We start from the raw sequence: 72,089 nt of genomic DNA, 5'->3' as shown, positions 1-72,089 counted from the left end.
GCTGGCATCACTCATTAATTCAGCAGTAGCTGGTTGACTTCTGTTCCCATTAGCTCACACTCCTCATCTGTTGTCTGAGTTTTAATGTGGTGCACAGCAAGCATGAAAAATGGGAGCCACTGTGGTACAGCCCCTCAACAAAATGGCCCAAGTCGGTGGATGTGGAGATTTTTTAAATGTCTTTTGAGAGCTGTGGGATCGAGATTAGGGTGAAGGATGGGAAATAGTTCTAAAAAAATCAAACCCCAAACCAAAACCCACTTTCCACCAAAACACTTTGCATGATTGTAAGGGAAGTAGCAGAGGATGTATTTGACATTCAGAAAACAGGCTTTTAGGTGGGAAGAAACAGAGCTGGGATGATTGTATGGCTGAGCCAAAAAGCTGAACTGTATTCTACCCTTAACCTGAGGGGTGCTGTTAGACTGGCCTGCTTGTGTCCTGTGCCTCAGTTACTGTGTATTTGCTGACACTGGGAATAATGTCACTTACACATCTTTGTAAAGGGTTTTCTCTTGTAGTGGTGGAAGACAAAAATAAGCATATCACAGTACTACTGCTTCAGAAACGGACTAGTGTAGAGGAAATGTGCCCTTGGTCTAGGCAAAAGATTGATAATTAGTCTGATTTTAGTTTGCAGATGCTATTGTGTTGACTCAGGACCAGCACTGCAAAATACGGATGTAAAGTGTAGTTTCCATTGGAAAAGTGTAAATATGTCCTAGAGACACAGTACACTGTATATAAATATCCCATGTATGAGAAATGCTGTATTGATTTTTGTTTATTTATGCGTGGAGCTGATCCAGCTAGTATGGGAAAATGTACTTCATCACTATGGGCATTAAGAGCTAGAAGTGAACATCTGCCAAAGATGATCTAGAATTTTTTTTTATTGTTGTTTGTGACTTTGTGAGTATGAAGGCTAAAACTCGTGTTTTGTTTGTTTAGGGTTTTTTTTCCGTCCTTCTTGCAAAATTAAAAAGTTTTTTCATGCCCCTCCCTTACGTAACACACTGTCACACAGGATTTCAGGACTAGTCATCTTTCTCTTTTTACTTTGCAGTCCCTCCCTTTTTCCCTCTCTCTTCTCCCAATATGTCCTTTTCAAATCTTGGAGCTGAGAAAGCAGCAGGCTTAGTCACTCCTTGTGTAGGAAACTCCTGTTGAGAAGCTGCCCGTTTTCTTGGTGTGCACCCTATTGTCAAAGCTAAACAAAGTACGTGAAACTTTGGCTGGGAGCAGAACTCTCTACTTGATGCTGTGCCCATCAGCACCACACTGTGGTGGTAAATTCTCACAAGGTGGGGGTACCCATATCCTGAATATTTTACAGTGTAGCCCTCCCAGTTAAAGGTTCAGTTTGAGCAGGGTCAACTTGACATATTGGCAATATGATTTGTGTAAGTGATACCTTATAACTGTGGGAGAGCTTGAACCATCACTGAGTTTTGCAAGGCACAGATTATTAAGGAAGGAGAAATTAATTTTTTTAGTGGCACTAAGAGAGCTTCATGTGGAAAGTTGACAACTGCAGCCAAACCAAGGTGTTCCTAACGCAAACTTCTCTTACCAAAGAGCAATTCGATGGCTCTGCTTAAAAATGAGGGAAAAACGGCCCAGTTGTCATCAAACTGCCCACATGGTGGCACACTTATTCCATGGACAAAAAGCATAGTAAAAACCCACCTGCCCTCCCAACCCCTTCAATCTAATGGCTACAATCTTTAATGCTTGTCATAAAAAACCAGAGCTGCCAGTCTTTTAAGGGCTGACCTCCTCGTGTGTAAGTGCACCTCTGCAGTGTTCTCCACTTTGAGGATTGGCAGCTTTTTAAATAAGAGGTTTATTTCCTTTTCTTCTGTGTGACCTTGATTAAGCAAAGTGGTTTTATATTTGTGTATCAACTTTAACGTTTTTGTAATTGCTGTGTGTGGGGTTTTTTTCTTCTCTGTGCCAGAAACGCCGTGGTGCTCCCCCATTAAAGTGAAACATGGTTATGCAAACTGCAGGACACCTCAAGGGGAATATTACAAGAATGTATTGGGCACAAGATGTGATATTCGCTGTCAAAAAGGCTACGAACTGCATGGCCCTCACCAGCTAATTTGTCAGTCAAGCAAACGCTGGTCTGGGAAGGTGCTCTGCAAACGTAAGTGGCTACAGAATCTCTGTGTGTGTGACTTGTGCTCCAGGTTCAGCAGACAGTAAATTCTTGTTTGCCTTTGAAACTGATCTTTGGATTGTTATTGTTGTTTTAAAGGTTGGCAGTATGCTTGGATATGTAGATTAGTTTGTTGAGGATCTCACAGGGGTGCATGTCATGATATGCTTCTGAGTGGTACAAACACTCTTGGCAGAGAGGGAATATTCTGTGAATGTAGGATTTTGATTTGTGGGAATAGTTTAATGACAGAGCCATAAAGCTGTTTTAAAATATCTCCCATCTTAGACTTTCTAAGTTGACACAATTTGTATCAGGTGTCTAAATGGGCTCTTGGAGTAAAACATTTTCTGAGAAGAGAGGAATAGCTACTTGTCATCCCTTTTCTCATATAAATATTGTATCAGGCCACTAATGCTTATGTAGAGTTAAATTTGAAATGCAGCTAATAAGAACAGTGTGGAAAAACCTCACGTGGAACAAGACTTCCTCCCACTTGTTTGCCAGCTGTGTCTTTATTTCTGTGTAATACCCCACATATACATTACTTTAAAGGGAGGTTAACAGGTTTCCAGAAGTCTGTCTTTGCTTTTCCAGAAAAGCGTTGCCCTACCCTGTCCATGCCGACCAATGGGGGCTTCAAGTGTTTGGATGGTGCCTACTTTGGCTCGAGGTGTGAGTACTACTGCTCCCCAGGCTACCAGCTGAAGGGGGACCGCATCGTCACCTGCATGGACAACAAAGTCTGGAGTGGCCGGCCAGCGGCCTGCGTTGGTAAGTGGGGTGCTGGGTCTGCATCCCAGGAGGTCTACATCCAGAGGTACCTGCCAGTGCCCAAGTTCTGCATGGATAAATTCCAAAGGCCTTTTTAATCCAGTTTATAAGGTGAAAAAGCAACTGTCCCTCTTAAGGAAGCAGAGAACAGTTTTCCAAGGGTGCAATGTTCTGTCACTCGGTACTTTCAGTCCAAAGTGAGTATCTTTCTTACACAGGAGCTCCAAGCATTATCACTTAATTAAAGATGAGTCTGGTGTAAATGGCCAGCACTTTACAAAGCTTGTAACAGCCTTTGCTGACTCCTGAGTAACTCCTTGGTAGTCTGTGCTGCTCTTCCAGCATGTTCTGTGTGCTGGAGTCTGTCACACTCTCTTCTGCTTAGTGATTAAAAACAGGTTTAAAAGTAAACCTGTTGTCTGAACTGTTTTTCTTCCTTGGGATTGTGGTCTTCAAATATATGCAGAGAATGCAAATGGATTGTAGTTACCAGTATGGTTGCAGTGAGCTAATTTAAATTTCATCCTAGTTCGCTCTAGTTATGCCAGCAATTTTCATTACATAGTCAGTGGTCTCCTGGGAACCTCACTGGAAGAAGTGTTTCTATATACATAAAACCAAAAGAGAGATAAACAAATACTGACATTTAACTTTTGTGACTACTAATGAAATTTCAGCACATAGTGAAGTCTCAGCCTGCTGCCCTTGATTCTGGGAAGCCTCCGATAAAAGCTTCAGCAGCCACCCACAAAGGAAAGTATTTTTTGGCCATCTGAAATGGCTACCAGTAATTTAAAGCATGTGGGTGGTAGAATGTTTGTGCTTAGTGTTTTGTGTGTATGATAACTTGGTTTTCCTCAGAATGCCTGTGGCTCAGTCTAGGTTGGCAAGTGGCTTTGGAGTCTCTCCACAGTGGCCTGATGTTCATAAAATGTTTTTCAGGTTTCCTGTTATTTGGTGTTGTACAAATGTAGACATGAGCTGCTTAGGTCTAGACTGTTCGTGGTGTCGCTCGTTTTTATATGCAAAAACAAGCTTTACTCTTCTCAGTGGTGTGAGCAGAGGAAGAAAAACAAACCTTTTAAGTTTGGAAATGATAAAATACTGTCCTCTGTATTTCCTGACACTTTCAGCAGCTCGTCTGTTTGCAGAGATGGTGTGCTTATTACAGAGGATGCTGTCTTGCGGAGTAAAGTAAGCAAGTACCTTAAGCTGCAAAGAAAAGAGGCCAAGTTAGCACTAACACTTCTTTTTATTCCAAAAATGCAGAGTAATTGTTGCATAGGGTATCAAGTCCCAATTGTTGCCTAGGATTACAAGTCCTAAGTAACCCAGTAAAAGTAATACTAAGATTTAAGTTATGGTAATACCACATAGTTCAGAGAAGGCTCCTTCAAACCTTGTGTGCACATAGTTCCTATATGCACATAGTGAGATCTGCTGTTAGCAGACTGTTCAATAAGGTATATGTATTTTGACATCTTGATAGGTAGGATAGAGAGTTTTTTGTGACCAGATATCACAGACGTAATTATGACCAGACATAATTCTAACAGTATAATGAAGTTTGCAATTGAACACTTGTTAGTGTAATTCAGAAGTTGCAGAACTGCAGCCTACACAGTGGCCAGGAGAGGACTAGCTGAACAGCTCACTTTCAGCTGAGGAGTGAAATTAAGGTGAAGGCAGCAATGAAATACAAAGGCAAAAAGGCTGTCTAATTTCTTCCTTTGATATGCAAACAATTAGTTGCACTGTGCACAGTAGGGATGTTACTTGTGATCAGGGCATGGGCTGGTAAACTTCATGTCATGGAAGTGGCCTGGGTATTCCACAGCTTTGGGCATTGAGTATGGCTAAAATTACTTCAGACCTGAACTTAAAGTGCTCTTAAAAACAAGGGGCTTTCCTCTACCCCTTTACACTGCAGTTGCACTGCTTAGCATTTTTGGACTAAATTATGTGGGCTTCGCAGTGCAGCAGTGAAGATCCATTTAGGAAAGGCAAAAGGCCTTTCAGTAGTGAAGCAGGTATGCATTAAAAGGGGTAAAAAAGACACATTTTTAAAATTAGGTATATTCTAGCAGTCACTTATAGAAGTCCTTATAGTTAGTGAGTATTCTGTCCTAACAAAGCAGACTGTCTCCTGTCCCCACCCTATAAGAGGAAGGATATCCCTCATGTCCTGAAATAGTTTTGATGGAAAGAAAAATCAATGTACAGCTGGTTTTGGTTATCAGTTAGCTAAAAATGCCAATACTCACTTGAATAATATTTCTATTATATCTGTAATGCACTGTGACATATATTAAAATAGATACTTTCCTGTAGAAGATTGAAAAATGTCACTGTTTTCTTCTGGAAAGATTGCCTTTTCCTGCTGGTTGTGTAACAGAGGTTATGGTAAATGGCTGTCACCAAGCTAAGTCATCCTTTTGTCACATCTTGAGGCTGTATTGATAGGATGCTTGTCCTAGTAGTGCTGACTACTGAGGTAAGATGTTATTATAAGAGTTACTAGGAAAAAATCAAATGCAGCATTGATTCTCCACAAAATGGTAATTGTGCCAGTCTTCTGTTGTTTCTCATTTTGCCATTATTGCAGGAAAAATAACCAGCATATTAAGAGTAACGTGCAAAGTTACCATGCAGAGAGAGATTGATTTTCAGTGTGCTTTAAAAATGCTCTTAATCACATTATCTACTGTACAGATGGACAAAGGAAAGAATGCAGAGAAACAGAACATCCTTGGGTAGGATCTTGGACATCCCTCCTTGGAGTTCAAAGCCATCCATTTGTCGACATTACTTTTTAGCTGAACTGTGTAAAGAAATTTACAGTAACTACTTTTAGTTGGGTTTTTTGCATTGTAAAGGGCTGATCATTGTCAGCTCATGTGCCTTCACTGGGATGAATCCAGTGCCAAGGAGGCCAGCTGGAGGTGGTCCTGGGTTACCCTGACAGCAGGCAAGGAGCTGTGAAGAAAATGCACAGCTCTAGCAGATGCTCCAGTGCCCTTTTCTGTGACATTTATTTCAACAGATACTGAACCTCCAAGGATCCAGTGCCCGAGTGTGAAGGAGAAAACCGCAGAGCCCAACAAGTTGACAGCCAGAGTGTTCTGGGACACCCCGGAGGGACGGGACACTGCAGATGGGATTCTGACAGAGTAGGTGAACATCTCTGCATGTTTGCATTTTCTCCTTCTTACTGTTTTGTTAGCAATTTGGCAGGCCAGGTACCTTTTTCCCTTAATTCATCCAAGATGCTTTCTTATAGCTGTCACATGTCGCTGACCTGTAAAGAATTGCATGTTTAACTGGAAAAGCTGGCAGTTTGGAGGTGAATCGTTCAGAAACTTGTTAGCCACTTGTGGTTATTTAGAGCTGGTAGAATAAACAACAGCACTTTGACTGCATTTTCCAGAGCTTCTTTATGGTCTCATAGTCAACAAGTTTTCTTACAGCAAGTTACCTTTTGTACATAACAATGAAAACAGAGTAGTGCATTGGAGGTGACAGAAGAGGTAAGTCTGACTGTCTTAAAAAAACCAAGGTGTGTCACAAAATCATCTGCTGTCATCTTTAGGCTTCTTGCTGAAGTAGTGCTGGCTACTGATGTCCCCAGATTCGGCAGTTACCTTTGAAGTAACATTTCTTGTTTGTAGCCTTGATGGATTTAAACATTGGATTTAGACATTACACTTCAAAATTTCCTTGCCAGTTTGTGTCGTTTCACAGACACGTTTTCCAGAAGAACAAGGTGTACTTGTGTACTGTCACTGATTTTCCCATTTTTATCACGCAGGACTTAGGTCAATCTGTCTGGGTTATTATAATGATAGGAGTTTAGAAAATCTGCTTTTTCGGTAAGTAGGTTACATCATTACATTAGTGGACAGGTTAAGCTTAAAAGCTTAAGCTTCAAGCTCAAAGTTGAGCTTGAAGATGTGTACAATTTCATGTGAATACCAAAAAAAAAACCTGTTGAAAGACACAATGATATTGCCCTTTTATTGCTATAATTTAATAATTTCATAAAGAAGAATTCATTGCATAATTAAAAATTTAATTGCCATTAAGGTCTGATGTAACAATTTGGTGACAATTATCAACATTAAAAGTTACACCTGGTAAAGTAAAAACTTGGAAAATGTCAGAATAAAGAAATTCCTAAGTCTTTTTGACAAAGGGATGTCTGATAGGCAAAAAAAATGGGGAATATCCCTTGTAGACTTTGTCATATGAATAACTGTTGTCAGCTCAAAAGAGCCAAGCTCTCAATTCAGTGAAAGCTTTTCCAGAAACCACATCTCTATTTTTATAAAATGTTGCTAAACTGTGCTGTTTTATGGACTATGCAGTGCTTTTCTTAAATGCACAGAGTCCTTCAGTTTCAGGAGTACAAAAGCTTTTCCATTACATGGAATGCTCTTTGGTTACCCTCTGCTTCAGTACTGAGGATATGTTTGACATGTCTAAATTCTCCCACCTTGTTTGCTGGACAGGGGCAAATTCCAGGTGAAAATGCTGCTGTGGATCACCACACCCTTCTGCTGTGACACTGGATCTCCCTTTCTGTTCCATTTCTGTACATATTAACAGTCACAAATGACAATCACAGGAGCAGTTCAGAACAGCCAGATGGGAGTACATGCCCATTGTGAGAGGCTGGAAGTTTTCTTTCTTAATGTTGGCTTTTTCTTATGAAAGGAAAAGGAAGCTTGAGTTCCTCTGGGCATGATGGGCTTGGCTACACTATGGATTGTTTTATAGGAAGGGAGCAGACCTTGCCCACTCTCACCTCCTTGTCTCAGCAGGGTGGGCTATGTAGCTAATTTAAATACTCTGGTTGCTACTTCCTAACTTCTTCCTTTGCTTACTTTCAAGTCTTCAGTCCTGCAGTGCAGCCTAGCATACCACAAACATCCCTCTTCAGGCTTTCACAGCATTGTCAGTAAATAAATATGGGTGAATTTCTGAACATCTGTCCTGTTTTATTTCCTGTTTTAGTGTTATTTTGAAAGGCCTGCCACCAGGGTCACATTTTCCAGAAGGAGACCACAAAATCCAATATACTGTGTATGACAGAGCTGAAAACAAAGGCACTTGCAAATTTCTTGTTAAAGTCAGAGGTAAGAATGGTGCTTTACCCTGTAAATACAGACACTGATTTGCATCTGGCTTGGTAGGCAATTTGAAAATGTCCTCATTTCTGTGTTTATCTGCATATTTCTGTGTATATAAACTCCTGTGATGATGCTGAAAGGGAGAACAGTCTTGCTGAAGACCCTGGGGCCAGGTCTGCAGCATTCCTGCATGTCCAGGAAGAGCTTCTTTGATCAGCCCTGCCTCCAGCTCCACGCCCCTTCCCTTCTGCCATCTCCTCCCTGATACTTAAGGCTTGTGAGCTGCTGAAACAAGGAGGTGAAGACATTTTTTCAGCTGAGGCTCAGGTCTGTCAAGCAGGGCTGCCCTTTCACAAGTCCAGATCTTAACATCTGGAGTTGAATATACAGAGATGATACCTGTAGGTTTTGGCTTCAGCTCTTGTGCTCCATTACCTTTTGTCACATGCATACACCTACACACCTTTTCATTTTACGTGAGAGTGAGGGGTGGGGGAGTTCAAGCTGGTTGGTTGGTGTTTTTAAGTGCATGACTAATGCTACAGAAAGCAAACAGAAAAATGTCTTTGGTACTGGTAGTCCCCTGACCCATGCTACCTTAATAACAAATGGTGATTCATGTTGTGTCTTATTTTGTTGGGGTTTTTTTCTCTTGCTCAAAGTCAGGCGCTGTGTGAAGTTAAATGCCCCAGATAATGGCTACATCAAGTGCTCAGGTGATGGAAATAACTATGGTGCTACCTGTGAGTTCTCCTGCATTGGTGGCTATGAGCTGCAAGGAAGCCCAGCTCGAGTCTGCCAGTACAATTTGGGGTGGTCAGGAGTGGAGCCAACCTGTGCACGTAAGTGAGTATTTCACTACCTTACCAGGAGGAATCCGGTGCAGTGGTTCTTAGGGCAGTGAGAGTTTGGGAAGGGGGTGGGGGGTGGAATACAGCTGCAGTGTACCAGAGGTAAGAAACTTACCATCTTTGTCTCCCCTGCCAGTTTGCACTTACAGTTGAAGCCTTTGCCACCTCTGACTTCTCTTTCCTCAAGTTTGTCTTAGCTCAAAACTTTCTACAAAATATGATGTTCTGGAGTCAATCCAGTGTGCAAGCTAGAGCAGTCTGCAGTAAAATTGTTGGCTTCTATGAGGCCAGCATTTCACCCATGTCTTCTTTATTATTGTTTCTTGTTCTTGTGTTTCTGCTGTCTAACTCTGCCTCTAGAAATAGATCTGTTTTCAGTATGCTCCATAACTTTTGTTTTAATTTTAATTTAGCTATGAATATTAATGTGAATGTGAGGACTGCAGCTGCACTTCTGGATCAATTTTATGAGAAGCGGAGACTGCTAATTATTTCAACTCCTACTGCAGCCAACTTCTTCTACAGGATGCAGCTGGGAATGCTGCAGGTAAAACACATTTAAGGGGGATGTGCAGCTATTTTTTTTCTTTAAAGAAAGACACAAGAGGACAAGCTCCACTGTTTGATAAAAATACACAAATTTCAGCGGTTATATTGTAGCCACTGAAAGATCTGGCTGAAACAGTCATGGTTCTGGATTGATCCTTTCACAGGGGTTTGAGTTGAAATATCTCCCCAGTCTCTAATTCGGCTCCATTCTGGATTGTGCTGCCTCTGACTGACCAGTCACTGAATCCCAGGCTGTTCTGGCCCTTCCATCCTCCCCAAATTAATTATAATAATTTGTGTTCAGTAATAATTCCCTATCTCAGCTGCTAAAGAAGTTGAAAAAAAACCCAAACCTAACCTCCAACACTTAAGCAGCTCATGCAGACCAGGCTTAACAGAATTTGCAACTACAATGCAAGGAAGTATGAACAGCTTCAGAAATACAAAGTGCAAACAAAGGACCAGAGACACAGGAGAGAAATCATCCAGAGTGCTGGAGATAACACTGTGGGGTGTTTTGTTCCAAAAAACCCAAAACTTCTGGTAATTTTCCTTCTTGTGTGTTGTAAATGTGATGCCCTTGTTGGCTTCTTGCTAGACTTAGGGATGTATCTCCAAAATGTATCTGTGTCCTCAGGGAAAGGAAGGAAAGGAACCTGTGTTCTTTCACAGCTACAAGTGCTTTTATCTTGATTTTTTCTTCTCACAACTTGTAACAAAATGGAGTATAAATAATCATTGAGATATAAATGTGATGATGCTTTTAACTGCTGGCTTAAATTACAGTTGTATTTAAGAAAAAAAAAACAAAGCAGGGCTTTTTCCCTATTAGATAAACTTGGCAAGAAAATTCAATATATTGATCAATCTGAATTTAATGGCTATAGTACATTTTCCACTTCTTGACAGTGGGCAGATGAGTTGGCATGGAAGATAACTTCCTGCAGTCAACTTCTGTTTCACATAATTTGCTTTGATTGCCAGATTAGATTACTAGTACAATGCTTAATATCCTGGCACCTTTTCATATGACTACAGAGACAAGTTGATATTTCTCCTAGGTGATCCCTGTGTGTTGGTTTTCTTAGAGTAGCTGAGAATCTGTTACTTAACCTCCCCTGGAGTCATGAAGCTCCAGTTCTTTGCTGTGAGAATTTGAGTGTTTGCAAAATGTGCTCTCAATTCAGTTTAAAACATTGAACTAACTTAAGGAGAGGGGACTCTATGAACACTTGCTGCATATTCAAAACACTCCCCTGTTCTCTCAGGGATGACTAATACCCCTCTTTCTCCTTTTAACCCTCGCAGCCGGCACAGTGTGGGTTAGACCTCCGACATGTCACCGTGGTGGAGTTGGTTGGTGTCTTCCCAGCACAGATAGGAAGAATAGGAGTGAAGCTGCTGCCCCCATCACTTGCCCTGCAGCTCAGGTAAAGGAAGCTCTCACTGCTGTTGTGTTTGCACCTTATCCTACAAGTTGCATTGCTTTTGATTCCCTGCATCCTACTCTCCAAATACATGTATTCTACTCTAATGTACATAGCTAGACACTGGAAAGTAGATATTGATGAGCACACTTTAGTGTTAATTTGCTCTCTGTGTAATAGCTACAGCAAATCTAAAAATAACAAAAATTTATTTAATTTATTACATATTTAATATGCCTATGATCATAGGGATGTGAGTTTGTATTTTTGGGTGCTGCCACTGAAAACACTTCAGAATCTGTCTGTATTTGTGTTGGAGTTGCTCCTTTGCAAGGACAGCCCTGGAGCAGCTGCCAGGGCAGCCCCAAATGGCGGCGACAGCTCATCCTCTGCACCAGGGCTGGTGGTGGTTGTGGCCAGGCCCAAAGGGGAGGAGGCAGTGAAAGGGGAAACTCTTTGAAGTCCCACATGTAGGAATGAGATGGGCAGTATTTCAAAGAGGAAATTATCTCAGCCTCCCCACCCTCACTGCAGCATCAGCAGTTTTACTGAGGTGCCTAAACTGTTTTGACTTGGGTTTAGACTGGCAGAGGATTTGTTTTCACTTGAAAGGGCACCAGCATTCAAGTGTCAGCATTTCCTAGGGACAGGAAAACAACAAAAGCCAAAAGTGAAAGCCTCATTGGCAGGAAGAGTTGTTTAGAAAAAAGTCAAGGAGCATTTTAGGCAACATATTCTATGATAGGCCTGAGGAAAGGGAGTAAGTTTTAATTGAAGACAATGAAAATTGCTGGCACAGCAGAGAGGGGATTTTTTTCAAATTATTAAAAAAATTTGTTCTCAATAAAAGAAAAAGGAGAGCACAACACTCTCTTTTTCTTTTTTGAATAAAGATACTTCTACTAAAGTTGAAATTATTTTCTTGTGGCTCTGGAGAAAATAATAAGCTCTCTTAACACCTCATTGCCTGCTCCCATGCAACCTTTAATGAAGCTACATTTCAGAAACTGGTATGGTATGACCTGCCCTTCACTCAGTGAAAGTTAGTTTTCCATTGATTTTTTCCTTTGTTGTTGCTTAGTGTGTGAATTACAGCTTTTCAGTTCTGCAAAGTGCTCAAATCAATATGAAATGCACTCTTAAACATCTTGAATAAATATGTCATCCAGAATTGGCATTTCAGTAAGCTGATGAGCACAGGTACCCCATTTAAAACTTTGGAAAGCACAGAAGTTTAGCATTTGGATTTTTAGAAGAATTTTTTCCTAGGTGACGTAAGGCACAAGATGAATGTAGTTTTCTATCCCTGTTGCTTAGCTTTAATCTTTATTTTAGTTTGAATTTAATGGCCAAGCTCCCTAATGGCAACAAGACTATGCCAAGAGCACTCAGACTTGGTAGGAGGCTGTGGAAGGCCAATTTTGGTGCTTCACACCTTTCCAACATCCTTCCAGACTCTTCTTCGTGGCATTCTTCTTTCACCATTCTCTCAGGGCTGCCTGAATTTATTTACCCCACACTAATGATGTTGACTGACTGGGTATCTAAGGATCTTCTAGTACATTAGTCCTTCATGCAAAAGATGAAAAGAGCACCAGAGATAAACTTTTCTTATTTTTGTACCTTCAGAGGAGTTTAAATGACCAGTTCTACCACTTCGGAAGAAAAGGACTCCTCCATGATTAGCGCTGGCTTTTGTTCCTCTAAAATTAGAGTCACACATGATTGTTATTATTAGGTAGCACTGAAAGCAGACTCCAAAAATTTTTGTCCTGCTTTTCTTTCTGTGAGCTTTTATACCAAGGAAAGCCAAGAAATGGAAGCCAGGAAAGGGAATAGTCTTATTTATAACTCGAGCTTCATCACAAGGGTTTTCTTTAGGTACTGTTCATACTACCTTTTTTGTCTGACCTTTTTTCATTCTTGTGACAGCAGTGGGTAATGGCAGAGAACAGAGCTAGGTGCAGTTACCTTGACACATGCAGCACATGCAGGCACCTGCTCTTTATCTGGCTCCTTGTTAATGCTGAAACCAAGTGGACTCTGTGTAGCCCCTGTGACCATCCTCACCTTCCTCTGCTCAGGCTCAAGAGGCTGGTGCTGCCCTTTAACAAAACCAGTTCCTTGCTTTGCAGGCTGCTGCTGAGGATCCCCCATTACAATTTCAACATCGTGGTGATGGACAAGCACGGCATGGACAAGGAACGCTACCCTTTCCCAGCAACACCAGCTGAGCTCTTTGCCCTTATTGACAAATTTCCCTTGAGAAAAGATGAGATGAAACTGCAAGCAGAAATTGGTCAGTCATGTCCCTAATTCAGCATTTCAGGGCCTACAGTTGTCAGTGAATTGTTTTTAATCCTCATAATTCTCCCCTTGGTGCTACACAAAGCATGGCTTTTTTAATCACTCATGTGATTTTTTGTGTATTGGTAAATGTGTCCAGCCATGTAGCTGCTCTGCATAGAAGTGTGCACAATGCTCTTTTGTACTTTCAGTCATCTTTAGATCACAGAATGGCTTGGGTTGGAAGTGACCTCAAAGATCATCTAGTTCAAACCTTGCTGCCATGGACGGGGACATCTTGCACTAGACCAGGTTGCTCAGAGCCCCATCCAGCCTGGCCTTGAGCACTGCCAGGGATGGGGCATCCACAACTTCTCTGGGCAACCTGTGCCAGTGTCTCACCACCCTCCCAGTGAAGAATTTTTCCCTAACATCTAATCTGAACCTGTTCTCTTACAAGTTGAAGCCATTCCCCCTTGTCTGTCACTCCAGGCTCTTATAAAAAAATCCCTCTCCATCTTTCCCGTAGACTCTGTTCAGGAACTGGAATGGCCACAATTAGGTCACCCCTAAGCCTTCTCTTTTCCAGGCTGAACAACCCCCATTCTCTCAGCCTTTCCTCACAGGAGAGGTGCTCCATCCCTATGATCACCTTGGTGGCCTTCTCTGGACTTGCTCTGACAGGTTGTTGTCCTTCCTCCTGCTGGGGACCCCACAGCTGGATGAATGTGGATGTAGGATTTACTACCTAACGGAATTTCTTGTACAGAGAGTGAAGAACTGAGGCACGTTTCTGGGAGTTTATTATGGATTTTTCATTCAGTGTAAAGTTGGGGGTTCTTTCTTACTGTTTATAATTCTTTTTATTAATAAAATATTGTTTTGCAAACAGAGAGTTGTCTGAAATTCCTCTTGGGGTTTAAAGTTGGTCGATTTATACAAAAGTTAGTTCAGAATATCTTTCTGCAAACCATTATAATGGGCGTTAGCCTCACATTGAAAGTGTACAAGCAACCCATTGGTACCTTTTAGTTCCACTAAAAATATGGTCAATCACAGACAAAAAGAATAATCCAAAGGCAATGCAAGCATCGATTTTCAGCAGCAGCAAGGAGAAAATTGGTGATAGCAGGAGCATGGAAGTCATTGCCACAGGGAATATGATGAAGGAACAGTGATCAGTGTAGAGGATGGGCAGTAATTACTAAAGCCCTTGTACTGCAGTGCTTAATAGACACAGATTCTGCTTCTGGCTTTTAATGCCCAACAGTCTTGGAGTAGCAGATTTTTTTTCCCCTCTTCATCTTGGAGACAGACCAGGCTCTTGCTTCAATGGCAGGGAAACATTACTCCAGGGAAACTTCATCAAGGATATGTCACTTCCAGAGCTGTGAAAATACTTGTTTCCAAGTCATCACTTTCAAATTAACAAAAAAAGTTCCCTGTTTAATAAAAAATACTAGGAGGCAGTCAAAACAGGAAAAAAATTTCATTTGTTTTATTATAGCCCACAATCTCGACAATCCACTGCAAAGAATGTCATGCAAGAAGAATACAAGTATCAGAGGAGTGAAAACTGAGAGTTACAGCTTTGGATGCCTGTTCACAGGGTTTGATGCATAATTTGACATGTCTGAAAAGCTGCACTCTAGCATCTGTGCTGCCCCTCAAGAGCACAGTCTTTTTCAGCCAAATGCTTGTTTGACCATAAGGTAAGAGTTTTAAATTTTACACTGCTGTCAGCAGAACAGTTTTACCAGCATCTTTAAAGTAATCCTTACCAGAATTTGGTCTCTCACATCTTCTGAAATTACAAAAAAAGAAAACAAAAAAGTAAAAAAAAAAATTCTTTTAATAAGATTGGTTCTGCAAATGAGTCAATGAGGGAGTGGATGTGAAGAGAAGTAAGTCAGCCTTGACACCAGCTAACAAAAGCTAATTTGTGGCCTGAAGCGTGACAGCACCAAGGAGGAGGTGTATGGGGGTGAGCCATTTCTTCTGAGCAGGATGATCTGCTTCCCAGTGTTAGGAGAGTGTTGCTGAACACCCAAGAGCAGCTATGGCTTGGCCTTCCAGTGCTGATGCCAAAGGTCAAGAAGATCAGGATACACCCTGAGCTCTGCAGGTGGTGGTGCCAACTTTGCCAGATGGGCAACTGAGGGGCAAAGAAGCCCTGAGCCATTCCAAGTGTTGCTCTTAGGACAGGATTGGTAACAAAAATCACAGAAATACCATTTCTCTTCCAGACCTGACCAAACCAAAGATAAAGTCAGTCTGCAGCCCACTGTAAAGGAGCAAGGAGGGTAAGAGCCCGTGGGGTGGTGGATGCAGCTGTACCCCAAGCTGCCTTCCCTCTGCTGCCTAAGAGAGTCAGTGGTTTAGGAAATCAGGGCTGGGCACACCAAGGACATGGACCTCTGGGAGGAGCCCAGAGAAGAGCCACTAAGGTGGTCCAGGGGCTGGAGCACCTCTCCTACCGAGGCAGGCTGAGGGCATCAGGGCTGTTCAGCCTGGAGAAGAGAAGGCTCTGGGGATGCCTTAGAGCAGCCTAAAGAGGGCTACAAGAGAGCTGGAAAGGGACTTTCAGAAAGACATGAAGTGACAGAAAAAGCCTTAAGCTGAAGGAGGACAGGTTTAGATTAGATGTTAGTAAGAAATTCTTCCCTGTGAGGGTGGTGAGGCACTGGAATCTGGAGGTGTTCAGGGCCAGGTGGGGTGAGGCTCTCAGCAGCATGCCTAGTGGAAGGTCCCCTGCCCACAGCAGGCAGGTTGAAACGAGATGATCTTTAAGGTCCCTTCCAAGCCAAACCATTCTGGGATTCTGTGATTGAGCCCAAGGACACATCCATACACAGACTGCTGCTGCCCCAGTTCTCTGGCTCAGGTTCTTCAGCATGCACATGCTTACAGCATGAATCACAGGTGGACAGGTTTAGTGGTTTTTTTCTCCTCACTGAAAAAGCAGAGCAACTGATTTCCAGTGATTTAAAACCTATTAAAAAAAAGCCTCAAATGGGTCTGATTTTTCTCCTGTATTGCTGCAATTCCAATCCGCTGCTGTTCCATTTTGATTTAGGTACAGAGTCAGTGCATCCAGTCATCTTTCACGACTGGGTGAACAGGAGCAGGGCTTTACAATTGCTACAATCAGTAAAGTGATTGCAATCACTAGGCTGTTACAGGAAATTGAATTAAGTGGAGGAGAGTGCATGAGTGATTGGATTACTAGGTATATTCTGCACAGAACATCTATTAAAATCCTGTGATTAAGAAAAGCTGTTCTTGATTAGTAATACAAGGTTTCTGGCATTTTCTGTTGTACATTTTTGTGGGGAACAGTGAAAAATACCATGTGCAGTCTCTTTTGGAGTTAAATCAGCCTGCATGTATGGTATGCAGGGATTTGGTAGAATGGCCTTTTGGGAAAGGAGTGTTTGAACAAGGGATTTAGTATTTCTGGCTTTAGCCCAGCATTTATATATGCAAATATATTCCAGTAATTCATCCTGTACACTTTTGGTTCCAGAAAAATAACGTGGCGTAAGCAAGGTTCAGTATCTACACCAGAGCACTTTTTTTACTGAAGGTTTAGCAGAAAATTCCCCTCCCTCAAAGTTACACTGGCTGGAGTCTCTCTAGTGCTACCAACACAGCTCTAATCCTACCACTGCAGTCAAAATGCAAATCTGATTTAGAACACGAATATTAGACCTGCCATAAGTCTTGTCCTTTCCATCCCAGCTCCAGGCTGTTCATTGCAGGAGATGTGACACATCACAGTGTATGGATACAGGCAAGGGCTGGAGGTTCCTACTTCAGTCTGGAGTTCTGAGTAAGAACCAGAAGACTTCAGTTGTTTCAGATGAGAAAAGAATTACTGTTCCTGACATCCAGTATCTTTTACAAACAAAACTATTGAGATAAATTGTGGGAGGCAGCAATTTCTCAGCAAAAAACAATTTTGTAAATGGCCTGATTTTCCCCAGATTCTACCCAGTAATCTACCTAATTAGATGAGAACAACCCCTGCTGTCACATACCTCCTCTACAGCTGCAGGAGAGGCAAAATTTGAAGTTTCACATCCCTGTTCTTGAAGTTCAAAGCCCTCTGGGACAGCAAGTGTTGCATTTTAATGAAAACACCAATGATCCTTTACAGCTCTGCACTAAACAACCACAACATGGGGCTTCATTACAGCTCAGTGCTTACATAAGAGCATGAATCAGACTGCATCACATAATTAATGAAAATGCAGAGGCTAAAGAGTAACCTGGAGTATATTTAAATCCTCTTACGATCACAACCCACTTTTTAAATTGTGGTGGGGGAATAATAGAGCTCAGGCTGTGCAATCTCAATGCTTGATCGCTTCCAGCCACTCACCAGTCTCTGCTCTGGCTGTACATCCACAGAGAGGGAAAAGGGAGTGAGTGCTCCACACCATCAGGAGGTGGCCCAGCTCCTCTTGGCCATGTGCCTGCTGCCCATTTCTCTCTCGTCATTTGTGTCTGGAAGAGATTTTTATGGCAGCTTGCTGAAGGGAAAAGTGGGAAACCATCTGCAGATGCTGGAAGGCAGAGAGTAGCAGCAAGGCTGCCTGGGCTACAGGAGCCAGTGAGGACATGGGCAGCTGAGGAGAGCTCATGCATGTTTTCTCTGGCCACTTTCAAGCAGTGATCCAGCTGCTGCATGCTCTGTGAAACACAGAGGAAACAAATGGGAACGCCAGTGTCCATGCAGAATGTGCTGGTGTCTTATCTAGTGAGCAACATATCTCCCACTGCCACCCACGCAGCCAGAAAGTACCAAGACCTGAATTTCAGTGATTAGGATGGCCCATAATTCCAGTTTACAAGGAGAATTTGTCATCTATCACCTCCAAGAGAAGGGGAGGAGGGACTGCAGTTCAGTTGTGTAGGAGTGACAGAGGTGTCTTCCAGACCCCAAAGCAAGTCCTTAAGTACAGTCTTGAGCAAAGGTACAAAGGGCAGAGAAATGGCAGGAAGGCTCTTCCCTACCTGCAGCTGCTTCCAGTTTTTGGGTGTCTGACCTGCCCATAAAGGCCAGAACCAGCACAGGGACGAGCTAGACAAGGGTGGTGTGAGGGCAAAAGATCCTGTGCCCAAACCACACCAAGAGACCCCTGAGCCGTGCTGAGGTGATCTCCCCGTAACGTGGGCGCCAGAACTGAGCCAGACTTTGGAACTGCTCCAAAGTGAGCAGAGGCAGCACAAGCCCAGACCAGGAGCAGGGTTTTCCTCCTTTCTCACTGGGGAAGCTACAGCAAGCCACAAAAGGCCAGGGAACTAAAGAACCACAAGATGCAAGCGAGCCCTCGGCTCTGAGGTAAGTTGAAACGAACATGACTGTGCTGAAAGTGTAAATTGAGGGGTCGAATGCTTGTTTTTTCTTATAATAATAATAAAAAAAAAAATCAGAACTAGCAATTACAGAAAAGATGCATTTTGAACATACCTGGATTTTCAGGTAGGCAGGACCTTGAACTAGGGAAGAAGCAGGAGATTCAGGGCTGGAGGGAAGGTCCTGCTGAACAGGCAGAGTTAAAGCACATGTAAAATAATTTTGTAGCAAGAAGAAAGAGAACAGTGCACTTCCCTATTTCTTAGAATATTTAAAAAATCAGATTTAATGCTTCTGAAATAAAAAATAGCTGAATTTCTATACTTTTAAGTGCTTTTAAGACCAAAAAAACCCAGACACCATCAATGGAGTCCCACCTCTGAAGACATGGTAGGCCTCTTGCAATAGTCATCATTTCAATGAGATAATACAGGATGTTCCCAGGAGACATAGTTTGCTGTAATTCATTTTAGGAGAGACAAAGACACAGCAACATTTCAGTATTTTAATTTAAAAGACATTAACAGAAATCTTGACAACAGCTGAAAACAGCCACCTTTGTCCACAAAACAATGTACAATGCACAGTACAAAAATGTTCTCAGCAGAAAACTTTGCTTTGTCTTAATTTGGGTAGAACTTAACATACTGCAATGCCATTTACTGCTACTACCATTCATGTCCAGAAGAATAATTAAACACATTGCTAGCAACAGATTTTAAGCAGAACAAAGGCAGCACGAGGGATATGTGACATTCTCTAATTGCTGCAGCAAATGACTATGCTTGGCTTTAGGCAAACCTCAACAATTAGAACTAACCTCGGGAATCTACACAGAGCTGTCAGGAGCAGTAGCACACAGCCATATACATGTTATTGCCACAAAGGAGAACTGTTGAAATAAATAATCTAAATAAAAAACCTAAAAAAACCACCTAAAAAGCAAGCTGAGATTCAGTTTCCAGTGTCAATATACACAGTATAAGTAACACTGTATTATTATCACTTATTAAACAGCATTTGCAAACATGAAATCACTGGGTAGGAAGTTCATGGGCACAGTGGTAAGGTTCTGCTAGCATGCTTTTCAGCATCTCCTCCTGAGCTATGGTAAAGGCCATCACTGCAAATAGATGTCTGCATCCTGTTCTGGAATTCACCACCATTTCAAAGTGCTGAAAATCAATACTGTGTGTTATCAAGGAAAAATTCCAGTCTTAACCTCATAGAGAAGAAAATAAGTGGGGCTCTCCCTTCACTTCTGCATGCTGCTGCCTCCCAGACACTGGGGATCAGTGTCCAGGGAGAACCTTGTGGTCAGGGCTGCTGAACTGAAGGGAGGGATGAAGGGAAGAGACCCTTGCAAAGACTCAGGTACAACTCTTATTACCTTGTGTGAGCCCACAAACCAGACAGCTGTGCAAATAGGACTCTCATCTCTTCTCCAGAGGTTTAAGAGATCCAAGCAGCCTTTTTCTTCATTGATGCTACAGAGCAAACTGCAAACTTTACATTCCTGAAGCTGGGAAATGAGCAGACCCACCAAGAAGTCAAAATTACGCCAGACTAAATGCAACCCTCCCGTTACTTCTCCTTATCAATTAGGACCAGTGGATGCTCAAAGGCTGCTCTGCTGTTATAGTTGAGTTGATATTTTGCAGAATACAACTTAGAATAATTGCATTTAGCAGGGCTTAACCAGTCAGGAAAAGAAAAATCAAAGATTAATATATAAAAATGCTTCATTCATGCTACCTCAGCATAATCTGTATTAGAAGAGGCACAGAAGGAAAAGCTTCCAGTCTAATGCACAATGATCAAAACATGCTAGCCATCCCAATGCTTTCTCTCCTAAACCATTCCAGCTGGGAAAGAAAGATGAAAAAATGTGGCTTCTTAAAGGCATCCAAGGAGGGCAGTGGCACTTGGATTAGCACAGGAAGATGGCAACATCATCCCTCAATCGTTGCAGCTTTCCTTTCTTCTCATTTGTGTAATGTGGTGGAGGTAGAGGAGATGGGGAGGACATTTCAAACCTGTTTTATCCTGCTTTAGGTTTCTCAACATGCAAGCAGGTTTGGAAGCCTGAAGTCCCCATATAGCTGGTAGAGAAAACCACCAGAGTGCAGGGCTAGGTACCAAAGTCTGTTGGCAGGGCTTGGAAAGCCCATGGCATCAGCTCTTTTTGATAGATACTGGCACTGTCTATTGGTGTATTTACTGGCCCCACTTGACTTTTTACAGCAAAAGTTGTACTTTTATTCTTCTTTAATGGGTCAAACCCTCAAAATTTAATCACAAACCTTGCTAGAAAAATATGTATCAGTGTAAAATGTGGTTTGTAACACATTTTCCAAACCCACCATAGAGCTGATTTCTTCTCCACTGATGCAGCTTTAGTTGTTCAGGTCTGTGTAGAAAACAACTTCAGAAACGTCAGCTCTACTGTATTTATCTACTCAGGGCAGGAGTTTATGAGTCAGTGTTAAAATTGTGGCTATTTCCTCCTAAAAATTAACTTTGAATAAACCATTAATGCGCTTTCAATACCATAAACACACATAGAAAAGGAAGGCTTTGGTCTAATTCCTGGCTTTCTGTCTTTCTGTTCAGCCTGGTAACACACAGCACGTGATGATGCACAATTATGGGCAATTAATTCAAATATCCGGGAAACAAGAAATCAAATCTGCAGTTAATCATCTTGTGCTTTTTCCAAACCATAAACCATCTTTACAGAAGAAGAGAACAAAGAGGTGAGAGACATAATTAAATGTGACATTTCCCATAAGTCAGATGATTCCTACAAATGAGCTGGTAACATCAGAGAACAGCAAAACTTTCCAAGTTGCTCCAGTGTTTATCTGATGCTCGTCATCTCCACGAGGCTCTGGTGGGTGTGACACCTTTTATGTTGACAGCCTGCTGCAGCACTGTCCCTGCTAAGGCAGGAGGTAATTTCACTGTTCTACTCCAAAGCCCATCAATGGCAAACACCACCACCTTGGCCAGAATTACTTCCAGGTGAAACTGTTCCCTCCATATGCTGAACTTCAGCCTGTTCACAGCCCAGCCTGTAATTTCAGGTGTGGGCTCAGAGCAACATTTTGACCCTTTGCAAGGAAAGGCAGAGCTTAAAGCCCGTGTATGTGCTGGGTGGCACTTCCCAGATGAGACCATTCATCACAAACTCTGCCTTAAGACCAAAATGGGCAGAAGTTGAAGCAGTAAAATACAAACTTTTTTTGTTTCAAAGGAAAACATGATTTAGCTGAAATGCTAATGCTTAGACGGTTAGGAAGTGCCATTCAAAAATTAGGCAAACACTTGTGCTCCATGCAAAAATAAATTCAACTTAACATCATTTTAAGTTTTTCAGTTTGGCAAATGAAAAGATGCCCATTCTAAGGTCCAACTGGGAGGAGTTTTTGTGTTACTATTTTTGGAATTTTCACCATCAAAATGAATCAAAGCAAACCATTCAACAGCACAATGTTCCTCTAAAACTCCAGCTGGAATTTTAGCTCGAAGAACCATTTTCTTTAGATTCAACAGCTTTAGCTGCTTGAAACAACTTCTAGCAAAAGCAAAAAATCAAGTTCATGCCTACATGTCAATGTAATATCATTATTCCCAAAATAAATTCAGGTTTGTAGTACGAACAACCAAGACAATCCAAAACAGTTCTGTTAAAGAGAGAGGTAGTTTAGGTGTCAAAAGTTAGGTTTAGTTTCACTTTGGAAGTTAGCGATAAAAAATAATCTAATACTTAAAGACAGACTATTGTGATAAGAACAAGGTCATAAAATGTTACGTGCTTGATATTTGTGCTCTAATTTATCAGCTCACAGCATCTGCGGCACAGAATTGTAGAATGACAGAATCATTTAGGTTGCAAAAATTAGAAGTCAGCTAAAACCAAACTAGACTTCCCTCACTGCCCAATTTGAGCTGAACTTCAGAATAAAATGAAGAAAAGATAAAGAAGGAAAATGAAATCAGTTTTCTTGAGTAACCACTGACTTTCAGTTCCCAATGTGAGAGTCTGTAGGAGAATTTTCTTTTTCAAAGATGACTCGCTAATTCCTGAAAATGGTGAGTCTCCAACTGGGCAAGAAGTACCTCCAGTGACTTTTGAAAGTCGTATCAGAATTTTGAAATAACTTATGCATAATGAAACAAATAATTTTATTAAAACTGCTATTTTTAACACAAATAAATACTTTTTTATCCAATAATATTAGGATTTTAGAAGACTGGTTGTAAACTTCTCTGCAGTTTCCAGCCACTCCAACAAAAACCAGCATAAAATACCTTAGAAGGAAAATAATTTACATCTTAAAGTTTTGAATTCAGCTCTAAATACATGTACTTAATTGTACACTAGGACAGCTACTGATATCAAAATCTCCAGCTGTAGTTGCTTAGCTATGTTCATATTCTGTTGTTCAATCTAGATTTCTTGCAATAAACTTTGGGGGCAAAAAAATATGAAGGAATGGCTATAGATTAATTTACCAGTGCAAATAGAAAGTTGTGTTCTAATTGTGGAAAATTCAGAAGAAATGTTGTTCACTCTGTTTCCTGATCTTCCTTTGTCTTATACCTTGAGGAATCACAAAATTACTGTTGAACAATTGTCATGGTTAATAAGATTAATGATTGACTTGGCCAAAACCCATTCATCGTTAAATCCACTGGGGGATGTTTAGGAGAATAAAAGTCCTACTTGGGTTATAATTAATGTGCATGGGCCTGAATGGGACCCCAGCCCACTGAGAGAACATTTTACAGTTATGCAAATCATTTTGGCACATGCTTTAATCTCATTCTGTTCTACACAATCTGTTGAATCAAGTCTTAGCTAACTCTGTCCAAGCCTGGTGTGTGTCTCATCTCAGCAACACATCAGATGGGGACTGGCATGTGGACATATTCCCTCTGTTCAATGACGTCAGAATGTCTCAGCTAGAGCTGTCAACTGAATCCAAACCACAGTAGCATCACGTAGTTCTGGACACTGTTTGAGGATTTGTTATGATTTATTTTCATAAGAGGCTTTTTGATTTCACTGAACCAAGTATTGGCCCTCCTTCACTGGGGTTTTGGTCCCAAGCCTGTCGTGCTGTACCACTGCACAGGCCAACAAGCAAACACGATAAAGAAACACTGTTTGTTATCCTTCAGAACATTATGGCTTCTTGACTACAAACACCAAAGCACAGACTCAATCTGAATCTGCTTGTACTGTGCCACTGCTGCCTTCTAGGCCATCTCTGAGCCAGAAGGAGATTCATAAATGTGGCATTACTCACTAAATGACCAGCAAGAGAATTTGCTCACTCTGAGCAGCCCTCAGACCAAGTGTTCATCAGCTGCACACCAGCTGCCAGAAGGGACAGAGGAAGCCAGTCTGATCTCTGTACAAGGTCCAGTTCTCACTGGCTTCAGAAGAAACAATTCACACAAGAAGCTTGGGTAAAAAACATGTACATGAAAGTGCAGAATGCATTAAAATCTCACTCACAGCCTTAATAGCCAAGGCAAAGAGTACAACCCTTCTCACATTCAAATGGGCAAAGTGACACCAGCCTGGACACCACTGAAGCCAGGAGTACTTGTGGCACCCCCCAGCAGTTCAAGTCTTTCAGAGTCTGCGTTTCCCCATGCTGGATCTCAGCATTAACACCCCTTCCACTGCAGCTCCCGGACTGTCAATCATCTTCTGCCAGAGGTGCTGCTCTTCCCCTTGAGAGTCCATCCAGTCAACCTCCTTGCCATTGCTTACACCTGACAATTGTAAAAACATGAGGCATTTTGCCATTTTAGGAAGCAGTTGGGTAACATCGCTGCTCGTTTACTACAACAGTGTACAAGAGAAATGACAAGCACTTTACACTTCACCTGTACAGGGAGTTACACTGAAAACAGGCAGCTCCTGGAGAGCACCAGTTTGTCATTGAACTCCTTCAGGTGCGTGGGCAGAGGCTCATAAACCTCCACACACTGCACCACAAGCAACTTTTTCCCAACACAGAAGGAATGGATTCACACCTCTTCCAGGTCACACCATCATCAGCAGAAAGGCTGCTGCTGGACAGAAGTAGTTGACTCCTCACTGGGATGCTAAGGAATACTTTCCAAGGTATTCAGAGTTGTTTTAGACCATGCAGAAGTATAGATGGGCACAAAGTTTTTGTGTCTCACTCAGTGGAGGAAAGAACTAAATCATCTACAGATTATGTACATGTTGCCTTTTCTCCATTTTCAAATTCCACAACTTCCCATACATTTCCAAAACACTCAGTAACACTTCTGTCCTTCATACACATGAATCACGTGGGTAAAGAAAGAGGAGAGCAGAATAAGAAAAGCAACGTGAGTCAGGTGGGATCTTACCATTTCCAGTGCTCAAACGGACACCTCCCAGGAAAATATTACTGGAAAGAGACTCCTTGTCCCACACAGTCAGTTCCAGGCAGACATTCTGTATGTCCCTTGAGTTCAAGCCACTGAAAGCAAAGGTGTGATTCCACTGGGGGTTCACACTCTTTTTCACTATGGGAGTTTTGTGTTTTGTAGCTTTGCTGTCATCTGGGAGCAGGTATCTGGGAGAGAAAGAAAAGGAAAATGAATATGGAAATGGTTTGTCACATAACAGTCACAATAAATGACAATTATGTAGGGACTCAAATGGGATCAGGACCCCATCTCCCCACTGGTATGAAGTTAAGCGTGTGCCTGAATTGCTTATTTTGCATTTGTGCTCCATTTGTTCTCATTGCTACAGTGTCAGTTACCACAAACAGAAACTGGAATTAGGTCTCCTTGCCCCAAGCCTCAACCACAAACTTCTTGTTTCAGTGAGGCTAAATATAGACAGAGTCATAAAAACTTTGGCTAGAAGGGGCCTCTCTGGAGTCATCTTGTCCAGTGTCATCTCAAACCACAAGAAGAGATCATCCAGAAAAAAATGAAAATTACTTTTTCTACTTGAAATGTATAAGCTGAGTGATAGTTTTAAGCACAACAGAAGATCAAGATTAATTCTAAGCTCCACCAGGGAATTAAAGACAGGATGTTTCCCGTGGTCCCCATTTAGTAACAACATTCAAGCCATTACTATGAACTCGAAGATATCTAGAAATCAGCAAGCCTGAAAACTAGCATTGAGAGCAAAAACTGGGAAAGAAAAATGTTGTAAGATATCTATTACTTCCTAAATGTAACATTAATAATGCATAACCTACATTTATGAGAAATCCATTATACTGAGACATGCAGGATTATTTTCATTTTTTTCAAACACAAGCATTCTGTGTAATTTGGATTTTGAATGTCCAACATAAAATGCTGCCTATCTACTAAAAACATGCATATATTGTCATACTATGTAAATTTTTTGTGTACCCACATGCTTATAGGTATGTTACACTAATCTTAAATTAGATCCAGTGCAGTCATTAAAAAGGGGGAGAAAAAACCCCCACAAACCCTTTCACAAAAGTATCAGATGTGCCTCCTGATTTCACTGCTGTTAAATTCTTTGCTTCTTTGATGAGGACTTCTAATATGCCTCCAGATAGCAGATGAGAATCTCCTTTTTTTCCTTTTTTGAAGCCTCTCTTTCCTAAGCACAGAACAAAGTTGCAAAATTACAATCAGAAATTATATATACACTGTAAGACTGATTTGGAAATGTAAATTGTCTTGGCTAGATTTTTAAAAGTAATATATTGCAATGGGACTAAAGCATTCCTCATTAAGGCAGGGGCAGAAAAGTCACTCCATATTTGATAAAGAACTTGACCAAGGACTAACTAGCTTGTCCTTGAAGGACACAACAACGTGCCCTATCTGAAGTCCTGTTCCATTGTAAGTATTTGTGGACTGCTGTGCTGAACACAAAAAATTGCCTGCCCAGTAAATCCTGCCCTCTTTTCAGAGTCCACTTCCAGTGCTGATGTTAAGGCAGCCCTGGGCCACAAAGGAAGCTATAAAACCTCTGTCCCAAAGCTTAAAGTCCAGAAATAAGCCAGCTATATCCTGTGTGTGGGATGCACTGCTCCCCAGAGACCATGGCAGAGGGCATGGTGCTTCCTGACACGCTGCTGCATTCAAACAGCAGCACAAGGACATGGGCACTTGCTGCTGCAGGTTCTAAGGAGCTTTTATCAGCAGAGATTGTGCAGACTGATTCAGGCTGAATACATCCGGGAAAGAAAATCAGGAGTGATGTTAAAATGTACTAATTTTAAAAAATGCAGGCAGCGTATCTGGACTGAGCTGATAACAATTAGCTTTTAAGAGAACAAACCTTGAGAGAACGTTACTTATAGCAGGGGGAATATCATCTGTCATAAAAAAAAAAAAGAAAGGAAAAGAAAGAAATCTAATCTATCAAATGCAAATGCTAACAAGCAATACTGTCACTAAGATGGTGATATATGTGTGTCTGGTATAGCCATGTGCACTCAGGTGCTACCCAGTGATTGCTCTCACTTCAAAGGATTGCTGTTCCTCATGGTACTACAATGCAGAGAGATAATAACTCTTTTCCCTTGTTCATTGCTGATGAAAATCATGGCTCACCCTAAAGAACTCAAATAAGCTTTTACAGGACTAAACTGCAGCAGTAATACACTAAGACTGAGCAGAGGAAAAAGCAGTGTGAAAAAAAGGGTGAAAATGAGGAGGCAGCTTAAGGCAAATTAAGCATGAAGAACTAAGTGAAGTCTATTACTTGATCAGCTAAACACTGTATGTAACTAGCTGAACAAAGAACTCTCAGCCTACAATGCGGGCAATTTCTTTCTCTGTGGCTGCCCTTGATTGTGTTACCTAATGTCTGGATTTTTTTTTTAAATTAAGTCAGAGTCATGCATCAACCATTGACTGCATATTCCTCTTCCTTTCTCTCTCCTTAAGTTCAGTGTAAGAGAAAAGGATGGAGCAAAAGAAACATACACATGGTTCAGAATTTTCACAGATAAACACAACTGTGGAAGCCAGGTTGGATAAGGCCTTGAGCAACTTGGTCTACTGAGAGCTGTCCTTGCCCATGGCAGGGGGCTTGGGACTAGATGGTCTTTCAGGTCCATTCCAACCCCTTAACATTCTGTGATTCTATGAACAAGCATATTCAAGTATGATTTCAAGCTTCACCCTAAGTGAGGATTTTTAATACATCATCATCACATGATTTTTTAAATCATCATCATTAATGTTTGTTTTACCTTGAAACTGCCCCAGAGGAAGCATTAGGTTTCTGTCTGGGGGAATATAACGTAAAACCACTGTCAGTTCTCCTTTGTATTGAAGCCCAAAATCTGTCACAACCTCCACCTGAGGAGAAAACAAACAAACAAACAAAACAGAAATCCAGTCAAGGTTAATCATTCACCTTCTCTTTTTGATTTTAATTCTGTTGAAATATATCAGTACATCAATAAGTGTTTTAAACACTTAAACACATCAAGATTCACCAGCTCACTTTCAGATAATTAGACATTCCAAATTGGAGGCAATCACATTTTAGAAAACTTTCTGAGCTAGGGAATGCAAGCTCTCAGAAAAATAAACCCATGTGGAATTAGACTCTGTTCAGTGAACACACAGAGGAGAGAGTTATCTAGCATGAGTCAGTGAAGCAAATCAACAACAAAAAAACCCTTCCAACTTATTTCTGAGCATATAAACTGTAACTGATTTAAGCTGATAGCCCTTATTTAAATCCAGTCAGGATTTAAAATGTAATTATTTTCTTGTGTTTTAGAGGAGTCACTCCTGAGTCACTCTTTGCATAGATGTGTGGGGAATGAAGGTGAGGGAGAATAGAATGCAGCTTTGAAACAGAAAAACTTCTTAAAAACTGTTATTCCCAGTGTCCTTTTCCACACAGCTACTATTTCTGCATTTCTACATATTTTTTTATAAATGTTTGACTCTTACCCAGAAGAATGCAATCGGTGCTCTTCAGACCATCCTGTTAAAATAATATTAGGCCTTCACTGGCAGGGTGCTGAACTTCCATTCACATTGCAAGAAATTGGAAACTTAAGCTTTAAAAACATTGGATGTAACACAGAGAGATCTAACTTCACTGATGGAGGTGGCACTACTCAGATGCTCAGCAACCTGGTCCAGTGAAAGGTGTCCCTGCCCATGGAACTTGATGATTTTTGAGGTCCCTTCCAACCCAAACCATTCTGTGGTTCTGTGATGTGATTTCTGTACATGCTTCAGTGCTTAGATTTTGGTACAAATGAACAAATCTTCCTGATCTCTTTAGAAGGACAAAGGACATGGATAAAGGGAGAGGATCCTCCAGCACAGCAAGACACACACCGAGGCACCACATAAGCCTTTAAAGAACTGTTTGTAGATGAAGATCTGACCTGTGAATGTATTTCTCTGAGATGCATTCAGCTTGTTTCCTGACACCCCACAAAGGTCAAAATTCTATTACCAAGAGAAAACAAGCAAAAAAACCCCCACCAGAAATCCATAAGGTGTATGCAGAGAGTCAGCATTGCCTTCACCTCACCGACTCCAGGCTGAGGCACTGACCATTCACTGGGGCTAAGTCTGCACTCAAGGATGGCACAGAGAACAAAGCAATTTTAGTGATAGCCACATGGCCCCTTTGTGACTTTGAAGCATTTTTACAGCAACACAGGCACTGCTGTGCTGACTGAGAAAAACAGTCCTGTCTCACACCAGTGTCCAGTGCCAGCTGCTACAACAAAGGACTAAAGAAAACCGGTAGTAAACGCCTGTGGAATCATTTGCACATCTACGTTTTGCCAGTCAGGCAGCTCATTGTGGTCTAAACTAAGCAAGTTTAGGATCAAGTTTCCCATAAAGGCATCAAAAGTTATTTTTTATTTATTTCTACTAGTGGATAAGCAATGGTGTAAAGTTCTAACGTCAGAAAAGATTTGTCAGCTTCTCCCCCAAACCCACATATAACATGACTCTCTATACTCTGTCCCCTCTTCAGCCACAGAACTATTTTCTCTACTTTTTCTGACTTAGCCACACTCCTGTTGTAAACAGATCTCTCAATGCTCATAGAAAACACACATCTTTAAGTCTCCAATCTTTTCACTAAAGCAGCTAAATGATTCATGATAAAACCAACCACTGTAATGAAACCCAGAAAATGTTTGATTGCCATTCCTCCATTCCTGTCTCTATCAGGCAGTCCACATAGGAGAATAGCATGTATTTTGTGTGGGTATTAACCAGTGAGGTTTTTTGTTAGTTGAAACAACAATAATTGATCTTTTCTTCACTATTATCCTTGCTGATCAAAAACCTTAGCAGTGTTTTAAGTTTAGAAACATTCTTTGTAACAACTTAGGAGGCAGACAAGACCAATTCTGTGCTTGCTTTCTTTGACATAAAAGAAGTAATTTAAAAATCCTTTTAATGGGTTTGGAAATAATCAGATAACACCTTCCAGCTGGACTGACTGAAGTGCTTAGTGCCTCATTACTTATTTTCCTGAGCAGAAGGGCTTCATGAGTTTTTTGGTTATTTTCCCGTTAGGATTAAAAGAAATTACCTATAAATTAATTACACAGCAATCAGATCCATCTCCCACCTGTTAGAAAGGCAAAAATCAAACATACTCTCCTGAAACCCCAAATATAACACAATTTCCTTAAATGTAATGAACATAGAAAAACCAAGTCATCTAGTTAATCTTGACAGTGTTTGCTGCACACCTCATATTTTTTTGCAACTAGAAAAAATACACTAGAAAATACACTAGAAAATACACTAGAAAATACACTAGAAAAATGGCAATCTAGACCCCTGAAATTCCTGGGGATTATGGCTGCTGCAGGAGCAAACAAGGCAGAAGCCTTTAATCCTCTAGCTTACAACAGCTCTTTGAATCTCTTCCAAAAATAAACACCTTTGCCAAAGCAGGGGTGCCCTGGGCACAGAAGTCACCCTATCCTTCACTAGATACAGGGCACACCCTGTACAGACCAATTTCACAGACCAATTAATTTGCTGGTTTAGAAGCCCTATCTTGTGCCTTTCTAGTTAAGGTGAATGAGAGATTAGGAAGTCATTTGTCACGTCTGAAAGGTGTAAACCACTTTGAACTGAAAAAAAAAAAAGCTGGTTTCTTTAATAACCTGTTAAGGATTGGGTAGGCGGAATGGTAGGAAAGTTCTTTGATTTATGTGCTATTTAAAAGAATTAATGTATATTTACTAGGTAATTTTTCTATTGGAGTTTATTACGGGATGAACTTATGATTTATTTAGAAACATTTTTTTTGCTACTGTTTTTAAGTACCCAATCACATGTGAAATTTTCATGAAGAATTCAAAACCAGTAAGCCTTTACTGAATAAAGAACAAGTAAATATTGTTTTTGATTGTCATATTAGACACTTATAAAGTCCTGCTTTATAAATAAGTTCCAAAGGAAAAAAATAACTAAGTCTTGCTAAATTTGCTTGTCAGCCTTTTCAGCAGTCCTGGAAACCCTTACCTTGGGCTGGAGCACAAACCACTGATCGCCCTGATTTTCAAAGTTCCAGGAATCAAATGGAATTTCCACTTCCCCAAGGAAGCTGTTGCGTCCAAACCTGTCATAGTGCCAGACAGAAAGCTGAAGGGTCCTGGTTTCCAGCTGTGAGTGACTGATGACATACTACGAACAGAAAGGGAGAAAAAGAAAGTCTCAGAATAAGCAGAAATAATATTTTCCACTGAGCCTTTTACAGCTCTAGCTCAGTTTCACCAAGCCCGCAGCAGCTAACAAATGGAGCATGAAAGAGAGATTTGTTTTCCTTGCAAAAAAGATTGATCTAGCCAGAAAGCTCATAATGTTAATGTGAAATCTTCCTGTGCTGTATTCATCCAGTGATAATTTATGTTATTACCAGTATTGTGGCTTTTTTTTGGCATTATTTACTGGGTATTTTTGGCTATAAAGTAAATGATGATGCTTAAAAATATGATTCTGTTAATTCCCTACGAGTTTATGTAAAAGAAGCAGATCAACATCTAGGTTGATGAAAAGAAGAACCCCACTGGTTCTTTCATCCCTAAAGGGAGTCTGCTGAACACTGCTTTCCAGAAAGCATCTTCTCATTTCCAATGTTGTCTTTGTAGCCTATGAAAATTTGTTCTTTAAACATGTACAACAGCATCTGTAAGGCATGCACTGAGTGAATCAGAAACCATTGTTGGGTTTGAAAGCTATTGAAAAACTCATCTACAGCTATTAATGTATCAAAGCTATTAAAAAAGCTAGCATTGTAGTCTAGCAAATACACATAAAATTATAAACATCTGGAATTCTGGCTCTGCACACTCTACATTTAGCAAAAAGCCCATTATTTCCCTGACATTCACCCTTCTAGTGGTAGCTGAAGAGACCCAGATGTCTTATTTTTGCATCAGGAACAATATCTGTACATGGACAGATACTCTCCAAAAGCTGAAACAGTCAAGTCAGTTTGCTAATTATGTACAGATATATCTACAATGCTTAATCCTAGATGCCAACTGCTCCACTGTCAGAAACCTCATATTCCTCAACAATGGGGTGAAAGTCAAAGAGGAAAGATGTAAGACAGATTTAATTAGATTTAATTATTTTTCTTTTTAAACAGGGTTTTCAGTTGTGGTGAACAACTCTTCCTTACCTACCCGCATTTCAAGTAAGCCCCTTTTGTTACAATTTGTGGTTTTGAGAAACTTCTAGGTCCTATCCTCACCCAGTAAACATGTTTAGTGCTATTTTACTTGATAAATAAAGTCTAACACCTTATTTCTTTCCAGTTCCAGGAAAGACTTAATTTTACTCTATACCATTTAAAAATGAGGCTATAAAAAGACTCTCCCTTGGCAAGCAGTCTGGCCAGACTGAGTGTGTGTGCCTGCAAAATGGTTTTGTAGCCAGGCTAAGCCAAATGCGCTGGCCAGGGAACATCTATTTGCCTCCATTATAGGAAACTTATTTAAAACCTAACTGAAATTTTTAAAAAAAACCCAACCAAACAAAAAAATCAGGATTAACTAAAGAGTTTCTGGCCTCTTGGCAGCCTGCTGGATAACTCCCTTCAATTGGTAGGAAAGGGAATCAACAGGAGCCTTGAGGTCAAGATGCCAGAGAGGCCGTGAAGGGGCAGCAACTCCACCATTCCCACCTGCACCACAGAGACAGGGAGGTGAATAAGCAGCTTGTGAGGAGCTCAGAAGAGTTCAGTCTCTCTGCTGGGGTGGGTAAAGGGCAAGGGGGTGGATAAAGGGCACTGTGTCCTCAAGTGCATCAAGTCCATTGCAACAGAAAATGAAATTAACCACAGCTTCTCAAGGAGACACATACAGAAGCAGTTGTTGGCATTTTCTTATCCAAGTTATTTCTGCTTTAGAAATAAGTTAAACCTTCCAGAAGAATTCAGATCTTACTGCAAAATATTACTTTCTCCTCAAAATTAGTTTGACAGGAGGTTTTAATCTAGCTTTACTTCAGCATCAGGCATATAAAATCTTTAAGGTGCTTTTAACAGCTCTAAGCTCAGGCTAGATGGGAACATCGACAGTTTTAAAAGAGCTCTATGGCAACTAATAGAATTTTTAACTGTAAAGGGCAGAACCAAACAAAACCACTTCCTTAATGCTGAAAGCCAGAAATTGCAACTCATAGGTTTACTAGATGCTTTTGCTTAAACACCTTCCCTTTTGAGGCATCTCTTCCAAGTTCTACTCCCTGTACTGGAACACACATAGAAAATACCTGTGAGCACAAGTGAAACATTCATCACAGCTTGAGAGAGACTGTTCTCACCTTCAGTGTCTCATTAAATTCCGGGTTGGTGCTGTTACTTTTAATTTTAGTCTTGCGCTTACTTTGGCGGGACTTATCAGGCAGAAGGTAGGCCTTGACATATCTGCAGAGCAAAGAGAAAATGATTAGCAAGGAATAGACAATGACCAATTTGAGCAAAGACCTGACATTGCTGCATCAGCAACACATACAAGGAAATTAATTTTTTCAGTATGAAGAGTGTAAACATGTAACAGAGAATATACAGAACGTGGAGAGGTATGGCCTTTACCTACATAGTGGTGTTAGATAAGATCAGAGTAACAAAAGGCAGAGCTTTTAAAGAATATTAAGTATATATAAGTAAATTAATTTACTTATTCTCAGAAAGGCAACAAGCTTTCCTAACAATTTCCCTTTTGCTATATATGATTACCAACTGGTTACGTATGATAAAATATACACTAAAAATACAAGAGAATCAAAAACTGCATAATTTATGTACCATAGATTAATCACGATTAGAGTCACTAATTGGTACTTTCTGATGAGGGAGTATACATGTTATACTGAAAACTATGATGAGAAACTCAGAAAACATGGTACTTGCAAAGTGAGTCTGTGGATACTTGGAAGCAAAGTCATCTCCATCAATGCCTGCCTCCAAGATATCACTCCTCTCATATACTTCAGTTTTGATTATAGAAGTAAAAAAACCCATGATTCTGCCTGCCTATTCCTTCATTTTTTTTTTGCCCTTTTACTATCAAACAGGCTGGTAATTTAAATAATCTTATTGTTTCCCCAGAACAGGCACATGTTGCCCGAAGAAGCACACAGAAAATGTTCTTCCCACAGGGAACCCAAACCCAACCATCACCAAAATGCTGCTTGTAGCAACTGATCCTGTGAATTCCCAGGCTCATATCCCAACCCCTGGTTGCAGTCAGGGTGGGATGTGGGGAGGGGACACCCCTAGCAGAGCTGCAGGAAATTCTTCTCTGAGCTTACGGATCGGTCCTTTGCTTCCTCTCATCTGCAATGGCCAGGTTTCTGCAGCTCTTCACCAGGATGTTGAGGGCACCTGTTTTGTAGATGTAGTTGATACTGAGGAGGATTTCACCACTGACCTTCACGTTGCCATAGTCACCAGTTTCACTATATACACTCATCATGCTGTTAATGCTTGTCTGGAGAGGAACAGAAAAAGGGCTCAGAGGCTGAAACACATTACTCTTTTCCAAAATCTGCTTTGTTTTCCATAAAGCTACAGCCTTGCAATATTGTCCCACTTGTTAGGACTTGCTATGGAAACAGATATATCATAGAATAGAATTGCCATGATTTGATATAAAGAGAATAAGAACTGTAGTTAATAGTAGTTTAAATGTCTAGACATGATTTTTCCATGCAAGACTCAAACCTATTTATAAACACGACTAAATCTAAATTACCTTTTAATTAATGTATGAACTGAGGAGCAGACAGGCTACATAAATTGTAAGCTCATGTAAGTTCCAAGCAGGAAAAAAACCCCCAAAAAACAGTCACTTCTCTGGCTCAGCTGGTCACCTAATTTTTACTGAGTCTCATAAGACAACTGCTGACAGAGCCCTTAGGAAAATTTATAAGGATGCTTCCCCTAATGGAGATAGTATAAAACCATATTTATTTAAAGTGACACCTGTCTCTCACTAACAATTCTAAAAGAAGCAGCAAAATTCAACCCCCACCCCATTTCTGCAAATTTTGTAAAGTCCAAAAATTTTAGCAATAATACAACAATTTTTTCCACTACAACATAATATATCACCCCTCAATCCCTTTTCCTTCACACTCATAAAATGCACAGTACTGCTATGAGGATTCCCTCTTCCAAAAGTTTACAATTAGGAAAGAACTGAATATTTTTTAAAGAAAACTAGAGAAATATGTGCACTGCCAGAACAAAAAACATTAAGAAATCTAGTGCATATTTCCTTCTGAGTCCTTGAACAAGGTTGCTCAAAAACATGTATCACCATCTGAATTCTGACACATAGGAACCTTGCAGGACACACAGGTACAGCTGTCAACAAAAAGGGAGAAAGGAGAGAGAAACCTTGAAAGTAAACTAGAGCAGAGGATTCAGGAGAACTCACAGTATCACCATCTGTTTCAGGCACATTTAAATATGTCCATTTTCTGTCAGAGCCTTCTGGGGAGTTCTTTAAGTAAGGCAGTGCAAAAGATCAAGAGAAAAGAGCATTAGATTGCTGCAATAAGAAAGAATAAGTGCAGTGAGAAATCTTTATCTATATAGAAAGGTAAAGGAAGTTTGTATTGCAAAGCCATAGTGAGAAAGAAAGTAAGAAAAAGGTATCACCAAATCAGAGAAATGCTGTGTTTTCCATACACTTCAAATATTAAAGGATGAGTGGTTCAAGGTAATTAAATAGAAATGAGATAACCTCTGTATCAAAAAAAAACCAAGTTATATTTTAGAACAGCAGCTCAGCAGGTTTGGATTAATATTGGAATACATTTGGATTTGTTCTCATTTACATGTCCAAGTCCATCTCAATCCTCCCTGAAGCCAGTCAAAAGCTAAATATTCCTCTATTTGCAGCATCAGTGCCTTTGTAAGAAATGGCAGTTTCTCTGTCGAGTTAACAAGAATAGATGACAATTGCACTAAAATGTTGAAATATGCCACTCTCTGGAAAAAAAATGCAGTAGTTGATTTTTGGGGACACATTTTCCCTCCTCCGCTTGCTAGAGCAGGATCTCACCATCTGTATCTTGATCCATCTCCTTCCTTGCCAGCTGCAGGGAAGAGCACAGTCCAGGGAAAGGACCACACAGAAAGAATTGGTTTGTGACAAAACCCAACTCTCCAAGCACCCTTCCCAAGGGCCCTGCAGCACAGAAGGCTCAAGGGGTAAACAGTTCTATGTCAAAGTGGTAAACAACAACAGACAGGAAAAAGTGGTTTTTATATAAGCAATTATTATCCATAAACTTAATTTTATACCCCATGTAGGAAAAATAAACAGAAAAAAAAAAAAAAAAGCAGTATTTCTGCTGGCTTTCTTTATCCTTAATTAAGAAAAAAAAAAAGAAAGAAAAATGCTTCTCCTTTTAATCCTTTTTATAATTGTCTGAAATTTCTCTAACTGACTGATTAAAATTACTGGAGAATTATCAACACACACCAACCAATGTGTTGTATTTCCTCCAGTTCCTAACATGCCTTGAGCTAAATTTCAGCCTTTACCATTTATACATTTCCACCTCTCAAATATGTGAAAATACCCTTGGACATTGTTAGGGAACTTAACCAGTCCAGTGTGTGCTAAAAAATGCCTCAATTATCCCTGTAACAATTTGTATGCCCACTTCAGAAAAAAACACCAAGGTTATACCAATACAAGGAGGTAGATGAGTGGTTTTCTACTCCAAACACTTCTTCCTCTAATCCAAATACTTTTTTTCCTCAATCTTTATGTAAGCAGGCAGTGAGGGATAAATGACAGAGGGAAAAAAACCCTTGACAGAAGGTCCTAAACAAATAGATGGCCCCTGACCCTTGAATTTATGCAAACACAATTTCTGAATTTCTTACAAACCACAAAGAAAATCATACTAATTTAGTAGAATTTGATATACTTCACTTTTTTCCCCCACCCCCAGACTCTGTTCTGTAGCATTGACACTGGACATTGCATACACTAAATGTAAAATCCCAAAGAAACATACTCACATTCCTGTTTTATAAGTAGCAAAAAAACATATGAAGGATGCAGAGTCTCATTTTGATACCTCACAAAGAATTATGTTTGTTTTGTGTCATCTTATCACTGCAGTAGAGCACTGGAACATTTTAGTTTCACTGATGTGGTGGGTCTTGACAACACCACATAAATATGTGGAGGATGAAGGATGAAGGGAAAACTAAATTCACAATTCATGCATTAGCATTGGGAAAACACAAAATAAAACAGTAACACTGAGACACAGTTTCTCTTCAATCCCACTTTCCACTTCTGTTTTTGCTCACTCATGTTGCAGTTGGATTTCGAGTATCTTTTACTCTTTGTGATGTTTCTTTCTTTTCCTCAAATATTCATTGTAAGACTAGCCATACTTATTTTAAATTCTCAGATTAAAAAAAAAAAAAAAAGAGAAAAACATAGTTAGAGTCTACTGTTCATTAATAACATTATTTCAATGTGACTTAATAGCTAGCAGTCGTTTGACAAGATAGCACATGATAAAAAAACATACTGTGCAAGAAGGCTCAAAGGCTTAAAACAATCAAAGTGAAGGTAAAACTATGATGGGGAAATGTTAGCAACACACTTAAGGGGAATAAAGAAATGAACCTTTAAAATTGACCTGCTCTTGCAGGGAGAAGCAGCTGGCCATTCACAACTTTGCCATTAACATTGCGTGCAGTGACATTAAAAATCATGTCATGGTGAATAAGGAGAAACAGGAGCATTGAGATGTGAGATGTGAGCACTGGAAAAGCTGCATTTTGCTTAAGAGAAAGGTCAGAGGGAAATCTACAGCAAAGGACAGAACGCAACACATGGACAGAATGCTGCCTTAAGCACAGAGGGAAGGATCTCTAAATGCAGTTCCTTAAATATATTGTGGCCTAACAGAGAAAGCACTTAAGCCCCTGCAACCCTCCTATCAATATTCAGAGGAAATGAAAATTATTCTGTGCATAAAATCCCTGGGACCAGCAAGCACTGGAGGCTGTGAGTCATTGTCAGCCTTGGCTAAGTGGATGGAATTAGTCCAGTGTCAACAGGCTGCAGGTGCTCAAGTGTGATTTGGTGAGAAGAGCTGCACTCTCTGTGTCTGTTTCTGTGAACTACAAAAATCAGAGGGAAAAATGGTCTGACATGGCCAGATCTAAGACATCAAAATGCTCTGTGGTCTTAATATTCTCAGCCCTTTCTCCTCCCCTTGTAAGCCAAGTTTGATTCAGGCAACTCCTTTTCTTTGGGATAAAGAGCTTCATTGGGGATTCCCTTGGCCTTGCTTGCATGAGGACTAATGGGGGTACAGTCTAGAAAGGACAATTCCTTGGTTATTTTCATGGACCAAATTTTCTCTCCCTTTTTAGTATTCAGACTCATCATCCTTCATCCTCTTTGGCACTAACCCACTCTACATAGAGTTTGTTGCAGCTTTGTGCAGTCCAGAGCTATTCTTAGACACAAGTTGTAAAGAGGAGTGGCCAGAGAGGACTCTCTGAAGATATTATCAGTTGCCCACAGATCCCAAAAAGGAGGTACACAGCAGATAGTAATAACCTAGACAAGTTAAGGCTGCTTTTATCATCTATTTTCTTTCCCAGTGAATAGCAGACTGCATAATGAACAGCAGAAGGCTTCTTACACCAATTTGGTTGCTACCATCAGGTGCAGCTATCCCTTTGTTGTTGCCAACCCAAATTCCCAAGCACATCTGTCCTGCACTAAAGGAAAATACTTTCCAGATGTGGGTGGGTTAGCAATCAGGCCATGAAGAATGAGAGAAGCTGAGTTGGGGGATGGACAATGATTCCATGGAAGTAGGATGTATGCAAACACACAGACAAATGTTTGTGTCCCCAGAACCTAAAAAATCAGAAAGCAGTTTGAGGAGGAAAGTCTCCACCACAGCCTTGTTCTCTTTGTTTCAGTTTAGTTAAGATCAAGTGCTCCTCTGCAAAGCTGAGCAGTCACACACTGCCAACACCTCTGGTTTGCCTTCTCCACATGTGAGCTTGGTAATAACCTGAGCATATGAGGAAACCCGCTAATGAGTATGCAAAATAGTTTTCTTTCCATACCCTGCAGAGAACAGCATTTTAGCTTTGTACAGCATTAATAATGTAATAGAAAATCTTTCTGAATGTTAAAAGATGTTTCTCAAGCGTAGGATGGAAGATGAATGTGATAAGTGATATGAAGTTAAATTCCTTTCTGGAGGAAATACAGTCTTTTGTGGAAGGACAGTGCATGTTTTCTACTCAAGATCTTACTGTTGATAATCCACTTGTCATATGTTCATGTTTTCTTGGATAACGAGAGGCCACTATGTCATCAATATCTTCTTCTGTTTCATCCAGATAGCCCTAAATGACAAACAGGTATTTTAGTTGTCGTGTTCTGCTATGTATTTGGTCAGCCTCTGCCACTTAATTTTGTTTCATGAAAGTTCCACTTTAGGAAGATGGTGCTGGATGCATTCAAATTCTATTCTGTAGAGGAATTCTGATTTCCATTTTCCACATCTTTGCACAGACACAGAGCATAAGGGGAAGAGACAGCTGTGGTTTCAGGATCAATTGTTTAAGAACTGAAAATCTTCACATATACACTTCATGTCCTAACAAGCTAGTCTATAAGCATTAAAAAAAAATAAATTTCTGATTGTATTAATAATAAAAAGGTGGAAAATCAGTAACTGCACAACTTCATATATGTGCTTGAGTTTTAATAAGCAAGACTGAAGTTTACCATCTTTAACCTATATACAGTAAAAAATTCATTGTTTAAACACAGCAATAAAGTAAAACCTAAACTGAATCTTTAGATCTGATTGATGGTCCTAATGGGACTCTTAACTTTTACTTAAAATAACATGAAAAAACACCAGCAGACAATTATAGTCACATTAGGTATAGCGTGGAAATCTCAGTATTTCCCTAAGCCATATAGCAGGGATATTTTGAAAGACTTTGCTTTTAGTTTTAATGAGAGTCAAATGTTCAGCTTCCTTATATCTGCTTTGCAGCTACAAAAACCTCACCCTTGGAACTACCTCATTCTCTATTGCTTAATTGATCTCACTGTTTTGAACCTAAGCAGAGAAACACTGTATTCAGATTCAGAAGTCTCAAAGACTTCTGTGCTAATCAGCAAAAACAGAGCAGGGAAAAAATGCTGCTGGAGCATTCAATTCACAGTTTACATAAAGAAATCTGCAGCATATTTGCCTTAGTTGACATAAAACTGGCTGTTACATCTCTTCTCCTTTGCTCAGTGACTGAACTGATATGAAACCACCTAAAAGTGATTTTTTATTACTGCTTTTCAACTGTAACTGCATATTTAATACTGAGTAAAGGGAATTCAGAACAAGCTATCACCAAAATTCACATACTGAAGAAAACACTTAGCTTCATCTTCTAACCATGAACTTTCTCTGTTGGTCTCTTATGGTTCTAATCTATTAAAGGCACTGTTACCACCCCACCAAACCAAAAAACAAAGAATAACTAATAGATATTTTTTACTAAATAAAAGGAAATATCCTTGGAGACCTAGGCACAACAGAGCAAACTATTTCAGGGAGACAGGCAGCTGAATCATTCAAAAGTAAAACCTCCCAAAAACCTGAAATAAAACCAAAAAAGACCTCCACTCATCATTTCTACTCCCCTTATTGAGTTCAGATGTCAGGTGATGTAGTCTGGTTTTAAACTTGGAACAAGAATACACAGTTTTCTCACTTGCCATGGAACAGGAAGAAGCAATTCTAGTAATACATGCTTTCCTTTACACGGTTGTTTGCATACCAGTGAACATGGAAATAAACAATGCTACATTTTTACTGCTAAATAATTAAATACAGGGGGGGAAAAAAGTAAGGCAACAACTTCAGATTGGGGTGTTTCAGGTCTAGACACTCAAATGCTAACAGTGCTTCACAGAGTCCTAACAACTGCTGAATACCAATTTTTGTCTGCAAGCAGGTATCTAAAACTTAAAAAAAAAGGTTAACATTTAACTTATGCTCTTAATTTATTTTGCACCATGATGATTATATTTCTCAGGAGGTGTTACAGAACTGCAGCTACATAATTGGTTGGTGTTATTAGCTTATTAGAGTTAGAGCTAGTAGGTTATTAATCTCACGGTCTCCAGTGTGGGCTATAAAATGCCAATCATCCAATTTCTCCTTGAAAAGCAGCTGAGCAGGTAATGAACACTACTTGGTCAGGAGTTCAACACACAGATCTCTACATAAGGTGCTCACACTTGAACACAACACTGGATTTAGCTGGTTCCCCATGTTCCTTGATAAATCTGTACCACAGCATGTGGGTTTTGGGGCTTGTCCCTTTTCACTATCAAAAGCAATACTAAATTAGGGAAGCAAAATATCCATTCAACTTTCCACCTGATTTCTCTGCATGTGTAACGGGTTTCCCTGATAAAGGTGGGAGCAAAGTAGCTAAAAGCCTTTTCCCATCCTTTCAGCTGATAAATTCCAGCAATCTGCATATCCTGTTGATGTGTGGCATCTCCCATACCACTGCTGGCAGCTCCCATCATCCAGGAGTAAGAGCCTGGAGGATCTCAGCTGGAAGAAACAGAGGTAAAACTCCAGCTTTTCTCAGGCTGCAGGAGCTGTTGTTACCTTCATTAGATACCTTTCTTTTTGTCTCTTACATGCAAGCATCAAATAAAGTAAATTCCAGCAGGAATACAGCTTTTATCTCAAACCACTGCATCCATAATGAACACGGGACAAGACTCTGAAGGACTCCTGTGAGACAAACTACCCTAGATAAATATGGTAACACAAAAGCTGATGAATGCAATCAATTCATTTCATATGCCAGGAAAAGCGAGGATATGGGTAGAATCAGAGATCTGTGACTCTTGTTATGAATGAATTTTAAAGGGGAATTAGCACTGTCACAGACTCCAGAGCAGCTCAGTCAAGGTTATGCCACAAGAGAGGTTTCCTGTGCTAGCAAAGAAGCTACAGAGTTGCAGAGATGCAATCTGAAATTTCATTCAGAGTCAGCAAGAAAGAAATACAAAATAAAAACTCTGATTAAGAAGACAAAAATGAAAGAACAAAAAACCTTCCAGGGTTTGTCATCTCTGGCAGCTGCCTCAGAGAAATATATAAGTTGTAACTGTCAATTAGAGCAGAGAACAGGTATAAAGAAATATAAAATCTGCATTTTTTATTTTGCGCTTTTCTTCTGCAATATTTTCCACCAACAGTTTTTCTTCCACCAACATCTGACACACAGGAATGCCTTTTGTTAATTAGTCAAAGATTAACCCAAAGCAATGCTGCAGGCACATTATCTGACTGCTACTAATACCGGAAAAGATGGAAATTCCAACATATTTTTTTCCACCAAGACTCAAATTTCTGCACTACAAGAAGGGGAGACATGTGCCCTGGCCAATGCTCTTCTGGGAAGAGCAGATGGAAGGGAAGGACTCTGACAAGAGGCAAAATTCAAAAGCTGCAAGCACACATTTGGAAACTTTAGTACAAACTCTAATTAGATAAAGAACTATTTAAATAACTTTTTATCCCCTCATGCATATTTAATAATGTTGGATGCTCTTTTATAACATTGATGCACATCTGCAAATTGCCTGTCTTGGATATGTGCGTAAGAGGAGAGGAAAGTTGTGAATCACTTCAGGAAAAGCAGTCCATAGAATATACACAACAAGGCATGGACCTGTATGGAAAAATCAAGAGGAAGAAGAGGCAAGCAACATTGCCAGAACAGAAAGCTGGGTCTTGCTTTTCTAAAAATACAGATAATGGTAAAAACCAAACAAGACAAAGGTTAAAGCCTTTAAAGTATGGAATTTCTCAGCATTGAAATTAAAACTTATGAAAATATGAACTAGCAGAATTTTGGAGCATGTGTAATTTAGTGCCTGAAATTTATTTTCAGGCTAGGTTTCTTTCATCTGTGAACTCAAGCACCCAGCAAATTCACGACAAACTGGTACCATGACTATTCATTGAAATGACTCTAAACCAAACATACTCAGAAGATGATGTTGTTTTAAAACTAATCAAATATCCCTGAAAGAATCTTCTGCCTTACCCATATTTTATATAGATACACATACAGTCCTGATTTCATTGGTCCAAACAAACAGAATTTCCACCAGATGAACATTTACATATTTACAACTCACCAATTCCTGATCTAAGGCACTAGGTACAGATTTGCTTCTTATGCTCAGGGTATCTTCATTTCCTTCAGAGAAAGATTCACTCAAATCTATCTCAGATCGGCTACGGTCTGGAAAACAAAAACAATTTAAATGTTTTCTATAGTTTCCACAGAAATATTCCGTTTCATCTCCCATACAAGTATTATCACAACCCCAATGTTTTTTTAACAAAAAAAAAAAAAAAAGATCAAAACAACACTTTAGTTATCTGTCAGAAATTATGGCAACTGAACATCATTATGATAAACGGAGAAATATGTGTTCTGATGCTGTTCAGCCTTCTGGGCAATAATTTTACCCCTATACTCTTTATTTATCTGCTGTGATTGTCTTCTGTGGATGATAGCATAGATCAAGATTTTGACTTTCCCTGGAAGGCCTGTCAGCCTGGAATGTTGTAAAACTCTCTGTCCAAGTGTTCACAGTATCATCATATCTACCACCACCACCAAACTCTCCCCAGCATCTGCATCAGAGTTAAGCAGCTGGGGATACAGATGCACGTAGAAAGTACTTCTGTCCTTAACAGTGTTCCTTGTGCAGAATTTAGGAGGAAACAAATAAGTCTCAAGAGCTCCAGAGTTTCTCTCAGTCCTACAGGTCTCTCATCCACTCTATAGCATAAGACATAGAAAATCTTTCTGCAAGGGATCTTAGTCCTCCCCATATAAATCTTTTGTGTGACTGTTTCAATAGAGGGGGAAAAGAGTACTTTTAGATACTGCAGATAGCAATCTGAAAGGTTTTTAACTGTTCATCTTCTACCTGGTCTACAGCTGATGGGACAGGAAAGGTCACTCTTCTGAGCTTAATGCCCTTTGAGATCTGCCTGGGAGAAAATGCAGTCTGAGGCCCATTCCCAAGTAGCCTATAGGTTTGCTCAGCATCCGTCTGCTTTGGTAGCATGAGGCCAGTTCTTATCTACCAGGAAAGCCTTTATTTTGTAAGGTAACAGGAATAGGAGAATTTTTACTTCCTAAATAAATAGCGATCTGTAACACCTCTGCCTGGACTTGCACTGAACAATATTCTCAAGGAAACTCTGATGCTTTCAAGACTGAAATGTCTGAGGTAAAAAACATTCCCTCTTTGGGTTAGCTCTGTGGGATATACTGCTAGGTTTCTGCTTTGGGCTAAATCCAGCTACAATAAAGTGTGTCCTGCTGTGCTTCAGAGAGAAGCCTGTAAACCCAAACCCACTCCATTAACCCTGCAGGAAGCTGACTGAGTGCCTGGGAGAAGCAGAAGAGTGCGGGATGCTCCTGCCTCCTATTTCAGAGGAAAAAAGGATCTCCATCCACTACTGCAAAGTGGCTGTGACAGCACCTTCCTGTGTGAGCCCTTTTTACCTACCAGCCTCCAATGAAACGAGGAATTACAGATGGATCGACTGGTTCAGTGAAACACATATAAAAATGAAAAGACAAGAAATCTGTAAGGGGCTTGTTCTCTGACCACTCATTGTTTCCCAAATTTGCTTCTGGGCAAAGTGGGTGTGAAATGTAATGGCAGCAGCAGAGTATTATGATATACAGGTAGCATTTCATAGAGGGGAGCACACAGAGGATGATTGAACAACATGCAGTTGTGAATGAAATCTTGTAACAGTTCTAAGAGCGTGTGATTTACCAAACACTAACATTGTACCAATGTTTCTGGGGTTAGAATTACCATTTTTTCATGTGGAACTCGTGAAGTGGTATGAATTTGGTTAGTGAAAGGAAAGCGTTTTCAGAATGAATATGAACAAATTTATGAAACTTGCATCTGGTCTTTCAATGTGTTTTAAAAACAGAAGGAGAAGAGTCACAAGACTAGGAATAATCCTCTGATAGTAAAGGCTGGCAGAAAGAAGGGAAAGACTTAATACTTGCCTGATGACAAAGACACCCTAGAAACTGCAATGGAAGGTGTTCCAGATGCTTTCCTGCAGTGCTTCTTTACTAAATCTTCAGGTACACTTTCACTTGCTGGAATAATCATGCCATTTTCCAAGCCAGTGTCCTGCCCAATAAGAAAAATGCACATGCCATAAATACAAAGCCCAATTTTATTCACTGTTAATTTACAAAATCATTATTTCTATTAGATTCCAGGACTCCAAAGCTCCTTGAACATCTAGTCTATGTTGACTATATTTAGATTCTAGTCCCATCTGCTTTGCTTAGCACTAATTGTGCATAAAAATTGCACAAAGATGCAATTCTTGCTTAGATTCTGAGTTTGCAGCTGAAGAATCACAGCAAAGTATCAGGGAAGAGAAACACTCAAATCTATTAGAAGTCCACTCAGCTCAGAAATCACAAAAAAAAAAAAAAGAAAGAAGAGACAAAACCTATCGGTTTTGTACTAGCATCATGATTTCAGCCAGGGCAAAAACAAAAGCACTTGAAATAATTAAATTATGCCAGTATAATCCCTTAAATAAAGCCAATATGCTTGATATCATTATGACCTTTTGCCTGCCTGAAAAAGAAAAGCTAATAACTCCATTTAAATTAAATGGATTTTTCAAACAAATCTAATGCACTTGAAAACAAGTCAGTCTCTGTGCCAACAAGAATATAAATAAAACAACTATTCATTTATTTACAGCTCCCAAAACTGCCCTTCATATACACTAACTTATTTTTTATTAGGAAAGACAACATATTAGACCAAGTATCTGGAAGTTAGAAAGAAAATTGATGCCTTCAATAGGGCTCTAATCTAAACACATATCTACCTTTTTTCCAAACATTAATGGTACATACATCCCAAGAAGCCTAACAGCATGTGAGAGGAATTATTCTGACAATGTGTTTATTACACATTTTGTGCTATGGCATAATTTGTGCAGAGCCCAGCATCCAAACCCAGAAGAAACTAAAATCAGTTTGGCCTAATTTTCTGCAAGTGCTGGACTTGCAAAGTTTCCCTTAGAAGTCAGTGGGAGAATGCTGGGTTGTGCATGCTTGAAAGTCACATACTTATTTCACAGCACTTACTCAAGGCTCTAAAGTGCCAAGAAATGCTCATTCCCATCCCTTGTGCCTCCCAGTTCAGAATCTGTAACTCATTATCTAATACTGGACATCAACAGCAATTTTTAGACAAAAGAGAAACGCCTGCCAAACCAAAAACCACATCACTGATAAGAGCATGACAAACTCTGCTCCAGCAGAGATCTCCGCAGGCCCCAGCAGAACTGAGGAAGAAATCCGATTTTCTCTGTCAGGCTTGTCCTTGCTGTGCTGCAGATCCATCTAACAGGGCAGATGGCAGCCCAGCCACCTCTTTTGGTGCCAGCTGTCCCTGGAGCCAGCCCTGCCCTTACCCCGCTGTAATCTGCGGTCATGCTACGCGCGCCGAGCGCCGGAGAGCGCGGCAGGGAAGGCTTGGAAGCGCTGCCTCGGCTCGCAGGGCCCAGGGCTCCTCTTGGATGTCCTGCAGTAGCCCCTGCACCGCTGCTGGTCAGGGAAAGCGTGCTCCCTCTGCAGTGGAGAGAGGAGGAGGGAAGGGTTATTGCTCTGAGCAAGCCAAGGCAGCTCATTTTGCAAACTGCAGCAAGAAATGTGCTGTGCTAACAGGTTACGAGAATAACCGTGCCCTGATGGACTGTGGGATCACCTGGAAATTAAAAAAAAAAGATGAATCACACATACAAGTCATACAAATATTGTCAGCACTTCTACCAGAACTGCGAATGGCCCAAATGGGCAGCTCTTATCCAGGCTGCAGAAGCTGCATTGTCCGTGTTTGATTCACACTGCCGTCACTTCCAGCAGGAGGTGGGACAACTCGTGCAACCCTTCCTATCAGGCTGCTCCATTGGTGTAAAGGGAAACTACAGTACCATGACAGCTCTGGACACTTCTACAGCCAATTTAATGCCAGCACCACCTCCAGAAATTCTAAAATCCTTGTGTGTCTGTCTACAGCATCTCCAGAAAAACACCAACTTGTTCACTGTTTATGTTGCAATAATGTCGCTTGACCCAAAATGATTGATTCTTTCAACCAATGTGGACAGGTCTTCTTGGAGATTTCACGTCAGCAAAAGTGACAAAAAATCATCTGTGACCAGTGCACCAGACACCAACTGCTGTCTAACATCACAACAAGCACAAGTTTTTCCATGGGACATTTTGTTAGAAAATACTGGTAAACCCATGTGAACACTGAGGGTTAGAAAGGGTAATCTGTTGCTCTTTTTTAACCTTTTTAAGCAAAGAAAATGATTTTAAAATGTGTCCCTGTTCCCAGTTCATCATTACATCTTCTCTTAAACAGAAATGTTTAAAAAGAATAAAAATTCTCTCTTGGTTTCCCTGCCAGTAGGTGAAATACTACCAATTTTGACAACGTTACTCTGCACTTTGGCACGGGACACCAGTTTCACCAGGAGAGAATGAGATGACAAGTAGAGGAGAAGCCATAATGACTCAATACCCCTAATTTAAAACATTCTGTGTTCTGGGAAACAGCTAAAAATTGATGATTTATGTAAAGTGAAGCAAGGCAATCAAACATAAAATCTGTCTTTACAGACTGCTTCACTCCTTCTAAGTCTGTACAGAGAGTTTATCAGGCGCTGGAATCCACCACCCAAATAAAATGATTTTGCTTCATTTATGGTTAACTGCATGATAACTTTTTTGTAGTTTGGCACGTAAAAACAACCACATAGACCTCTCACAAGATTTCCTTTGTCCTTATCCTGGTAAACTCTCAGAGAAAGCTACCAGTATTGCATAACCTCAGTATTAAGCAGCACAGACTCCAGATTCCTGAGGTTGTCTCTTAGATCCTTCACTCATCTCTACTCTATTCAGTGAAAAGCAAAACAAATGCAGAAAACCAGCAAAAAATCTGCTTCTGGTCTCAGAGAAGTCAGTTGTGAATCTGGTTAGATACAGAAGGCCTAATAAGCTTAGTCAAAAAAAAAAAAAGAACTTTGTATGGACTAAAAAAGAAAACTAGCTCGAAAGCTGAATTGGCTGGTAAGTTCTGCAGCATCCAGTGAAAAAAAATCAGATTATCAACTTTCAACAAGGTTGTCACCATCAGCTTTAAACATCTTGCAGAACATCTAGCAAATGGATTTGAATTGTAGGTAAAATAGAGAAGCAAGTTCTTGCTTAAACAAGAAGGTTTATCTGAGGATGTACTAAACTCTACGATGTTCCTTTTACCTGTTCTCTTTTTCTCCTGCATATCTCTTTGAAGTCTCCCAGAAACAATAGTTTAGGGATAGAAATTTCTATTGGAACTTACAGCAAATTATTATTATTTTTTCAATTCAAATTGTAAAATTTCTGGGTGTGTGCACCTGAGCAAAGAATGTGGGTCTCTATCCAGTGTAGATTATCCAGCTGAACAAGGAAAAAGTGAGCTGCTCTTTGGCTTCATTTTGAAGGTAGGACATGACAGGAATGTTGCTGTTGGCATTTTATAATGCCATCAGAGGCATTATAATAGTAGAGATCTCTTAGGCCCAGAATAACGACAAATGGAATCCTACCAGAAATAACTGTGACAATAATCATGAAAAGAGAAGGACAAACAACCTTTGAAGAAGAAAACATAAATTATAATCAATAAACATGCCATTACTAAAGAAAAACAAAGAGCTTCAGTTCTGTAACAACACAACTCACCAATTAAAAGCCAGAAAACAAGAAACAACGTACTGACATCAGTCACCAGCTGAACACCAGGAGAGTAAAATAAGATGAGTGGAGATAATTTTTAGGTTTGTTGGGTGTTTTTTGTTTGTTTTATGAACATAAGCTCTGATTCTCAGACAGCATTTATGCTGAGCATCCCAAGACACAAAGCAGCCCAGGGCACTGGCACACAGCCCCAGGTCGGTCCCAGCAGGAGCTGTCCCAGATTCCTGCTCACCTCTCAGAGCACAGTGCTGACTTGCCACCACGCACACTTGGGATTTCAGCCTCTGAACCTGTGTTCCTTTCACCTTCATCTTTTCCATATGTAATTTCTCCTTTGGTAACTGCCCTGATAACCTTCCTGTTGAAAACAGGGAATAAAAGATTTTTAAAGTTGCGATGTGCACAGTCTATTAATTTCATCTGGCTAACCTATGGGCAGCTCTGGATGTAAGGGATGCACCAAATCTGGTTATGGAACTGGTTCCTGGGGGGAGAAACATCATATTTACTACAAACTGCATTTTAAATCACCAAAACATTAAATATTCCTTCTATTCAGATGGACCTTTTGTGAAAATTCATCTCTATGTTTTTAGGACTTTATAGTTAACAAAGTATTTTTGACTAAGTATGTGTATCTTCCCCTAGAAAATTATGCTATATGTATTTTCTCTTATGGATATTTCTAGAATTATATGCATCAAATGCCCCAAACATGCCATTTCTAAAAAACATGGCATCACCCACTTACCCTGCAAAACATGGCCGAATGGAAAGAAATTAATGAAGTGAAATTTCAAAAATTAATAGTATTCCTCATGACCTTACAAACCACAATAGACTGATAAGTCATCCCTTTACCCTGTTAGTAGCAGCTGGCCCCAAAAGAGCTTTGCTAAAACTAATCCACTTACGAGATACATGGATGTGGAACCTGAGGCAGGAAGAAGCAAGCAAGGAAGAGAAACAATAATGAAATACTTCTGAAAGAGGACCCCATACACACTAGGAAAAGCAAGCCCAGTTTTTGTAGGATTAAATTTTTGTTATGGGGAATGTCACCACCAGAAACACATCTGTCCACAAATGGAAAAAGCACCACTAAAATAAATGACAATGAGAAAGCCAATTGTTTCTTGTAAGGGAATATGACTAATTGGTTTGCTTAAAGGATTTTAATGGAAGGAGGGTTAGAAAAAGAAACTTTAATGCACTCCTGCTGTGGCATGACTTATACCACTTAGCATGACTCAGAGAAAAAGTCTAGGTCTGTTATAGAGGATTCCTGAAGATGATTCTTTCCTCACTATAATTTGAGAGGCCAGAGGCATTCTGATGCTCTTTACCCTTATATTAAAGATAGATAAAACACTTGTGTTAATTTCTGGAGTGGCTGGAGCAGGGAATTCCATACTCATCTCTTCTCAGCAGTAAAAAAGCCGTGGAAGGCATCCACCTGCCCTATCTTTAGGATCCCTAATAAAATGTGCTCTTCCTTTCAACAGAAACAAAGTTTTCCAACTACCATGGAGGCTCCAGCCATGATATGAACTTCCATCCAGGTTTTCTTCCCATTTACCGAAAACCTCCAGTTAGATCCAGACACCATTTGTGTAACCAGAGTCAGTGAATCTGTCTGTGTCCCCTGAGAGTGAGTGCACCTCAAAGGGCATAGCCAAACTGGGGCTAAACCCTGCAAAATGACCAGCAGCAGCTCTGTTTATTCACTGTCTCACACACACTCTTAGGCTGCACTTGCACAGCTGGAAGCTAAAGGAAAACTTGTCTTGTGAGCCAAACTGACCAATATACATAAAAACCAGGTCCTACAAATACTATTTTTTGCATTTGCTTCTTCAGCAAGCCTGCATTTAAGGACACTGTTACTTCTGAGTAGAAACAAGAAAAATCCAAGAGTAAAATTGACTCTTATTTCTGCTACCTTCATAGATGAAGAATAATTACCGCTGCATTTCCTAGGAAACAGCAACCTAATTATAGTAAGTATGCCTTTAAATGAAGGCTGTTTCTTACCCCAGGAAGTTTGAGGCTCATGTGGAAGACTGGAAAAACTCAAAAGAAAATCTATCCATCCATATACAGCTGTTTTCAGATTAATCAGTTTTCAAAAAAACACAGAAACCAAAACAAAAACCAACAACAACAAAACCAAATGATTTACCCAATTTTTCTAGGTCTGCTAAAGACAGATTTGTGCCCATTTGTGGAGGAGGCTGGTACATCTGGCTTTTTTTCTTCACTTTCTTGGGGTTGATCTTTGAATGTTCTTTCTTCATCTGCATTGGAAGCTCTGTCTGCAGTGGATGGGGAAAGAAATTAAAAAGTGAACTTTGCACAAAAACCACAGCACATGTCCAACAACCTGCAAAACCAGATAGTGAAAAAGCCTTGGGGGCTCCTCTTAATAAAATAAAACTTTAGCTTGAGATGTTCCTCATTATCAGCTCTGGTCTTGATCTATGCTTCCAAAAATATCAGTGACAATATTTGATAATCAAAGGACCTGCAATTTAATTTTGAGGTGTACAGTATCTTCTGTTTTGAATGAAAGAATGTTTTCAATTAAAATATTTGTTCAACTAGGACTAAGGTATGGGGAAAATGGCTTAAAGATATTTTTCAATATATTTTTCAAGTAACAAATCATGAAATACCCAATCTGACCACTGACAGGATATCAAGAACTTACACATTTGCCAGTTTTACAGCTTCTGAAGCACAGGGATATTGCAGGTGTGTATTTTCCAAGGAGTGGGTTTGCACCACGTACTTTTTCCAGTGGCAGTAAACCACTTCCTCTCCTTAAGAATGAGGGGATAAAACTAGGGATAAATGCTACACCCAAAATAGACTACCAAATAAACAGCTTCTGTGTGCAGAGTGAAGGAGTTAAGTGAGTACAGACCATCAGCCTTCAGGAAAACCTCCTGTTTCTTACACTAGTGGTCCTGTGGTACCCTGCAAGGTACCAGAGCAGCTCTCACACACGGTGCTGTGTTTAGCCAAAACAGACAGACTATTTACTTCACCTAAAAGTGCAGGTGCAGCTTGTTGGAGATACTGGGCAAAAGGAAGGTCTGAATACCACGTAGCCCCTGCTCCAGCAGACAGCACAGGAGCTCCCATTTACCTTTCTTCTTGAGAGTTGAAAAAGAAAATCTGAGTGATTTTTACACACCACTATCACAAATAAGAGAGCCAAAGGGAAAAAACGACTGTCTTTAAATTTCTCCATACAGCCAAACCTCCTGGCAGGAGCTGAGAATTATCTTTCAGAGTATCTGCTGTAGCTGATGAGTAGCTTTGCAGCTAAATAACACTGTCTACCTGTTTGGACAGTGAGTTTTTCAGCAGCTCCCTATCTCCACAGAGATACTTCTTTCATATAGGCCTTACCTTTCCTGAATATAAATCATTCATAAATCACTGTATAGTAAAGCACAAATAAAGAATTAAGATTAAAATTCTGATTATACTTACAATTTCCACAGTCAGGAAGAAAAGACAAGCCAAACACTCAAGAAACAAGGTTTTGAGCATATTAAGCACAAGAGAATCCTCCTCATGAGGTCCCTACCTGGGAATTTGTGTAGGATAGACTGTCTGACAACATCTGTTCCAAGATTCGATTGTTTGAAGCGTTTTGCTCTCTCTTCAAAGAACCATTCTCCTGTCACTATCCGTAGCTCTCTGTATGAGGAAAGTTTAAAAAGCCAGAGACACATACCCATTAACAAGCTTGGCAAACCAGAGCTACTGCAGTTCATCAATCAACTGCCATGCTCGCAAATTCTGGACAACATTTGCACAGTTCAAAATAAAGTATAAAGTGATTGATTGTAGAGCTCGGGATAATAGGCCACAGCAGAAAAATATTACCTTACTCTGTGAATGGAAAGGAATTTTTAGTAGATGGAAATTTACTTGGCAAAAAAAGTGTTTCAACCACATTTACAAGATTTCTGTAAAAGACACATTACATACTGTCATCCTAGTCTTTTGTGAACTACTCAGTGTCACAGTTTTCAATATCTACAAAATGACAAGAGACATAGAAAAAACAACAGTGGATTAAGGGAGAAAATCCCCCATCGAACCTTGATGAGTCAGCAGTTCATGGACCCTACGTGGTTATAGACAGATTGCTGCCAATCCATATATATTTTCAATTTCTAGTTTTATATGCTGACACTATGTGCAGTTTCTCCACATAGCAGTGCTGCTATGAAATAGCTGTGTGTCAGAGGTCCAGAGCAATGAAAATCTGTCTTTGCTGCTGTTCTGGATAGTGCTGCTTCTTATCGCTTCAAATTCTTTTACCTTTGCTAGCAATTAAGAAAACCTGTACTGGCATTGCTGGATTTTTGCTGGGTATATTTTAATGCTATTTATTAACCTTTTCCTGAAATAGTTTCATTATGGCACAGCATCACCATTTCTATTGCCTCACTATGCACAATGGATGGCAAAAAGCTACTAATCATGAATGCTCTAATAAAAAGCAAATAAACTAACTCATAAACCCCAAACATTAAAAACTGATTTAGCTCCAGACATGTTCCTGCTTACTGTTCAATAAGAAAGCATACTTTCAAACCACTACTGGAAAAGAAATCATCCAGTCTCTTGGGCATGAAAATTACTACAGATGGATTTAGAGCACTGATCAATATCTTCACTATTAAATTATTTCTGAGTCATGCCTGAAAAGAGTCTCACTTGAGAAAATACTAAAAATTACAGAATAACATCCTGACACTGGTGAAAAGACCTTAATATTATCAGTTCATCCTAACCTGTTAATGAAGCATGCATCTTTGCATGACTCACTAAAAAAAAAAGTTTGAAAAATCCAAATCCCAAACACATGTCCACAAGCACAGAAACAGATTATTGCCTTATCTTCTTGTTGCAGACTCCTAGTGAAAAAAACCCTCCATAATTCATCATCACGATCACTCAGTCATTATGAAAGGTATTAAATAAAATCCTTATGCTTCTACCAGGAATGTTTAAATTACTTCTGTTGATTCCAAACACTTAAAAGGATTCACTTCATTAGAAACTATGCCTGACCTGGCTGGTGTGAAAAATGTTTTTTCTCTGAACGTGTATTTTCACAACTCCCTTGCTGCACATACTTCTCTGTGCAGTTATTTTATACCAAGATTTACGGCATATCTAATGTTTTATATCAACTCATAAACCTTCCAGACCTTTCACTACACCATCAAATTCCATTGCAAAGTGAATGACATGTCACACTGCAGTATTATCTACGTAGTTCATTCATTTTTTTCCTCAGTTACTACCAAGTCTGACCATAAAACTCCACAAGTGCTGTTTTCCCCTTGGATGGAGATTTCACCCGTCCCTGATATCTCACCAGAAATACTTAACTTGATCAAAGTCAGACAGAACACTGCCCACATCCTTATCCAGAAAAGCATCTTCACCCTTCTCCAAGCTCAGAGAACCTAAAGGAGGTGTGACCTTCACCCAGGGTTTCAGGAGAGCTGAAGGCTGCCTCACACAAGGCTCCAGGCTTTTACAACCACACCTTGCAATTATTTCCACACACAGCCCTCATGATGACACCCCCATGGGTTTCTGTGGTTCATGGAGGGGCAGCTCTTTGCCACTGGGCCCCTGGAGAGCCATCCCCTACATTTTCTGGTAACAGAATGTTAACAGTGATGAGGGAGAGAAATCCTAATCCTCTCTGGTGCCTCCTGTATCACAGGTGCCCAGGGACCTTCAGCCTGGGTGGAAGGGTGGCTGAGACCAGTGTGTCTGCTTGTTTCAACATATATAAGTTTTATGGTCTGATCTGGATATTTGACCCTGCAATAGCAGGACCAAGGGGTCAGGGAGAGTCATGGGGGCTGGAGAGACTGAAGGAGCTGCAGACAAGGGAAGGATAGATGGGACAGCTGTGGAAGGAGACTGGGAAAGAAGCAGATGCAGGACTTCTGGGCAGTGCAAGGAAGGATCAGCAGTGGTGTTGTTGGTGGAGGGAGGCCGTCCCTCAGCATCCAGCCCTGGGAGAGGCCCTTCCTCTCCCCCATTCCACTGTGGTATGGGTAACCTGCAGCCTTAGAGCTCACCATCAGTCTCCCTCTCTGTGTCCCCACTCCATCCCATGCCATCTGAACAACCTCTGCTACTCCTCCCTCTGGTACTAAAGCAGCCTACGAGATGGGAAAGGCTGGCACCAGGCTGGGAGTGAGGAAGGAGTGCTGTGCAGAAGCTCTTTCCCTTCCTCTTGCCATCCCTGTACTGACCTGATACTCATCTTCTTAACACATCAGCTGTGCAGGGAAGGGATAGATTAGTTTATTTGGGCAAAAACACTTGATCCCTTTATCTTCTGACAAAGGATAACTAAGCAATCTACTTCTCTTACTAATTTCTCTCTGCCACCTGTAACCTACCACAATCAAACAGCCCCAAATCACACAGCTTGTGCCCTCTTGCTCAGCTGAGGAAGTTCCAGGACATTGCTGGCAAACACAAATTGGACCCCAAGGAAAGAGGAGGGTGCAAATCCCTTCTTCAGGGCTGAGCAGCCAAAGGACTGTGGCAGTCACTACACTGACAGAGCTGAACTGTGTGCCCATTTGGGTAATGATGACAAACTGAACTGCCCACCTTCTTCATTAGACTAATGTTATTAAGATCTGCATTATCAATGAGGTGCCAACTCCTCAGCAGGGCTACTTTGGAGATGCTCACACCCATTCTGCTCTGCCTTCACCAGAAGGATGAGGTCTGAGGTAAAACACAGACAACTAAGCACAAAGCATGGCAAAGAGAGAATTGCCTTGCTTTATTCAGGTGCTTCACCTCTCTGGCCAGCTCTGTTTGTCCACAGTGAAAGGGAAAAAGCAACAGGCACTGACATCCAGCCATTGTGAGTGCTGCATGAAACAAGAGGCCTCAACCCTCACTTCAGACCTTCATCCTTATTTTCATCAGTGTTACTGCCTGTCTTGAGATCCTGGCTTCAGCTGGCAGATCTTTTTTTTGCTGAAATGGCCTTACCTAATAGATCATTTCTACAAAAATATCACTTTCTAATGAAATAAGGTGAACACCCCCAAGATTTGCAGCTTTGAATTTCTAGTGCATTACTATTGGGTGTTTTTTTCATGTATACTGAACAACTCACACAAAGACTAGTGTTCATGTTATCTTAATCACTCATACATGTCAGGAGTACCTATTAAGATAATTTTTGTTCTACACATAAATAGAAATTACTTCAGATCAAATGATTGCCTAAGTCTCTGACTTGAAGTTTGAATTTCATAATTGCATTTGACATTCTGAATCAAAAAATGAAGAGCAAGACCTAAACAGCCTTTTAATAATAATGTTATTTTCATGCAATTATGACAAGGGGAGTCTCTTTCCTACTGAGATAGAAGAAAAACGCACTATTTCAGACACAGGATTTAGATGAACCCTTTCTGTCTAAATAACTGTTTCAGATGAAAAGAAATAAGGGCTTTACTCAACAGTACACTGAGTCAGTGCTTGCAGGTTTGTTTTTGTTGTTTTGTTGTTTGCAAAATGGGCCCAAGGTCCATATTGACTGCATATCATGATAAATGCATGCATTTTCTTTACTTTCTCAGTTTGATGTTGTTCATAATGTTAATATGTATAATTTCTACCAAAACAGCATTTAAACTGGACTTCCAAGATGTTCAACAGATGCTGAAGGCAGTAGCTTTAAAAAGAAGGAAAACAGTGTTAAAAATTATCACAGCAATTTTTGCATGATTGCTCTTTCCTATGCTCAGAACAGCTCGGAAAATTCACATTCAAGCAGTTTAATACCAAATACTTTAGGTATCTGCTAAAGTCCTTCTACGTTAATTACTGATCCACCTCACACCATCATGTGAGAGGGAGCAGGCTTTGTTCCTGTGCTTCTTCCCCCTCTGTGATCTCCTACTAAATAAATTAACTTTAATGACCTGCTGCTCAGTTTAAAAACAGAACATAACCTATGGCCTGCCCCTGGCAAAAAAGTCAGATTTTCCACTCTCATTTTTGCAAGGCACTTCACAGTTAAATGCTCAATTAATAATAAAAAAAATCCATTCAAGATGGAAAGTCCCAATTTTCACTTTCAATTATTTCTTTAGGGCAAAGCCCCACGTTGGTAAAACAGTTTCATCTCCATTTGATCATCCTGTCTAACTTACATCCACAGCAGAGGCAGGAGATTCAGCCTTCCTTCCTTTCCATCCCCTCTTCCTCAAGTTATTTCACTTCATCATCAAGAAGAAAATGTTGGAAAAAATGGCAAAACCAAAGGTTGGCTAAAATGCAGCCCATGTTTGAACATACCAAAGCATATACCCTCATCTTTGTATGTATTCAGTTCTGCAGAGTAGTTTCTGTAATATAAATTAATTCCACTCTAAGTTTTATCATGCTGTGAGGCTATCAAACACAAATTTTTGACCCAGTGAAGGCAAACTTGCCTAGAAGTTACTAAAATAAAATTATAAGAAATTTGAAAACCATTTGCATACTAAAACATTGGAAATGCCTCTATTTATAGGCTCCTAATGGGAATAAATGTTACTAAGAGATACTGATGAATTTTCATGACATGTTAAGACAGCATAATTATTTCAAAGATGAAGACAAATTTCCCATTACTGTTTTTCTCTGCTGTAATATCTTGGGCTACCTAGGCACTTGATATATCAAAGGCAGTGCTCTCAGATACCTAGACACAGTTGCAATAAGAAATACAGACAATATCAAGGTGTGAAACATGCCCGTCAGAGGACTGTTGGAAGAACTTTATTTCCCTCAATCTATTGATCATTTTGTCTGCCAAATTTAAAACACAAACTGATCATAATTTAGGAAGATGCAGGAGGAAAAAAAGAGATTTTAATGGAAAGTTTCTCTTTTAACACCCATGTTTGAAAACTCCTGATGACCTCTGTTCCTTGTATGCAGGGAATGGAGTAGAAAGCTTCCTCCTTTGAGTGCATCACTACATACAGGCTTGATTTATCTCATTAAATGGTGCAACAACACAACTATCAAATACAATCACATGGATAAGGACTGTCCTGTTCCCTGACCTTAGCTGTAGAACTAAGAATTTGGCTGAAGACTTAGCTCTAATCCTTCTTGACCTGTAAATGCTTTATCTTAAGACTTTATATTTCAGCTGGTAATAACACCCATGAAGGGCAAAATCCAACTGAGTAATTTTCTCTTTAGGGACATTCAAGGGAGATATCCTTTGACAGTAACTGTAAATTGTAAGACAACTTACATAGAAACCTGTTTGTTATACTTAAAAATACTGATGAGCCTCTCTCACTATTCACATTCAAAAGTCTTTCCTCAACTTCACTAAATCTCATTTTTTGAAAGCCTTTCAGAATGTAATTAATGTATTGTCATGAGCTTCCCCATCATCATAAGCTGTTTTTCAGGTAAGTCTGTCTCTGGAGAAATGGCAGATGAAATGCTGTATTATTTTATAGAAGTCATATTCTCTTGTTGCCAGATGATGTTCTGATTGACAGATGAACAAAGAGACTCTATTATTAAATGAACTGGCATCTCACCCCTACAGCCACCATCATGTTACTATGTTGTGTTTGGGGTTTATTTTAATTTATTCAGATAATAATATTGTGCTTTACCATATATTTATAAAACTAGCACCTTAAAATTACGGTTTGTCAAACAAAAGTCAGCATGCTTGCAGTTTGCTGTCTCTTTTTTTTTTTTTTTAGACTTGGTAGCTGGACATAAATCCACCGTAAATGTTAAAGCAACAAAATGCCCTTTCACTGTACTACAGGTATCCCAAACTCCAGTTAGGACTGGATAGGCAGGACTCAAAATCTCAGAGGGAAAGAAAGGTCAAAATGTATTAAATGAAGCAACAGGCAGAAGCTGACTGATATTACCTAAATTCTTTTTATTGACACAAGTTGTTTCAGCAACCATTTTGGGTTATCTGTGTAATTCAAGGGATTTCTGCAGTAATTTCTGCAGTACTTTTCTCTTTGAATGAACACACTCCCCACCCAGTACCAGACCTTCTTCTCTGACATCAGATGTACTAATTAGGTTTTCCAACAGTCCTGAAGAACTTCTGGACATATTCCTGCAGATGTAACTCCTGGCTACGTAAGAGGGCTTGTGCACTATGACCATCACCTTAAATAGCACTTAAAAGACACTCTTGAGTACAATTTGGAGAGCACAGCCATGAACTAGTACAGCAGCAAAACTGTTAAGAGTTCACAAAGGCCATAAACACTTCTCCCTGACTTTTAAGGGTGCCACAGTCTGTATGACAACAGACATACACATCATAAGAACAGTATAACCCTGTCCTGCCAATGGAACAGCTCAGCAGGTGCTAGAGTCTACACAGATATCAACATAATCAAGGCTGCAAAAAGAGGGACAAACATAAAAGTTTTCCAACACTCTTTGGAAAGCCAATATCATGGTAAAACAGTCCAATTTGACAGACACAAACGCTGTATGCAGATCAGTGCCACAGAGCTAAAAGATTTTTCCACTCCTCCTGCCTTTTGTTTGCTATTTGTAAAGCATAAATATCTCTTAACACTGGATTATTTTCTTTTCCTTGCCTTTTGCCTTTTCATCTTGTCAAAGGCCCTCTTTGCATTAACTTAATCAACTCCTCCATCAACTGTAATTCAAAAAAGCTTAAAAATCCTGATTCCCCCTGCATTTCTCACTTGGGAGAAAAGCTGAACTGAAATAATTTAAAGGAGAACTATGCAAAATGATGTAACTGAAATGCCTTTCCCAAACTTCCATCTCCATACTGCCCACACAGGAGATCATCTCTTGGTCTACTCACAGAAATGTGAAAGACATTTCACATGTCATTAACTGTCATATAGTCTTGCAGAAACACTGCATATGAACAAAAAGAAAGGAGAGAGAGAACTTCCAATTTCATAAAGATACTCAACACGAGCAGAACTTCAGCACTTGCAAGGTTTAGCACTTTGCAGGCAAATTACACCATGGTTTGTAACAACCTAAAGGCGAGTTTCAACCAGAATTAATTGTCAAGGTGATTGCTAAGACCACTGCTTGGCACACAGAATTGCAGCACAATCAGGAGAAGCAGAGACCATGTTTTGAGAATTTGCCTCACCCATCTTTCAGCCCCAGGACCATCTTTATTGATGTCATCATCCCCAAGAGAGGTTTATCCAACCTGTTTTAAACCAACATTCTGCAACCCTTCCAAGTTATGTCAGTGTTCATACTATCTAACCTATATCCTTTCACTGCAATTTAAGTATCACATTAGCTCTCTTACCCAAAGAGAGGTCATAGAACAGCCTGTAAGTGGCTTTCTGTAGATTTAAAGCTCAGGTGTTTTCAGTTTCTCTTGCCTAGGCCAAACACTTGTGACTCCTTCCATTGCTCTGGACATCCTGTGTGCTAAACTTCATTATTTTCTGCTGAACTTTCTCCAGGTGGCTGACATGAATTGTGATACATGGAAATGGGCAGGTACTCTACATAAAATAGGATTTTAGCATGTATTTTGCAGGCCATAAATTGGCTTGTACCTCATTGTGTGATGCTCAATTTTTCTGCAGTGGAAAATTCTGTTGATTCATGTTCAGCTTTTATGCAGTACAATACCCAGATCCTTTCCTAAGGAACAGCTGCATAAGCTGGCTTTATCCTCATTTTATGTTTCTGCAGCTGCTTTTTTTTTCCAAATGCAGTACTTCCACATGTTCATAGGGAGCCATCACTTGCTTTACCTTTAAACCACTTCTCTAAATTCTAATCATCACTTTGAAACCTAATCCTGTCCTTCAGCATGCCTGGAGCTCCTCTCAGTTTTTTTGTTTCCTGCAGGTGTAACTGGCAAACTCATCTGCTGCATCAAGGCCCTTAACTAAAATATTTAACAGTAATAAGCCAGGAAATATTCTGCTCTATATCACTGGGGTTTTTTTAAAGTTTTTTATTGTTTTTACATGTGGTGCTTTTTTGGTTTTGTTTGTTTGTTTGTTTGGGTTTTTTTTTGGCTTCCTTTTCTTGAGATTTTTCGACAGTGAAATGTCCGTAACCTCACTGAAAACGGGGCTTTATAATTTTCCAGGAAGGTCTGCAATCACACTGGCAGAATTTATTCCAGGGCACAGCTACCCTGATTTGTCAGCCTATTAATATGGAACAAGAGAAAGCATCAAAAGGTTAGCTTCAGCCAAGTTGTAAGACATCAACAAGTCCTCCTCTGTCACCCTATCAAAGATGGAAATTAAATTGGTTTTGACATTATTTGTTCTTGAGCCTGCTCTTACTCATCATCCTGTCACCTTGTCTCGGCTTTCAAACAACACAGCTATCATTTGTTTCAATGTTTTTAGAGAAATTAGAGGTAGTGTGGCAGGGTCAACAAACCTCCTGTTCTTTTCTTAATTTTTAAAGTGTAGGACTGTGTTTGCTGTTCTCAGTGCTGTCATCTCACCTGCACCCCATGACTTCTGAAAGGCACAACACTGACATCATCTCAGGAACCGCCTGAGGCAAAATACAAGGAGCTCAGCCAGGCCCTCACCAAATTAAAATCATTTCACAAATCAAACACTTGAACATTTTTCCTCTGAAGAGGTGAGACACTGTCCTTTGGATGTGCCTGCAGAAGAGGTTAAGACACCTACTTAAAAATTGATGCAGACTTCTAAAGGTAAAGATAGAAGACACAAACCCTAAAATTTATGTCCTGCTGTATTAATTTTTTGCTGTATTAATTTTTCACTGTCTAGGTAGCCAAAGGCTTGACATAGCTAGCAATTTGGGTTCACTCCCTGAAACAATTTACAAAAAGCCTTCCCTTTCTGATCTCATTAGTTTGATGGTCTGTAAAAAAAAAAAATCCCTTCAATTATATTTTTATCATCTTTCTTGTATCATCCAATCCTTGCATCAGGATACATAACTGAGTTTTGCTGCCCAACACATTCCTCCCTTCCTTCCTGGTTATCTCACCAAGTCAAGCTAAAAAAATCCCATATTACCAAACTAATCTAGTGAATTATTTTTCCAAGTATACACCAAGTCTTTGGGAAACAAGCTAGTTGAAACTGGCTTGGAATTGTGAAATAAAACCCCCAGACAAGCCTCTCCCCTTGTGTATTCTATGCCTGCACTTTTGTGCTGAGGGGATGTACAATGGCAGCAGCAGCCCAGAATCCCTGACACGGCTGTAACCTCCAGAAGTGGTTGTGGAAACTGCCCAACTTACGCAATCTTGGCACACACTGAGCACCTCCAGTGCCCGTCAGCGCCCACCACGCGACACGTGCTGCAAACCCGGAGTTTGCAGGTCTGGCACAGGTCTCCCCTGTCAAAGATCAAGCCCAGGCTTTTCTGGCAGCGAAAACAGACCCTGCTGTTGTCCTGTTGAGAGTGGCTGTTTCCACCTTTCCTTCTCACTTCCAGAAGCTCATTTTTCAATTTCCTAGAAGTAAAAAAAATAAAGTCTTTTAATTTGGAGATTCAACTCGATGATCTGTAAGAAATTTTTAACAGATTAAGATTTTGTGCTAAAAATACAAGATATGAGTGAGTACTTTTTGTTGTTGTTGTTGTATTTGCTGTATTTCTTTACACACACATGACACAGAATAAATCTATCCTCCAGCTGTCAGACATGCAGTCAAGAAGAAAATCTGGTAGATCACTATAAGAAACTTCAGATGCTGAGCAGTTCTGGACAATTGATAAACAATCTTTGCTTGTCCCTCATCAATAATCCTAGTCATGCTGAGCCCAGGTTAACAGCAACTCAGAACTATCAGCACATCCACAGAAGGAAAAGAAGAAAATCTTTCCTGCAATTAGTGTGCATTTAATAATATGCCAGTGCAGAGTTAGTTAGGAGTACATATGCAATTCTGCACCAGTTATTCAAAGCCTTAAAAGAGCCCAAACCAAAATATCTAAATAGGTAATGGTGTCATGCTGTGATGCCTCAATCAAAGTAAAAAAGGAGAATGCCAGTTTAAATAGTGTGACTTGCAGATCTTACCAGTTCTACCACTGATTCTACAGAATAAAAATACTTGTGTTTAATACGTAATTTTAAAGTCTGCAGTTTCAATGGCACATGAGTTGGGTCCTTAACAAGAAAATAACCATGAGATGTAACTAAGCTCAGTGGCTGCTCAAGATTTACATGTTTACAAGTTCTTCAAGATTTACATGCCTGGGTCTCCATTACCCACCCTTCCCTATGCTGTCTTTCGTGCCCACCATCAGCCAGGAGCCCCCAAAGTCCCTCAGTCATGAAGCACTCCAGCTCACTGAAATCATAATCTCTGCACACTCATAGATGCTTTAAGGTGGATTTAAAAAACCTGCTGCCACCTTCACCTAAAGATCAGTAAAAACGTGTCAGAAGAATAACACATGGAAGATAAAACAAATAAATGATTGCAGGTTGCAGCCCAGTAAAGGAGACCTGAAACACTGCTTGCGCCACCAGGGAGTCAGCTCTGACAGAATTAGGTTATTTATGGATACACTGCCTTGCTAAAAGGTTGGCCAGCCTTTTGCTTCCCACTGGGATGCCATGAACAGCAGCTGCTCTGCAGCCACCTGACCTGTGGATGCTCAGCCTCTGACAGCTTTAGAAAAAGGGCATGTCCAACACCTCCAGGCAGCATCTTCAAATCCCAGTCAAGGGTTTTCCTCTGCTGGCCTCTATCCAAGAGTTCTTCATCCAGCCTTAGGCCCTTCTCTCACATCCAATCCAAACAACCTTTCTCTCATGCCCGGGCCTTCAAAAGTCTGTCCAGGCTTCACAAGCTTTCTTGGTACTTTGCTAACTCTTCTTGCAGTTTATTGATTGCATCTTACATCTCCCTGCTTCCTGCAGAGATGCTTTTTGTTCCAGGCACGTGTCCATTTCCTTCTGTGAGTCAGCCAGCTCCGAATGTGCTGTGAACACTGCCAGCGGTGCTGGGTGTTGCCACGGGGCACAGGGAAGGGACATGATCTCTATTTTTGCCTTGGATCTCCCTTCCAAGCAAGTCTGCCTTCAAACATTAAAAGAGAACTCATCTGCTTCTTCTGGACTGAGAACTAGAGGCAACCCCACCACCAGAATGGTCTAGTTCACACAATTTTCAAAAGAGACACGACATCTATCCACTTGAATAACAAATACACCTTTAGGTCCTCTAATTACCACCGTGTTTATGGTCACTCACATCTCACCAAACATCAAACATTCACAAATGCTTGATGATTTACTGTCACCCCACCAGCAATGGGAATTTGTCAGAGATAAAGTGCTGTGCTACAGGGCCACTTCAAGTACCAGCTGACATTAGGGACATTTGTTAAGATTGATTGTGCTTTCACACAGTGAGAGGGATTGCAGCACTTTCAATCTTCAAAAGGAAAGTCCGATTCGCCTTGCCCTGCACTTTCACAATGACCTCAGGAGCTGGGATTCCTGAGGATCTGTCTGACCTGTAAGGACTGAGGCCAAGAAGGTGTTGTGCACATTGGCCTTTTCCACATGCTTTGTCACTAGGTCCTCTCTTCTATCCAGCAGCAGGTCCACACCTCTCCTAGCCTTCCTTTAGCCTCCATTTTCCCAATTACAATGTTCTCCTGTCAATCTCACCTAATTTGATGGCCAAACTCGACCACCACTTCTTTACTTGATCATTGGTCATTCTCTCTCTACCTCATGTTTTTCATGGCCTCCTGTCAAAACTGTGACTTTTTATACAGCAGAACTGCCAATGAATGTTCAACAGAGAGTCTTTGAGAGAAAATTGTACTTTCATTTTTTATTCAGGTTTGAAAAGATTTGGTCAATCACATACCAAAAAAGTAAAGAGGCACAAATAATTCATTTCCAGTTTCTTTTGGCACTTGAGTATCTGCATGCAAACCAAACACCTGATCCTTGCCTAAATGTCAGGGTAACTCAGAAGCTGAATATTGTTAAACTTCAAATCTCACAATGGTTAGAATACTATGCACTAGCAAAGGCTCATTTTTTCATAACAAATTTATTTCCAGTGGCTTATTTTTACTTGAAAAATTTAAATCAATCATGACCCATTGCATTTCAGGAACTTGACAGGCAGCTATTGGCAGATTGGCAGTTGCCATCTTTTTGGCAATTATCGCTGTGCCCTGTGGACTGCATCCAGATGTCCAATGGTGAAACACAGCCTCCACTGAACTTCTTCTGCTCCATCCTTCTCCCCATCCCCACCGTAACTTTTAGGCCATTTTGTGCTTAGTTAGAAGTATTATTGGGCACAAAATCTGTTTTAAATAGTTCCAATTTAAAATTAGGAAATCTCTATCAGCCCAAACCAAGAAACATTTAAAAAAAACCAACTTGCTTAGAGATCCACATTTTGAAAAGCTTATCAATATTCTTTTGACATTAAAAAGGCATTATTCCCACTATCCAGTAGTGGTGATTGCAACAGCATTTCCCACTGCTTATGTGATACACATCCAAAATTCTTTTCAGGTGATAGATGATCTGCTAACAGTGTAAATTCCGAGAAGTGTTTGTTTCGTTATTTTTGAATGTAAATTGCTTTTGATGACTTCCAGGGAACTAAGAGAAAATATATCAACCCACTGTTTATCCACCCAATTGAACAAATAAAAGAGAAAAATTAAAAAGCAAGCAAAGAGTACATGGACAGATACACTGGATATGAACTTTCATTAGAGATCCCCTATATTATTTGTTGAGCTGAACTACTGATTGACTGCAACAAATATATTCATATCTTAAGAAAATAAAAAATGAGGTGTCTCAAGGACTAGGATGATCAGGAGGAGGTGGGTGAGTTATCAGAAAAAATCCATCATTGTAGCAGTCCCTAAACAAGCACAGCTGAGCTGCACTGGTTACACTGTACTGAAAAGGGGTGACAGGTACAGCCTGTAGCTGCACTGACTTACCACTACATTTATTTCCCAAGGCAGGAACCAGCTGGATTATAAATACCCTTATACCAATTATAAACATCCTTTTGCAAGTCTAACATTTGCACTCTCCATAATTTTAAAGCAATACATTTAAAGACGGAGTTAGATATGCTTAATCATAAACATTAAACAAGAATTAATCTTTATCAATCTTCTCCTAGTAATATGAAAGAGAAAATAAAACTCAGCAGAATCCAATTTAATAGGCTTTTGGAGAAAAAGAATCCTATCATTCGCTGAAGTTTCTAAACCTTCTATTACAATGGCTGTTTGATAAAAGATAGCTATTAAAAATAAACTTGATTCTGCCAAGGCTAATAGAATACGTAGCCATTTTTCTAAACTATGAATTTATATTGAGAGCCCTCTACTGTCTGAGAAAATATGTTAAGCACATTGGGGAAGAGTTCTGTTGTAACCAATATTCCAGGTAACACTGAGCCAATTAACCTGAGCCCTCCCAAAGGTGGCCTAAAAGGCCCATGTAAAATATCACAGCAGGAAAAAAACCAAAACCCCCCGACCAAATAAACCAACTCCAGAATTCATAGCTCTTGGCACAGTTGCCCATCAGCTACCAAAGGCACAGGAATCCCTAAAAAAGTCAGGTTCTTCCCTACAGATGAAGAGCTATGAGGCAAAAGTGCTGCACAATGCAGCCTCCAGAGATGAAATATTCTCAAACCCCTATAATGCTGCAAGGAGGAAGCAATGACAAGCCTTAAAAGATCCATTTTTTATTTAAAGTAAACTTTACCCCAGAGAACATTTATTCCCCAAAAGTAAAATGGCTATTCTGCTGCAAGAGGCAAGACATTCACTACCCAAGCCATTCACTTAAATGAATGCCATTATTTCCTTTAACTCTGTAGCCATTATCCACTTGCTTTAATTTAGGTAACTTTTTCTTTTAATACCAAACTGACTGGTTTGGATGTTTTTTTCCAATTCAGTAGGATTTTAGAAAACTTTTTATTTTGAATTTTTTTCTACCTCATCTTCTCTCTATTAAAAAACCCCCAAAACTGTTGAATGTAATAGCATACATAATTCCTGAGTTTGATTTTCAAATTTCTCCTGGATCTTCTTCCTCCCCATTTCAAAACCTGTTTTCCTCTGAAGATGTAGAGCAGCATAATCCAAGGATACCTAATTTTATTTTGCCATTCTAAATTGCCAGAGTTCAAAGAATCATAAAAAATTGAATTAAAAATAAAAAAGGGCAATCCTCCCACTCCCTCAATCAACTAAAATTAAAGAATTTAGCAGAAAAAAAAAAGTTACTCTTGCAGAGATTCATAGAAACATCCTTCTGCTGAATCTGTGCAGCCATTAACTCAGATACTAGAGAATTTTTCTGTGCAGGAACTGGTATCAACTTACTTCTGGAATAGGAGAAAGGCAAGTTCCTTTCCAGACTGATTCTCAGTACCTTCTCCAAATTCAGACAGATTGCCTTCACTGTCTGGCACAGTATGCAGAAAATAATAGTAAATATTGTTGAGAATTCACAAAAAGAATTGGGAAATTACCAGCTTCCATTGAGATCTCCTTGCATTGTAAAATCTAAGTACCTGAAGTATTTTTAATAAGCATGGGTTTTCATATTTTGTTAATGTAACAGATCAACCTGATAAAAACTGTGTTAAGAACAGCCAGGTATGGAGTTACATTGGTGACAATGCAAGGGAACAAGCAAAGAATGCACTTGCAAAGAAAAAGAGATCTGACATAAGGAATAGCAGAATAGAGCCCGGTGAAAAGAAGGAAAGGAGGCATGGGAACTGAAATTATACTGGATATCATAATGATGATGAACTTCCATAGATGAAACTTTTTCTGGGTAACTCATTCACTCATCCTCTCAAAAATGGTTACTAAGATTTAAAACAAACAAACAAAAAAAGGGACAAAAAAAATTCCAAAACAAATCCCCTGTTGGTTTCTTACTAGTCTTCAATAAAATAGACTGCACTCAGCATATGAGAATTAGTCACCATCAGAAGTTCTTTCACCACCGGAGGATCATGGTTCTCAAAGAACACAAGACAACAAAACAGGCACCTCTACCCTTAGAGTACTGGCAACAGTAGCTACTCTTGGTGGAATAGTCTCTGATTCAAAGAATAACAAGGTGTTAAACTGTGTTAAATACACCTCACAAATGGCTGAGCTGCCAGACAGGAACTTGGCAACTTCCCACACAGGTACAGATGGCCAATGCGCTTTAACACGAGGGCTCTCTCCTTCAAATATTTATAGGCAGTTTTGCAAAAACACAGACCATGCACCAAACTATGTATGTTATCCCACAACCATTGTGCTTATAAATTTGGCCAAATGTATATTCATCTGAGGAGTCAGTTCCCATTCCCAGTCCTCAAAGTCCCAGTCTTTTTTTCTAAAGCACTTGCCTGTAGCTACCACATGGTGGTATCCATGCAATTTCTCCTGTATTAATACCCTGAATTGCTTCCATGGATCTCTTTGGACTGGTAAGGAGATGCCATTTTAGTCAGATGAAAAGACAGGAATCTTAACTTTCCTCGTCAATACAGATCTAGGGCTGGTGAAATTCTTACACAACTTCTGGCAACCTAAATGCTGAGGGAGAGGTTCAAGCAACCCATTAAAGCCTTTTCCTTGGACAAAACTGGCAAGTTCATTCTGTGCTTTCTCAGTACAGCAATTATTACTCTGATGTCTCCTCTAAAAGCATGGCATTCATAGCTTTGCTCTGTAAAGAATGGAAAGGAACTTTGTATTTTTAAACTTAAGAAAATAGTTAAGGTAAGAATTAATGATTTTACTCAAATATTCTTAGAAATTGAATAAATCCTGATGGTAATTCAACTGACATCAAAAGCATCATAAAGCCATGTTTAGAACACTGTAGGTTATTTGCACAAGTAATCTATTAACAACTTCAAATCAATATTCAATTGAAACTTCCAGTCATGCTAGATGCACACTTAGAGTTAAGAACATAAACAACAATCTTTACGAAGGAGGTTGATTGTTTGCATTACCAAAACCAGACTCCAGAAAAAGAACTTGCTGCCCTCTGTTTCTCTCTCATGTGGGTGAAATAATTGTGCATCAAACAAAAATACAAGAAGAGCCACCTGCACTCCAGAACACGAGTATGAGCAGTGATATTAAAAACAACCTTAACAATTTCATTATTAGAACATCCTCCTAGATTTACCATTGCCTTCACAATGAATAGTTGTGAAGTTTTAGTTCACAACTTTTAAGTTAAGTTTAAGTTAAAGTGGCTTTTGAAAACTAATAGGAACAGAAAAAAAACCAGTTACCAAGATAGATTCAGAAAGAGTAGAACAGGATAATAAAAATTCTTCAGTAGAATGTACAAGTAAACATCTTCCCAGAGTGGAAAATGCCTTGAAAATAAATACAAAGGGACTTGCTCTTTTGCAAAGTGTTTCAATAAAGTACATAACAGATTGTACCAAATGGAATTTTGAAGACAACACATGTTCCTCTGGAGTATGCTTATAAGCCATGATTACAGATCCTTGACAAGTTGTGCTGAGAAAGAAAAATTTAAAAATCTCCTAGGAAGCAGTTAACCATCCAATTCTTTATATTTTTTATATCCTGGAAATCTTTCATTCCACTGCTATCAGGCAAAGTATGGTCTAGTGACAATAAATTTGAAGCCAATTAGTTCATACACGGTGCTAGAAGTATGCATAAGCACCATAGTTCATAATTAGTTATTCTAGTCAGCATTATATTTCAGATTAACTTGGTTTTGAGCATCTTCTTAGGGTGCTTCTTACATTTTTACCAAAATACTGATAAGCCAATACCACCTGTGACTTCACTGAACTGTACCCTCCAGAACTGCCTCAAGTTCCCAGACTCAGCAGGTTTGGCAGAGTGAATTCCAGCAATGCCATAAAAAGCAGAAAATTTTGGGGGTTAAGACATCATGTTAATAAAAAACAGCAACCAAAAATAACCCAAACTAACCAAACAGAAAAACAAAAAAACAAACAAACAAAACAAAACAAAACAAAACAAACCCACAAACAAACAAAAATACCCCCACAAAACCTCAGGAGTTTCAACTTTGCATTTGAGACTGAGAAATGACAATAGTAGAAAGGAAAGCCTTCTGGGGTTTTAGGAAGCCAGTGATCTGATACACTCCATACTGATGACTTTGACAGGTGACTATTGGCACATCACACATTTCCAAGGCCACCACCTCAGAAAATCAAAATACTTAATTAAAAATTTTTATCTTATTACTAAATAGAGCCGAGTGCCTGGAACAAACAGTGCTCCATCTGTTTTCTTCTTCATCTCACAAACCACTAAGAAGGCAAAATGATTCATTTGCCCGCACCACCTTAAAGAAACACCTTTCCTTCCAGACTGGCAGCAGCAGAAGCAGCCAGTTTTCACCTCCTCCTTTCAGATGAGCCACTGTGTTCCCTCAGTTAAATGGGCTGCACAGCAACAGGGGCATTGCACTTAGACTTGCTTCAGTTGAAGGCGAAAAGCTTCCAAAACCTGTGGCTAATTCTGCATAGATTTCCAAATAATAGTTTTGCACAGTAGAAGCCTCAGCAGGTGCTGAACATACATCTTTGCAATGTCTACAATGCCTTTGAGCAATGTCTAAAATGTTTTTAGAAAATCCAAGGGAAGAACAATGCAGTCTGGCATTGGAATTCATGGACAGAAACCAGCAAGGACGGGAAATTTTCCCTCTATCATCCATTATACTCAGCAGCCTCGCCAACACCAAGTGCTGCATCCATCCACACCAAGCTTCTTTCTCAGAACCAGAACTGTATGACAGTTTAAAAGGGCAGTGGGGGGAAGTGAAAGGAAACAGCAAAACCATCCTGGAAAAGCACAGGAACCTTTGCAGAGCTGATACTTAGCTGAACTAACTCAAACTGAGCCTTCTAAAACTGCTGACTCAGCCTGACTCCACACATTGTTCTCTGAACTTTGGTTTTTACTTTTCTGAATAGAAAAAGAACACATGGACTCTATTAATACCCTGAGACTCTACTTCTCCAAACAGTGACTTTTGAGAAAAATACCTGAGATTTTAAATTTTATTTATTAGTAAATCTAAGTCATTTAAAAAATGAAGAGTCCTTCCTCCCTAATCTGTAAGCACCACAACAGAAAGAAGGACACCACCTCGCATTTGTCCCATGCTGTAGGGAGTCCTGAACAGAGTCAGATACCAAATCTCCTTCCCTCTGACACCTTCTAAACTTCTCCCCTGTAGTCAGCTCTGAAGGCAGACCCTGTGTGCAGCTCCTCCCAGAGGAAGAGAGTTCAAGAGCCTTACTAAAGCTTTCCACCCACAGGGGAAAATTCAGCCAAACTGGACTAAATCTACAGAATCTGAAATTTAAAAGTGACTGCTGCATATTTTTGCATTTGTTATCTTCCTTACGCTTTTGTCTTGAAGCAATGGACATGATTTTTGTTTACAGAGAACCACACTAGCAAACAATTTTCTTTTTAACACACTTCACTTGAATTTATGATTAACTGTGTTATCTCCCAACACTCATCCTCGTGTGAGGCATATAGAAAACCCTCACTGGGTACCACAAAAATATGTACCAGCTGTATTTTTAAAAGCAATAACAAAAAGAGTTACCTTATTCTTTTATCTTCAACTTTTTTCAAGTACTCATCTCTCTTCAATACTCCCAATATTGTTTCCCTCTCATGTTCCAACAAAAATGACAAATTGATGATCTCCAAGTGCTTTGTCATGATCCTTCAACAGTCACTCTGCCAGTGATCACTTTACCCAATCAATTCTTCCAATGATTTATTTGCACAAGTCCAAAGACACGTTTGTGTCAGAGTTAGAGGATCCAAGCAGTCAAGAGGTATTTTGAAAAATGCTTCTTTAAATTAACTGTGTGTCAAGATTGTATTGCTTTTCCTTCCAGCTACACAAGAAATAAACATTTGTCCTTTGTTTCTTCCTCGAGAAAGGCAGTCATTTTCTTGGTTATTGAATGCCC

At 39.9% G+C, this 72,089-nt stretch overlaps 2 protein-coding genes across 2 annotated transcripts in view; one reads left to right on the top strand and one right to left on the bottom strand.

Moving 5' to 3' along the window:
• SRPX (sushi repeat containing protein X-linked) overlaps positions 1-13,210 on the top strand; it is a gene marked incomplete at both ends in the record, with an annotated part of 20,302 nt that extends 7,092 nt beyond the window's left edge. Inside the window, 8 exons of the mRNA XM_082278776.1 lie at positions 1,961-2,152; positions 2,762-2,938; positions 5,982-6,108; positions 7,952-8,073; positions 8,730-8,909; positions 9,332-9,465; positions 10,776-10,897; positions 13,030-13,210. Of these exons, the coding sequence (XP_082134902.1) occupies positions 1,961-2,152; positions 2,762-2,938; positions 5,982-6,108; positions 7,952-8,073; positions 8,730-8,909; positions 9,332-9,465; positions 10,776-10,897; positions 13,030-13,210 (1,235 nt within the window). The remainder of the gene's footprint in view (positions 1-1,960; positions 2,153-2,761; positions 2,939-5,981; positions 6,109-7,951; positions 8,074-8,729; positions 8,910-9,331; positions 9,466-10,775; positions 10,898-13,029) is intronic.
• A 10,979-nt stretch (positions 13,211-24,189) lies between these two features.
• SYTL5 (synaptotagmin like 5) lies at positions 24,190-71,832 on the bottom strand (the record flags this gene model as incomplete). Its single annotated transcript, XM_082277625.1, has 17 exons — positions 24,190-24,332; positions 24,942-25,150; positions 26,037-26,172; positions 27,779-27,887; positions 31,059-31,220; positions 33,366-33,468; positions 34,356-34,534; positions 35,486-35,551; positions 39,367-39,459; positions 43,298-43,404; positions 45,211-45,340; positions 46,653-46,809; positions 49,223-49,348; positions 51,173-51,305; positions 52,589-52,701; positions 62,321-62,536; positions 71,714-71,832. 17 exons carry the CDS (start codon positions 71,830-71,832, stop codon positions 24,190-24,192), a joined length of 2,301 nt encoding a protein of 766 aa, XP_082133751.1.
• Between the last annotated feature and the right edge of the window lie 257 nt (positions 71,833-72,089).

The sequence above is a fragment of the Coloeus monedula genome (assembly GCF_965178545.1).
Source record: "Coloeus monedula genome assembly, chromosome: 3".
In the NCBI taxonomy this organism is placed as follows: domain Eukaryota; kingdom Metazoa; phylum Chordata; class Aves; order Passeriformes; family Corvidae; genus Coloeus; species Coloeus monedula.
This window is presented reverse-complemented; position numbering and strand designations above follow the sequence as displayed.